The 55,287-nt window shown below is 50.9% G+C and overlaps 2 protein-coding genes and 1 pseudogene across 2 annotated transcripts; 1 reads left to right on the top strand and 2 right to left on the bottom strand.

Moving 5' to 3' along the window:
- Positions 1-990: 990 nt before the first annotated feature.
- PDIA4 (protein disulfide isomerase family A member 4) lies at positions 991-25,596 on the top strand. The gene is made up of 10 exons (XM_047849358.1): positions 991-1,343; positions 9,026-9,206; positions 11,205-11,410; positions 14,214-14,352; positions 16,806-17,011; positions 17,141-17,299; positions 19,315-19,466; positions 22,772-22,928; positions 23,395-23,628; positions 24,389-25,596. The coding sequence occupies exons 1-10, from the start codon at positions 1,256-1,258 to the stop codon at positions 24,802-24,804; spliced, it is 1,938 nt and encodes a 645-aa protein (XP_047705314.1). The 5' UTR covers positions 991-1,255; the 3' UTR covers positions 24,805-25,596.
- On the bottom strand, positions 4,321-5,249 carry LOC125160419 (60S ribosomal protein L17-like). Its single transcript, XM_047849359.1, has 2 exons — positions 5,043-5,249; positions 4,321-4,788 (listed from the first exon to the last, which is right to left on the bottom strand). Exons 1-2 carry the CDS (start codon positions 5,130-5,132, stop codon positions 4,321-4,323), a joined length of 558 nt encoding a protein of 185 aa, XP_047705315.1. The 5' UTR covers positions 5,133-5,249.
- On the bottom strand, positions 10,014-10,331 carry LOC125160420 (60S ribosomal protein L36a-like; annotated as a pseudogene).
- Positions 25,597-55,287: the final 29,691 nt, after the last annotated feature.

The following is a 55,287-nucleotide window of genomic DNA, read 5'->3' as shown; positions in this document are numbered from 1 at the left end:
GAACCATCAGATTGATAGGAATTCAATAAAAATTTTTAAATTAAAATTGTCTAAATGATAAAACCTGTAAGTAGCCAGCTTTCATTCTTCCTAACGTAATCTGTATACACAGAAAAATTCTCCTGGACTACAGTCCCCTCCCCTCCCCAATTTGTCTTCTTTAATTCTTTAGGCATACTAATCCTCACATGTGGAAGAAATCTCAAACCACAGGTCTGGCATACAAAAATTATTTTAACCTAATTTTCTTCTTTTCAGTTGTCAAGAGGGAAAACTTGGACCATATTTAGATATATGTAAGCCACTAGATTGCCTACCTGGTATTGCACCTTTGCTGAAAATCACAAGAGCAATAAACAACATGAGACAAAGTTTGGACAAGCAACTGATGGTCTGTTCGCAGATGAAACCGTGGAGAGCAGCTTCCAGAACTCTTAGGTCTGGATTACCTTTACTGCATATTCATCCCCGCTCCCCAGCTCAATATATGTTTTAACCCAGGGGGAAAAATGCAAACTTTTATTTGCTCATACACACACAAAAAAACTGAGAAGCCCACGAACAAAGGGCAGACTCAAGAGCCACTTTCCCTTCTTTTCCCATTAACAGAACTGGCTCAGTCCCCTCTGCCGCTTCGACCTCAACCCTCCTCTTATCGGGCTATTTTACGAACTGCCCTTCTCCCTGGAGCTCCTCTAAGGACACGTGTTCTTCCTGCCAAGCTCCGCTGAGGGACCCGGAGCCCCGCCCCGCCCCACATTCCCAGGTTCCACCCCGCCCAGCGCGCCGACGGCCAATCGCGCCCCAATGCGCAGCCCGGCCCCGCCCCCCTGGCCCCGGCCCGCCGCCTTTGTTCTCCCTCACTCCCTCTCTCAGCCTGTGCGCTCCCGGCAAACCGAGTGGCAGCCGCTGATTGGTGGCTGCAGCGCAGCCAATCAGAAGGGGGCACCTCACGTTAGGGCTCGGAGCTTTAAACGCGCGAGCCGCGGGGCGCGCGGAGGAGGACGGGGAGGAGGGCCGGCGAGGAGGGCGGCGCTGCGGTGCATCGACGCGCAGCGAGGCGCACGCGGCCCGTGCCTCCAGTCCGCTTGGGATTGGCCGGGCGGTGGGTTCCCCGCCCCCAGCCGAGCGCCGGCGAGGACTTCCTGGGGGGGTTTCTCGCTTTCCCTCCGGTTTCGCTCGCGAGGCGAGGGCCCGAGGTCCGGGAGTGCCCAGGGGCCGAAGGCGTGGGGAGGCCGCGCTGCGCACTGCCACGATGAGGCCCCGGAAAGCCTGCCTGCTGGTGCTGCTCCTGGCGCTGGCGCAGCTGCTGGCGGTGGCGAGCGCCGGGGGGCCGGACGAAGGTGAGCGGCCAGCGGTGGGCCGCGCCTGATGGGCCGCAGGGGCCCACGGGTGAGATCCGGGGTGGGTGCGACCCTGGACCGGTGGGTTCCGTGCGGAGCCCCTCCGCTACTGGCGGCAACTTGGTGGAGTTTGAGGGCAGTAGCGGTGGGCGGGATCGCTTAGGAGATCCCGGGAGAGGACAGCGGCGGAGGCCTCTTAGCAAGCCCCTGCCTACCAGGTTTGGGACGCGGAGAGGGTGTCAGGTGCCTTTTCTGCAACTGGCTCCTTCACCCAGATTCTAATCAGTTTTTACTCGTGTTCAGATTGACTGCTCGCTCTTGGCAAGGGTGCTGGTTAAAATTTCCAGGCGAGCACGCCCAGGGAGCGGGAAGGCAGAGGGGGCCACTGTTTGCAAAACAGGTCTTGGCGAAGGGGCGAGAGTGGGAGCTCTCCCGGGCAGCGGCGGGCCGCAGGCATCTTACTTTTTAAAAATGCGGTTTGTAGATTTGGGAAGAAATAGCACCTGGGTTTTGGTTTGAGGGAGAAAGGGACGGCTTGGTTTGCATTTGTTAGAAACCAGAGGTTCCATTTCCTCTGCGCCTGTTTATTCAACACCTACTATGTGCCAGTCACCGAGCAGGCTTCTGGGAGTATAGGATGAGCGTGGCCGTGGCCCATAGAGCTCCCGCTCTAGTACGAACATTAGACAGCTACTAGCCATCGTTGCCACATTTTTCTTTGAAACCAGCTCGCTGCAAACAAATGGTATGAGAAAACGTCCATAATTAGAAAGCAGTAGTAGTCAAGAAAAGAATACTGTTCCTAGAGAACAGGCATCCCATTCCTGGTCTTAACTTTCTTCCTCTCTGGCCTTTCTCCTGATGACCTTTTTTTTTTTTTTTTTTTTTTTTTTTCCCCTAGCCAGTTTGTTCCAGTATAAATAACCCCCCTTTTCTAATAGTAGTGCGTAGGGGGAAGTGTGTGAACTTTATACCCTTTCAAACAGATTGAGTAACTTCTGTGTGGGTCACTGATTCAAGCCTTCGGCAAAACAGAAAAGGAAGTAAAATTCGGCACTTGGTGGAAAAAGCACCTGCCGAAAGGAACCAGATAACGGTGTGTCTTGGGACCTTTATTCAAATCATCTGATGCTTATTTAAATTTTTTTTTTTAACGTTTTATTTATTTTTGAGACAGAGAGAGACAGAGCATGAACGGGGGAGGGGCAGAGAGAGAGGGAGACACAGAATCGGAAACAGGCTCCAGGCTCTGAGCCATCAGCCCAGAGCCCGACGCGGGGCTCGAACTCCCGGACCGCGAGATCGTGACCTGGCTGAAGTCGGACGCTTAACCGACTGCGCCACCCAGGCGCCCCTCTGATGCTTATTTAAATACAGAAACCCCAAAATATACCAAAGCAGATTGCAGGGGTGTGCCCTGGAATCTGCATTTTAAACTTCTTCATTGATTTCATATGCACATTAAACTTTGGGAGGCACCTCAAAGTTTGAGGACTAGTGAGGATGGAGAGTAGCTTTTGGAAGGCAGCTAAAAAGCAAAATAATTTTGTCTTGATTTTGATCCAGTGACTCTTTTGGGGGCAGTTCTCAAGAGGCCTGAGAGAGTGGCAGACTTGGGTGGACCCCAAGGGTTATTAGGACCAGCAAGTGTATCATTTGGGTGACAGGTCACTAATCCCATGAAGGCCCTGGGAAGCAGCTGCCCCTGGGGTAATCCCAGGAATCTCTGGAGTTGTCATGGTCATGGTGGGTCTTGCAGGGCATGTGCTTTTGAGGTGGGGGCGTGTTGGGGAGGGGCTTCTAGTCCCTACCTTGACCCTCTCCCATCCCTGAGGGAGGGGTTCCCTGCCCCTTCACTTTCATAGGTAACTTGTCCTGCAGATTTATTTTGGCACCACATTTCCCTCCACCCTAGATGTTCCCAGTCTTTAGGTTTTGATTTTGTTTTGCCTCTTAACATGTTAGATTCAGGCAGCACAGTGGTGTCTGGGATCCAGAAGACACTCCTCCCCCTCCCCCATCCTGAGAATATGGCTACCAAATAGAACTTAAGCTCCGGTGGTATAAGCCTTAGGTTGTGGGACTTTCTGTGTCTCAGATTAGAAATCAATGGTACTTTTCACATCTTTACATCCAGCTAAAAATAGTGAAGGAAAATACTTTGATGCAGGTGGTTGTCTTTTTCATCTGGGATTGGTTTAGATTTAAAAGTGAAGTGGAAATTCACTTGGGTGCCGTGCTAAAGAACTGCTCAGCCCCTCTCTCTTCATTCCTGAGAAGTAATTACCACCTGATTCCGCCTAAAACTTTCGGCATATTGCAAAGAAAATCTGCTGTGACAGTATACCAGAGCAGTTGAGTGGTCAGGATTCTCCATCCACTGAGTAGTTTTGTGATCCTTGGGCACGCGACTAACACTCTGTGTGCCTTCGTTTCTTTATTTGTAAAGTGCACGTAATGTTTCCCTCCAGGGGTGCGAGAATGTGTTTAAAAAGCTCAGCACAGTGCTTGGCACCTAATAAATATCACCTCTAATGATCTGTCTGATAACAAATTTCTTTTTTTCCTTGTTTAATGCAAACTTCATGGTTTTTACCTGATGGTGGTTTATCCACCTGTTCTAGGCACTTCTCTGGTGGGGATTGAAGAGTGAGCCGCTGAGGAGGTAGAATGAGGACATCTTGAAAGGAGTTGCCTGTGTCCAGGCTGGGCAAGGCTCCGGTGTTGTCATCAGATAAACCTTGGAGCGTGGGCAGGGATGGCAGAGGCCTGGCTGGAGGAGGGGCCCCCACTTCTGGAGTGGTCTTACCACGTAGGCTGAGCATTGTGGAGGTGGTGTGAGGGGCTTCATTGGCCTCATGCTAAAGAGAATGGCATCCATCCAGAAGATTCTGGAAGGCTTGGGATTTTTTTTTTTTTTTTTTTTTTTTTTTTTTTTTCTGATTTTACTTTGATTTGCCTGTGCTTTGTGCAGAATTTATTCCCGGGCCATAAGTTTTTGTTTCTTCTGGGATATCTTTTTCTTCTGTGCAACTTCCTCTCCTGGTGTAGGAGCAGTCTGCTCTTTTTCCGTGGGGCTCATCTCAATGTGGCAGGGAGAGCTCAGGTATGGGTCAGTCTGACCATGAGCCCTGGAAGTTCTTTGCCACATCTTGGGGGCTCTGTTCACCTGGATGTGCTCAATGACCAGAGAATCTACATCTAAACCCTTAAGTTCAGCGTTAGTCTCTGCCTTTTTAAGCATGTGCAGTAGAAATTCAACACTCTTCTTGGGCCACCGACCCTGTGTCCAGCCCCACTGTTTGGCCTGGGCACACCTACCAACCCCACCATTGCAGTATGGGAGTGGCACACATTGCTTCTGCAAAGTGACATGTTTCAGATGCTTGGTGGCCTTTCGGATATGCATGCCCTTGATGGCCTGGGCAGTTTCCCGTGTATTCTTTTTTTTTTTTTTTTTTTTTTTTTTAATTTTTTTTTTTCAACGTTTATTTATTTTTGGGACAGAGAGAGACAGAGCATGAACGGGGGAGGGGCAGAGAGAGAGGGAGACACAGAATCTGAAGCAGGCTCCAGGCTCGGAGCCATCAGCCCAGAGCCCGACGCGGGGCTCGAACTCACGGACCGTGAGATCGTGACCTGGCTGAAGTCGGACGCTTAACCGACTGCGCCACCCAGGCGCCCCTCCCGTGTATTCTTAAAGTGAACACGAAGATTTGAACCTCTTGATTTGCATGACTTTGTCGGGTTTTCCGGGTCAAGTGAGTAGTGAACCATTTCAAAGATCATCTGAGGCCACTTACACAAAGAGGTGGATGTATTTTCTATCCTAGAATGTCCCAGTCTTAAAAGTGAAGCCCAGTGAAAAAACGGCCTGCCCGTTAAAATATGGGATATTTTTGGGGCGCCTGGGTGGCTCAGTCAGTTAAGCATCCAACTTCAGCTCAGGTCCCGATCTCACGGTTCGTGGGTTTAAGCCCCATATAATGCTCTGTGCTGACAGCTCAGAGCCTGGAGCCTGCTTCGGATTTGGTGTCTCCCTCTCTCTCTACCCCTCCTGTCCTCATGCTCTGTGTGTGTGTATGTGTCTCCCTCTCTCTCTCTCTCAAATATAAATATTTAAAAAAATGTTTTTTTATTTTTTTTTTATTTTTTTTTAAAAAAAAAATTTTTTTTTTCAACGTTTATTTATTTTTGGGACAGAGAGAGACAGAGCATGAACAGGGGAGGGGCAGAGAGAGAGGGAGACACAGAATCGGAAACAGGCTCCAGGCTCTGAGCCATCAGCCCAGAGCCCGACGCGGGGCTCGAACTCACGGACCGCAAGATCGTGACCTGGCTGAAGTCGGACGCTTAACCGACTGCGCCACCCAGGCGCCCCGAAAAAATGTTTTTTTAAATGTGGGGTGTTTTCCTTGCAGGAGTGGGTGGGTTCCTAGTACGTAGGAATATAGAGCCATTGCCTGCTCATATTGTAGTGGGTCCAGTCCTGGGGTTATCTGCAAGCTGGGAAGGGATGGAAAGGTAGGGGCATGACTTAATGCATTTGAGAGTCTTTAATTACGTAGGGAATGCCCTGTCGTTTTGTTTGTTGTCATTTAAACCAAACAAAACTTTTTTTTTTCAAGTATCAAGAAACGAGTTCACTTTTTTTAATATATATATTTTTTAAGTTTATTTATTTTGAGAGAGAGCATGTGAGTGAGCATGAGCAGGGGAGGGGCAGAGAGAGAGAGAGAGAGAGAGAGAGAGAGAGAGAGAGAATCCCAAGCAGGCTACACACTGTCAGCCTGGATTCTGCAAGGATTCCAGTTCGGGGTTCGAACTCATGAACAGTGAGATCGTGACCTGAGCCGAAACCAAAAGTCAGATGCTTAATTGACTCAGCTAGCAGGCACCCTGAAATGAGTTCACTCTTAAGGAACTCTGTCCCGTGGTAGCTCAGGGACACCCACTTAATCAAGAGAGCCCTGGAACTCACTAGTTGTGCTCACAGACCCGATCAGGCTGAGCGTAGGTGAGAAGGTATCTTTGTTTTTTCTTTTTGTAAAATTCACCTTATCCCCATGCTCTGAGCGGATCGCCAAGTGCTTCCTCCTCCCTCGCTGTATTTCCTAGCTTAAAGCGCAGATTAAGTTTCCCGGTGCTTTCTTTCCAGCCGGCCTCCAGTCTTTTCCATTTGCTTGCAAGTTAATCTGATTCTCGAATGTGCAGGGCATTCAGGCAGTGAGCGTGGGTCTGCATGGCCCACAGGCCCTTCCTCACTGCCTTCAGCAGGCTGTCCGGCCCACTCGAGCCTCTGGAGGCAGGGCGTGGGGTGCCTTGTAGCCCTGACTTGGAGCAGAGAACCTGCAGAACATTCCCGTGTCAAGCCCTCAAGTGCGCAGCCGTTACACAGGTCATCGTGGGTAGGACTTTAAAGCGAAGGGTGGGCAGATTGACTTTCTGGAGAGCCAACGGAGCTGCTGTCCCACAGGCCATAACAGGAAAGCTCAGTACTGAGTTCTTGCCTTGCGGGCTTGGGGTGGGCGGTATTTCCAGAAGAACCTGGGGGAGCCTTCGCCAGCCGGTTTTAAACTCAGGTTCCCAAGAGCCTTAGGTTCTCAGATTGACAGAAGACCTGGGTGTATGGTGTTGCCTGCCAGTGACCAGGGGAGGGGATTCGGTTTAGGCCGCCAGCCTAAGAGGTGGAGACGGGGCTCGAGCCCGCTTTGTCTTCCCCCAGGTCCCGCCTTCCTCCACATCCAGGAAGCCTGGTGACAGTGCTGGGGGCCCGGGGCCTCTGCAGGCCCCTCCTCTGCAGCTCCTGCTGCGGAGGAGGGAGACCAGGGAAAGAGCACACGTCAGACGGCGATGGCCCTGGGGGCAGGGTTGGGGGGCACCAGTCCCAGGAAAGGAGAGTCTGCTCGGTTCGTACTTGTCAAATCGGTGGCTTTTCTTTTGGGATTTTAGAGGCCATTCTTCCTCCCCCCACAAAGGAGGAAATCTTACACCGTAAGCTGGAGAGAGACGTGGAAGCCAGGAAAAAGCAGCAGGATGCGTGAAGGGACGCGGTTGAGGATTGAGGGTTTTTTATAATTAGTTTGCCGATTGGTAGATTTTCACAGAAACGGGCAAAGCTGCCAGGCCACCCGGACCCATCCCCTGGCTCGTCCTGGCAGCCGCGGAGCCAGCCCTGGACTAGTCAGGGGCAGGGCTGAGCCGGGGCGAGTCCCGGAGGTTCCAGAATCCCGAGGCTGACTTCACCCTCAGCCCCAAACACAGAACCACCGGGGCTGCTCTGTCTCCCAGGGAGCCCCTCCGGAAGGAAGAACGGGCCCCTGGCCATGACCTGGCTCCGGGGTTGCTGCCATTCTGGTACTTGCTGCACCTCTGTCTGCCGATGACAGCAGCTGGGGATCCTGGTTAACAACAGCTCATGGTGCCCCGTACGTGTAGTTTGGTGGAAGATTCCTGTATCCCTGGGTAGTGAGCTAAACTCCCAGATTCTCGTGTTCTGGGAAGAGAGCTTTGCTTCCAGGCAAGGCATCCCATGAAGGTGTGGTTTGTTGTGTATTTTTGACGCGTGTTGACCCTGTAAATCTTCACAGTTCTTCATGGGAGAGCTCCCACCCTGGAGATCACTGGGGTTAGTTAGAGAACTGGAATTGGTCGGTAGTCCATCCTCCAGAGCGAAAAGCGTGGTGCTGTCTGGGGGGCCCGGCACCCGTTTGTTACGGGAGATTGAGTGAGGCCCTACTTGTGGGAAGCGTAGTCAGTGAGGAAGAAGATGTCGTTGAAAGTTGGCCTTGCCCTGGAGCACAAACATGGGGTAACCAGAGAATGAAGTGCCCTAAAAAGTAAAGCGTGGGATGTGGATAAAGGAGCTTTGCTACAGGGGCGAGGCCTGGAAAGCCCGCAGAGGGGTGGTGCTGAGGAGCGGATCAGATCCCAGTGCAGGGGGAGGCGCCGACGGTGAGGGTTCCCCCAGGCTGGGCAGGGGGCACGTGGAGCTGGGCTGCGGGGCTGCATCTGCACAGGCGGCTTGTCCTACCCTCAAGCCCCGCTGGGGTGTTGAGGCTTTCAATTCTACGTTTTTATTTATTTTTGGGACAGAGAGAGACAGAGCATGAACGGGGGAGGGGCAGAGAGAGAGGGAGACACAGAATCGGAAACAGGCTCCAGGCTCTGAGCCATCAGCCCAGAGCCCGACGCGGGGCTCGAACTCACGGAGCACGAGATCGTGACCTGGCTGAAGTCGGACGCCTAACCGACTGCGCCACCCAGGCGCCCCAAGGCTTTCAATTCTAGACCTGTGGTTTTCAAACCCTTTAACCGGGACCTCCCTTGAAGTGAAATCCTAAGTGGCTCCCCAGTGTACAGACTGGGAGCGGAATTCCGTGGAACGCGGTCCTTAGCAGTTCAGAATGTGAACGTGACCTCTGATAGCCACGGCCGGGGCGTGGGCACGTGTAACAAGCTGTGCCGCTGCGGAGACCCACGTTGGCGACAGACACGTCCCTTGTTACAGGTTCTACCCTGAATTTCTGGGGTGGGGGGGGCCTGATGTCACCACCCCGGCTCGTGGTGGTCCTCAGGGGCCACTCAGGACTCATGCCACACTTTGAGGGCTTGGGGTCCTAGGAAAGTTTTTAAGGAGGAGAGTCCCCAGGCTCCCAACATTGTGGGTATTTTCTGCTCAGATTCTTCTAATAAGGAAGATGCCATTGAGGATGAAGAGGAGGAGGAGGACGACGATGACGACGAGGAGGAAGATGACTTGGAAGTGAAGGAAGAAAATGGGGTCCTGATCCTGAACGACGCAAACTTTGATAACTTTGTGGCTGACAAAGACACGGTGCTGCTGGAGTTCTATGCTCCATGGTAAGGACCCTCATCCTCCTTGCTCCGCCAGCCTGGACGGGGGGTTCCTCTGGGCTGTCATGCTTGGTGCCTCACGGGCATCCAGACCCCGGCAGGGTGGGAGTGTCCGGGTGCAGGAACGCCAGGGACCCCGCGTCCAGGGAGCCGGCCCTCGTGGAACGCGGTCCTTAGCAGTTCAGAATGTGAACGTGACCTCTGATAGCCACGGCCGGGGCGTGGGCACGTTTAACAAGCTGTGCCCCCACGGAGACCCGCGTTGGCGACAGACACGTCCCTTGTTAGAGATTCTACCCTGACCTGTGTCAAGGCCACCCCACCTCCCTGCTCCCACCACGTGCTGCCCGAGTGCAAGCCTGGCCCACGGTGGTTTCCGGTGTGGAAGGGCGCACAGTCCCTGGGCCCCGCTCGTTCTGTCCTCCCTCCCCCCCAACCCCACACTGTGTGCAGTGTTACAGCTCTGTGTCCCTTCCTCCTCCCCTCTCCTGCTGGCCTCTGTTCCTTCTTGTCATCCTCTTTCCTCTGCCCTCCTTGGTTCGCTTTTGAGACAAGATAGTTAAGATATACTCATGTGGTTGGTCCCGCGTTTGATGTTCAAGTGAGAGGTGTTCCGTACAAGGTAACTAAGTAGTCCTTACAACAGGTTCGTGAGGTCATATTATTACTAACAGTAATAATAGATCACCACTTCTCACTTTTTGCTTGTGACTCCAAATAGCTTTTTAAGGAGTTAATTAATTGTTATTATTTTTTTGAAGTGAACGTAACCTCAGGATTTTGTTGTCTTCATAACGTAACAAAAGAAGAAGCTTAGAACTGGGTCACTTGGCCCTTTCTCTTATCTCCTCCCAGTTCAAAATGCTTGCGTCTCTTAATAGCTGGCATTCTCTTAGATCTGCAGTTGGGCTCAACACATTCAGGCCTCAGCACAATCCTCTTTGTAGTTTTAGCCTTTTTTCTGGAAAATCAGCTGTGTGTGCCCACTGTAGCCACTCTGCTTCCTGTCATAATGTCGCTTTCCCCGGGTGTAAGGAGAATCTTTGCCTTCTTGTACCGTGTCACTTTGTGGGGTTGGCGCTTGCCACACATCTTGCGGAAAGTCCGGCGGGTTTTAGGAACGTTCACCATGGCTCCAAGAATGCTAAGGGCACAGAAAGCTAATTTATTTTTTTAAAGGCCCTGTGTCCAACATGGGGCTTGAACTCCTAACCTCAAGATCAAGAGTCACACGCTCCACTGACTGAGCCAGCCAGGTGCCCTCCAGACAGCTTTCTATGTGGGTTATGGCAATCAGTATGTACCATATTGAACATTAAAACAGAAATTTCAATACTAATTCATCTTTAATGATAACCCTTACGTGTTAACATCACTATGCGGACGTTGTGATCTGTCATCTAGCCTCTGGAAAACTCCACCGTGTGCTCTGAGGGAATGCACGAAGACAACCAGAAGGGTCTTTGGTAAAGAGTTTTGTTTTTTTTTTTTTTTTAATGTTTTTATGTATTTTTGAGACAGAGAGAGACAGAGCATGAACAGGGGAGGGGCAGAGAGAGAGAGAGACACAGAATCCGAAGCAGGCTCCAGGCTCCGAGCTGTCAGCACAGAGCCTGATGCAGGGCTCGAACTCACGGACTGTGAGATCATGACCTGAGCTGAAGTCGGACGCTTAACCGACTGAGCCACCCAGGCACCCCTGGTAAAGAGTTTTTAACCTCATAGACCCCTCACAAGGGGTCCCTTGATGGACTTTGAGAAGCTTACAGGTGAAAGCACTGGGGTTTGGAGGTGTTGGGAGTGTGTGTCCAGCCCGGAGCGGGAACTCTGGCCTACGTCTGTCTGACTCCAGCCGCCGTGGCTTCCTCCTTGTGTTACCTTGTGTCTGTCTCTCTTGACTGCGATCATTCTGGTCCCGGTGCCCCGGCGTTTGTGTGCATTGCTGGGTATAAGTCTCCGTGGGTACAGCTAACCTGCTTCTCCTTCCCTAAATCTCTTTCTCAGGTGTGGACATTGCAAGCAGTTTGCTCCAGAATATGAAAAAATCGCCAATGCCTTGAAGGAGAACGACCCTCCCATTCCTGTGGCCAAGATTGACGCGACCTCGGAGTCGGCTCTGGCCAGCAGGTTTGGCGTGAGTGGCTACCCCACCATCAAGGTCCTTAAGAAGGGGCAAGCTGTGGACTACGAGGGCTCCCGGAGCCAGGAAGGTGAGTGGAGCCTGAGCTGCAGGGGGAGGTGAGGCCGGGACTGTCTTCCCACAGGAAAGCTGAGAGAGGGGGAGTTTGGGTAATAGAGAGGAAGACCAGTTGTGTGGGCTGGGAGTGGTCCCTGCTGGAATGTTCCAGGTAACTGAGATCAAAATAAACTTGTCCTAGGGTGGCAGGGGTCTCTTCCCGTTTCAGACCATGAAACTCCAGACCTGGAGGCCGTGTGTCACTTGCTGCCCGAGGCAAGGTTCTCGGCGGTGCTGTAGAGCTTCCGTCAGACTCAGCTGGTGGGCTCCCGCAGCCCGTGCTGAGCCCCATCCCCAGCCTTCCAGTTCACTGTGCTTCAGGTCAGGCACGATGATGTGCATTCCTTATAGGCTCCCCGGGCTTACTGAGGCTGTGGGTCCAGAACCCCATATTAGGAACTACAGGCACTGGGAGCCAGGTGGTTCTTCCAAAACCAAACCCGAGGGATCCCTGCCTGACTGACATTAGGCACAACTAAATTCTTTTTTTTTTTTTTTTTTTAATTTTTTTTTTTCAACGTTTATTTATTTTTGGGACAGAGAGAGACAGAGCATGAACGGGGGAGGGGCAGAGAGAGAGGGAGACACAGAATCGGAAACAGGCTCCAGGCTCCGAGCCAACAGCCCAGAGCCCGACGCGGGGCTCGAACTCCCGGACCGCGAGATCGTGACCTGGCTGAAGTCGGACGCTTAACCGACTGCGCCACCCAGGCGCCCCACTAAATTCTTTTTTTAACGAATGAACAAATCAAGTTGTGGTATCTTCACCGTATCTTTTTTTTTTTTTTTTTAATGGTTGTTTATTTCTGAGAGAGAGAGTAAGAGCGTGAGCAGGGGAGAGGGGCAGATAGAGGGGGAGACACAGAATCCAAAGCAGGCTCCAGGCTCCAGGCTCCAGGCTCGAAGCTATCAGCACAGAACCTGATGCAGGGCTCGAACTCATAAACTGCAAGATCATGACCTGAGCGGAAGCTGGAGAACTAACCAACTGAGCCACCCAGGTGCCCCTCTTCACCATATCTCTTAATCACTAGAAAAAAAAAAAATATGTTATGTTTTCCTTTCCTGGTGTGGTATGGCACTGACTAAGGTTTGGGTCTTACAGTCGTGTCATAGCACTGGTCCCGGACAAGTGTCTTCTCCTTGCCAGGCCTCAAGTTCCTCGTCCGAGGAATGGGAGGTCACTTGGGTCTGATCTGAATTCTCTTTGAGCTGGTGTGAGGGTCAGTCCTGTGATCCTCTAAGCACTGGAGCCCATCGTAGGTGCACGAAGAAGACCTCACATCCATCAGTACTTACTTTCACGTTGTATCTGTCTGAGAACTTACCAGAAATACGTTTGCGTGGTTCAGAATTCAAGGAGGTAGATCAGGGATAGTCTTTCCACCCTGAGCCTGGCTATCTGGCTCCCTTCCAGGAAGGTGGCTAGTGTAACACGTTTCTCCTGTGTCCTTCAGAGCTACTGTGTACCCGTAAGAACAAGTGTGTGTGTGTGTGTGTGTGTGTGTGTGTGTGTGTGTGTGTGTGTGTGATTTTCACACACCTGTCAGCATATCATGTGCACATTCATGTCTTATCTAACAAATAACATCTTATCCATGTCAGCACATAGAGGAACTTCATGGAAGGACAGGCTGAAAGCCGTGTACTTCTCGTTTAAAAGTAAACAGGCTTGGGGCGCCTGGGTGGCGCAGTCGGTTAAGCGTCTGACTCTTGGTTTCAGCTCAGGTCGTGATCTCCTGGTTCGTGAGTTCGAGCCCCGAGTTGGGCTCTGCTGACAGCGTGGGGCCTGCTTGGGATTTTCTCTCCCTCCCTCTGCTCTCCGCCCCACCCCATGCGCATGCCCACACGTTTACTCTCTCAAAATAGATAAAGTAAAAACTTAAACAGGCTTATATATGTGGACATCTGGTCCCAACATTTGACCCCTAGCGGTGTGGCCAGTTTGGAATCTTGAGAGCAGTGTGGCCTCCAAGTGCGTTTTAGTACATGGGCCTCCCCGACGATGGTGGCGCGGGGGTTCACGCTGTGGACATGCCGTGCGTCTGCTGCTGTGCTTACTTCCGTCTGAAGGCTCCTGCTTTGCAGGAGTGGCTCTCAGATCCGGCGCCTTGGTGAGTGCAGAGCAAAATAAAAAAAGAAGAATGTAAAGTGTGCCTGCACTGCTCCTAAGAGCCACTTGGAAGGTGCCTCGTGAGAGTCCGTTCTGTGTCCCACTCACGTCGCTGACTCCATCTCTGGGGAGCGGGGCCACGACCAGGCCTGTCTGTAACGCCTTCCAAGGTGACGCTGACGCGGCCCAGGCAGCAGGGGGAGGGGCTGCTCCTCCGCCTTTTCCTTGATTTTTGCGGACGTGTCAGGACGCATGCCGGATGTAACATGACGAAACGCGCGTGGCTTTGTACCTGAGAAGGGGACGCCCTCGAGGCTACTCCGAGGCACGTGTGGTCAGACATTGGGAGACCCCCTCTGTTGGCCTGCGGTGAGCACCACAGTGGGGCAAGAACAGGGTCTCACTCGCCAGCTGGCGTTGGGCTGTCGGAGAAGTCACCAGGGGATGGAAAAAGGGCAGGAGGGGGTTTGGTGGAAACCGTGGACCTTCGACCCTGAACTGTGGCCTCAAACTGCGGAGCGGCGCTGGCGAGAGCTGCCGGTGGATTTGGGGAAATCAGACGTTTCTCGTTCTCCTCGAGGCCCTGCCACTTGTCTGTCGGCGCCTCCCCGCCTGCCTCTGCGGTGAGGTCTGCCCGTGCTCAGTCTTGTGTGGTTTCTTTCAGAAATCGTGGCCAAGGTCAAAGAGATCTCCCAGCCCAACTGGACGCCCCCACCGGAAGTCACGCTTGTGCTGACCAAGGATAACTTCGATGAAGTGGTGAACGATGCAGACATCATTCTGGTGGAGTTCTATGCCCCCTGGTAAGATGCCGTCTGTCCCATGTTACTCGGGTACGATGAGCCCTGTCCCGCGTTCGGTTCCCCCATAGCCCCTGGGTAGAGGGCGTCAGAGACAGACGCCTGCGTGTGAAGCAGAACGGGGTCCTGCCACGGCCCTCCCCCTCCGCCCGGCCATGCGTGAAGGCTGAACTGACTGCTGAGTCCTCCAGAGAGCGGTGGTCTTCTCCCAGATGACAGGACGAGGTAGACACAGGCCTGTAGCACAGAGGAGAGTGGAGCCTGTGTGTGGGACCACGAGGCGGTCCACGTTTCCTCATGCGCCAGGCCTGCGCCTGCTGGGTCCATCTGTCATCACGCGCCTGCCCTGCCCAGCGATGTGCCGAGCGTGTGTCCCTGAGGAAACACGCACGAAGGTGTTGGGACGGCCGTGGCCCTGGGGGGCAGTGTGAGGGGACACGGCTGTAGCAGGTGTGGAAATGCTGTTCACGGAAGGTCCAGCTGTGATGAGGAGGACCGAGTGGAGCTGCCACCGCGGTGGGTGGGGTGGTGGCAGCTGGTGGCCTCGGGCCACCTCTTCCCGCCTTGCTGCCTCCTGAGGGGTTCGAACCATGGTTTTATCTGTCTTCGTCTCCACTCGTGGCTGTTTGTTCTGGAACAGATCTTCGAAGATGACCCTCAGCCTCGCTTCATGCTCCAGATGTGTCCCCTTCTCCAGTCGGAGCCTCAAGGGTCCTGCGGCCCTCCTGCCTTCTGCCTTCTCCACCCGCCCTGCCTCCTTTCCTCTCGTCCATCACAACCCTGGCCTCTCGATGCCACCGGGCCCCCTGCCCAACCCCCCGGCCTCAGGGCTTCAGCTTTTGTAGGAGAGAAACAGCAGAACCTGGCCGGGGGCACCTGAGGAGCTCTTGTCTGGGGGCTGTGGCCCTAGCACGTGGGTTGGGATCGAAGCCCGCTCCCTGTCAGAGAACTGGAATCCCCAGCTCTGCGGAGGAAGTGGGCCAGTCCCTTAGAGTTGAGGAGGGGTGTGGCCTGCATGACCCCAGCATACGCAGGTGACGTGGCCAGTTCTGGCCCCCAGATTGTAGGCGATGACAGAACTCAAGAGGAGAACAGAAAGGATCAGAATGTGGGGGCAGGGATCATTCAGGGGAGGGGACCCGGACATGGGAAAGAAGATGCCAGAAAGAAAGGCAGTCGGAGAGTGGCTGGTGGAGGTGCTGTATGTGGTTCTTGTGCTTCCTGAGGAGAGCACGGAGGTGTAGGCAGCCGGAGAAGACAGAGCAAAGCAAAGTGGACCGTCTTCAAGGGAGGTGTGAGCGTCGAGGCCAGGGGTCCAGGAGGATGGTCAGCCTTCGCAGTTCACCTTGGCACATTCATCATGGGGCAGCTAGCGGTTCTGATTCTGGAGCAGGCTTGCTTTGTCAGGGTGTGCGGTGTAGACCAGAGTCAGGAATGTGACCGTGGGGCAGACGACAGTGACCCCAGGCTCTGGATTCTGCAGCAGAAGTCACTGCGCTTGGTCTCACGGGGTGTGCACGTGCGGAGAGAAGACGGGGTGGTGGGAGGAGGAAGGAAGGCCTGGGACACGTGGAGAGCAGAGTGGCCGTGGCCCCTCTTGTGAGGTTTTCGGCACAAAGGGGACCCAGGAGGTGGTGCCGGTGCTGGAGGAGAGACGGCTGTGAGGTTACGTCTCACGACGGGTTACAGATCCTAAGTTCTAGCTGCCAGGGGCTGGGCTCAGCTGCCCGTTGACTTCACAGGCTCAGTAAATGCTCAGAGCAGGTTCACCTGGTTTCTGACCCCACGGAGAACAGTTCCCCTTGTAGCTGCAGACAGTTCACTTGCTGTAGGGTGCAGCCCCGAGGCGTCCCGGGGACCCTGACAAGGCAGTGCTTTGTTCAGCTCACTACGCGGAGCCCGTGACTTGCGAGGTCTTTGCCCCCGTGTGAGCCGTTGGTTCTTGGTACGGAGTCCTTAGGCCCACCCTCTGCTGCCCTGCTGGGCGGCGTCCGTGAGGGTTGGTTACTGTTCGTCCTTGTGCTTTTGTTATGTGGTTATTTCGGTCTGTCCTCCCCTCACCCACCTTTGACCAACTCACGTCCGCTTCCTACCTGTCTCTCTTGTCCCAGATCAACTGTCACCTCCTGTATGGAGCCATCCCTGACCTGTGTCCTTCCCTGTCCCGACTGCAATGAAGAAAAATCGTTGTTTTTCTTCGCCTTTCCCATGTCTTACCCGCCCCCCCCCCCACTCCCTCCTGTTTGTGTGTGTGTGTTGTGTGCACCCTGTGTGAGTGGCACCTGTGATGTCACACTGGCCTCCGGAGTGGCCTGGCTCCGCATCCTCCCCGAGGAGACGTTCAGAGGTTTGCAGGGTCTAACGGAGCTGCTCGAGGGCCAGGCCTCTGTGTCTCGCTCGGATGGGAGACTGTGTTCGTGCTGGAACAGGCTCCTGACAATGGTCGCTTCTTACAGGTGTGGACACTGCAAGAAACTGGCCCCCGAGTACGAGAAGGCGGCCAAGGAGCTGAGCCAGCGTTCCCCCCCGATCCCCCTGGCCAAGGTCGACGCCACTGCCGAAACAGACCTGGCCAAGAGGTTCGACGTCTCTAGCTATCCCACCCTGAAAATCTTCCGCAAGGGAAAACCCTTTGATTACAACGGCCCACGGGAAAAATACGGTAGGCTTGCTTCCTGGTGTTCCCTCAGCGGGGAGGGGGGCGTCCCGGGGACGTAGGGGGGCAGGGAGAGCGGTGGGTGGAGCGCCTCGGAGCCCCTCGCCCCTCCTCAGGCGTGTGCTCGGCTCCCAGGGATCGTGGACTACATGATCGAACAGTCGGGGCCGCCCTCCAAGGCGATCGTGGCTCTGAAGCAGGTGCAGGAGTTCCTGAAGGACGGGGACGATGTCATCATCATCGGGGTCTTTACAGCGGAGAGTGACCCAGCCTACCAGCAGTACCAGGAAGCCGGTAAGTAGTGGCACTCTGGGCTGGATGAAGCGAACGTGCCCAGGCCGTCTGAGGTGGTCGGGGAGTCTGCTGCTCTTGGGTGAAGCTCCTGGGGCATCACTTGAGGGGCTAGCTTGATGAAGGATTGCAATAGCATCTGTGGGAACAGACTTGCCTTTCTGGGGTTGGGGTTAGGGGTCAGTCCCTGTTGCCTTGAATACACACGGGTGATAGGATCGTATACTGAGTGTGCCGTTTCCCTGGGCTCTGAGGAGGAGCAGGGCCACGGTCACGTTCATCCACATTCATTGTCTCCCTGTCTTTCCAGGCACCCCTTCCCAGTCCCTCTGCAAGGGCAGGGTCTTGACCAGAAAGTGAGGGTTTCTGACTCCGGCCTGGGTTCGAATCCTGGCTCTGCCATTATTAGCATAAGGACCACAGGTGGCGACTTGGTGTTTTCTACATCAGAGGTTGTTACGTTAATTGAGCTGATGTGGACAAAGCACCTAGCAAACGTGCCTGGTAATGCTAAGGTCCAGCGTTAGCGTTGAGAGGTGAACAGCGAGCGGTCAGAGGTGGCGTTCTGTGGGGCACATCGCACTCGCCCCATCCTGAGACCCACTGTCAGGCTCCTGCCTGGTGGCAGGCGTACTTGCCCTCCTGGATGACTCTGGGTGAGGAGTGGAAGATGTTTTCTTTCAGCAGCCCTGAGGATGCCCTCCGGCCTTGTTGCGTCCTTTCTGATGCCCTAGTACCCCACTCACTCCAAACACGGCTTGGTTTTCTGCTTTAGAGTAGCGGCTGCAACTTTTCAATGCACCGGTTGCCACTTAGCGCTAATTTCTGTGCTGCACGAGAACGATCGTGTGTCCATCAAGTGCAGATGAACGTGGTAAAACCGACATTTCCGTGTCCAACGAGGGAGCCAAGGTGCTTCATCAGTCTTAACTGATGAAGTAACCGTGTCACCTGCTGGGAACTAGCCTGGAAGAAACACGCCGAGGGAAGCCCCAGCCTACCCAGGGGTTACAGGGTAGACTTCCGTGTTTCTGTCGAGTAGGGGCTGAGGCCCGGGGAGGCCTAAAGTCACATAATGAGCAGGTCTCAGAATTAGGATTTGAATCTAAGTCTGGCTGATTTTGAAAGCCGTCCCCCACCTCCCCCAGAACGTATGTTTCCTATAACCAGTCGCCCTCCAGGATGGGGGGACCCATTGGAGGTCTTACCCAGTGCTTGGACCACAGACTCCGCTCAGGATGGGTCTGGGTGCCTCAGGGAGGACAGCGTGGAGAAGTGACGTGCGTTCCCCCCCGGGGGATTCAGGGCACGGATGGAGAAACCGGCCTGCGGCCCAGATCCAGCCCCTGCCTGGTCTCCTTAGTCTTTCAGGGCCGCGGCCATGCTTTATTACATGCTGTCTAACTGCTCTCACACTGGAATGCAAAGTTGAGTGCTTAGGAGAGTATGGCCTACAGAGCCAAAGATCTTGTCTGGTCCTTTCCGGAAGGTTTGCCAACCCCCGTTCTGGAGTATTCTCAGGCTGGGGGGTTTCATCTTGAGAGTCTGACAAGATCTAAGTGAAAGTGTGTATAGCAAAAGGCCTGCAGCCTGCAAACGGGCCAGCCACCAGTCCGAGGGGGAGAGGCCAGCCCACTCGTAGGGGCTGCGTGTGAAAAGCCGCCATGTGGGTGTAACAGAGTGTGACGCCCCCCTGTTCACACGCACTGTCTGGGGGTTTAATGTGTTTCTCAGCATTGGAGACAGTAGCTCCTGACCAGTTAGCTCTGAGCTGTTCCATGAACGGTTATCTTTTTTTTTTTTTAAGCCAATTCTGATAAAGAGGCTCTAAGGCAATACACCTGTACCAAGTTTTAAAATCCAAACTTCAAGTGTTCATACTCTAGGTATCGTCCACACAGAATTCACAGTGGGAATCATGGTCTTCGCAGGGCAACAGCTTTAAGAGTCCTGCGTTAAGCCTAGATCTGTCAGGCAGTTTAATAAACTGTGTATTTACCATTCTGTTACTTCTTCAGCCAACAACCTAAGAGAAGATTACAAATTCCACCACACTTTCAGCACTGAAATAGCAAAGTTCTTGAAAGTCTCCTCTGGGAAGTTGGTTGTAATGCAGCCTGAGAAATTCCAGTCCAAATTTGAGCCCAGGAGCTACGTGATGGAGATCCAGGTGCGTGAGGGCTCAGCGGCCACTGCAGCCCCAGGCTGCCTTTTTTTTTTTTTTTAAATATTTATTTAAATTCCAGTTAGCCTACAACATAATATTAGTTTCAGGCGTGTGGAACTGTTCACTGTGTTGTACACCCAGGCTTCTGATCGGCCTCAGGCTGCTGGTTGAGCCAACGCTGGGGTTCTGAGCCTGGAGCCTTTCCAGGCCCCCGTTTCCCGACCCCCATGGTAAAGGTGCAGCTTCCTGGGAGGCTGAAGACGTGAGCGCAGGCAGCAGGGTGGTTGGTGGTTTATTGGGGGGCCTGGGGGCCTCACACCCCTGCCAGCATTGCTCCCTCTCTTCATGCTCCTGCAGCCCAGCGCCAGCTTCCCTGGGCGCCCGGCCACTGTGGGCCTGGCCTGCACATCCAGCGTTGCTCTGGGCCAGGACGTGCTCCTGTCTCTGACCTAGGCCCCCTTAGCCGAAGGGCAGGCGAGGCCCTGAGGGTACAGAGCGATGCAGGCCTTTCTCCACCGGATGGAGCCGTGGAGTGCGGCACATGGGGCTGGCCTTGCTTTTCTTTCCGCTGGCCTACCCAGCCCCCCTCTTCCGAAACTGTGTGACACACTCCCTTGAGAAGGGCGTGAGGGGTTCCTGGCCCGGGGTGAGCCTGGATCCAGCTCCGTGTCCGGAGTGCTTCACGGGTGCCCGGCGCTTCTGTGAGCGGATCTTCAGATTTGGAAGAACCGTCGATGCCAAGGGTCCCAGAGCTCTCCTTGGATAGACTGGGCTGCAGAGCAGTGAGCTATGGCCCAGACACCACCGGTTAGGGGCAGGCTGAGGGAAAGCTGCAAGTGCCCCCATTTCCCCGCCAGGGCTCTCCTGGGACCTGGAGGATGTGGCGGCCCAGGCAAGGTGAGCACCGTAGGGAGCAGCTTCGTACCTTCTGATCCATTTTTGTGAACAGGGAGCATGTGGGGCCTTGGAGAGGCCACCTTGAATCTTTCTGATTCCCTGGGTCGTGAACACCATGGCTCCTCCTTGGAGTCTCACTCGTGGCCACATCTGCTCATCTGCTCAGGCTCAGGGCCCCTCTCTTCCCCTGGACATACGGGGGCTGCTCCCTCTCCTGTCCCTTCCGCCTTCTTCTCAGGCGACCCCAGGAATCAGGCACCGTTCCAGGTGGTGTGCATGTTCCCAGGAAAAGGGTCTGCAGCTTTCCATAGACAGCTTGAAGGGGTCCTTAACCCCCAAAAGGTTAAGGGCCACTTGGTCTAGTTTGTTATACACATCGCTGCCTTTTACTCTTTACCTTAAATGGATCGGTGATGGGGCACTTAGGTGGCTCAGTCGGTTAAGTGTCCCGATTCTTGATTTCCGCTCAGGTCATGATCTCGCGGTTCGTGAGTTCAAGCCCCGCATCGGGCTCCGTGCTGACAGTGCGGAGCCTGCTTGGGATTCTCTCTCTCCTTCTCTTTTAGCTCCTCCCCTGCTTGCTTGCTCTCTGGCTCTCAAAACAAATGAATAAACTTTAAAACAAATAAATAGATTGGCATTGCTTATGTGCCACCTTTGTTGCCAGAATCATTTAAGACTGCTTTGTAAAAATTTACACAACAGTGAAACGCGATTTTGTAAAAGATGGATTTGGAAATCTGGGCAAAGGAAAGACCAAGGCAGGACAGGTACGGTGAAGCCAGGTGTAAAGTCAGCACAAGAAGCATTGCCAGAAGAAAGTAGCTGTTTGCCTGCAGGAAGTGAGGCCGGCTCTGCCCTTGAGTTCGGGCTCAGGCCTGTGGGTGGCACATGCCCAGCTGTAGAGCACGTGTGCCCTGGGGTCACTCTACTTTACTCTTGAGGTCACCTTCCAGGTGATGTTCAGTCCAGCGGCTGTCCTGACCTGCCATCCTCTTTGCGTGCTTTTCCAGCACTTTCCCCCTGCTCCCTCCCCTCCCCTGGGACTTGGTACCCTGCTGGGTTCCTGCTGTTTCCTCCCCTGGAGCCCCTTCCCCCTCCCACCTGGCAATTCCTGCCATCCTTTAGTGCTACACAGGGCCACCTCCCTGACTGTCCCATCCTGACAGGACTGGGGCCCAGAGCGAAGAGTGTGGTGTTCCCCAACCACTTCCACCTGTGTGACCTGGGTGAGCAACTCAGCCTGGCCGTGCCTCAGTTTCTTCCTCTGTAATGTGTTTGTGAGGCTGGTGTCTGGAGGTTCTGACTCAGAGACTGTCTTACCATGAGTCAGGGGGCCCTGCGCGTCCCTTGGGGCAGTCGCCTGTGTTCTGTGTCCCCAAGCCACTGCCGCTGTGCCCAGCTGGTCACAGGTGCTGCATAAATTGTCAGTCGGGTCCATCTCATCTGGAAAACACTTGGGAAGCCTCATGAACCAGCTTTAAGAGCCACTGTTGGTGAGCCTGTCCAAGGACAGGTGCCTGGTACCAGACAGCTGAGCCCCGCACGCCCCACCTCCTGGCCCTGTCTCAGGAGGGGTGGCCTCAGGTGCAGCAGCCTCCAGCCGCGCAGCTCTGTCTGGCTCCGCGTTTCCCTGAGAGCTTGGCCGGGCTCTGGTGTAACTGGTAGTCATGGGTGTTGTTTCTCAAGGTAGGATTCAAAGCCCAGCATAGCTGCTCAGCAGGTGTGTGCCCCTGGGCCTCCCTCCCTTCATCTCTGTAAAATGCCCCCGGTGGGGCTGTAGTGAAGGTCACATGAAGGGAAGATAGATCGTTCCACTCTGTTCAGCCGTGGGAACAGCCGTTGTCTGGAAGCCCGCCTTCCCGTAGCAGTTTCTTTTCCTTTCTTTAAAAAATTTTTTTAAGTAAGTTTTATTTGTTCATTTTGAGAGAGAGAGAGAGAGAGAGAGAGAGAGAAAGCATGAGTTGGGGAGGGGCAGAGAGAGAGGGAGAGAATTCTTAGCAGACTCGCGTGATCAGCATTGAGCCTGACTCAGGGATCAAACCCACGAACCCTGAGATCATGACCTGAGCCACAGTCAGATGCTTCACCGGCTGAGCCACCCAGGTGCCCCCTGCAGCTGTTTCTAATTGACACAGATGGCGAGCCCAGACCCAGAGGAAAGGTCACATGGTGTCTGCCGTAGCCTGAGAAGCTCACTTAGGGGTCAGTGGAGGAAAGGGGCCCTGAAAGACACCAGGGTCTTACTGGGTGTGCTCCCCCAGCAGCTCCCCTTCAGACGGCTCCTCTCCCATGCCCGTCCCTTCGGAGCTGTTATTCCTTGACAGTGGCAGCAGAAGGTGGGGTGAGATGAGCCCCGCCTCCGTGAAACTGCTCCTCACCTGCCCCCCCCCCTTTTTTTCTTTTTGCAGAGCACCACCGAGGGGTCAGCCATCAGGGACCACGTGTTGAAGCACACCTTGCCCCTGGTGGGCCATCGCAAGACCTCCAATGATGCCAAGCGGTACACGCGGCGCCCCCTGGTGGTCATCTACTACAGCGTGGACTTCAGCTTTGATTACAGAGCTGGTGAGACCCCAGGGCCTGTCCAGCGGAGGGGGGCTCTTGGTGGGGGCTCTTGGCTCTCGCACTTAGGAATCCTGCGCCTAAGACCTTGCGGGTTTGCAAGGGTGTATTTTGTATTTGTGGTTCCAAGGCAATTTTCGTTCTTTGCTACATAGAGCTGCCCTTCTTCCTTCCTTTTTTAGCACGAGGGGAGCTTAGTGTGGAGTCCAGAGATCTCTTAGAGATGGGGCGGCAGGGCTGGGACTAGACCAGCCCCTGATCCTCAGGCAGGCAGGGGTTGGTTTATGTCACTGGGCACAGGCCACTTGGGCTCATTGGGCTTTTGAGCAAGGTCCACCTGCTCACAGAGGGGGCTTTTCAGAAATGCTTATCTCTCCAAGTGAGGCTTGAGCCTGGTCAGAGAGTCTGAGCCACAGAATCTTAAACTTGATCTCTACGGCTCAGCTCACAGTGCTCCGTCCCATTTCAGCCACTCAGTTTTGGCGGAACAAGGTCCTGGAGGTGGCCAAGGACTTCCCCGAGTACACCTTCGCCGTGGCTGATGAGGATGACTTTGCCACGGAGGTGAAGGACCTGGGGCTCAGCGAGAGCGGCGAGGACGTCAACGCAGCCATCCTGGACGAGGGCGGGCGGAAGTTCGCCATGGAGCCCGACGAGTTTGACTCTGACACCCTCCGTGAGTTCGTCAGAGCTTTCAAAAAAGGTGAGCCTTGGCCTCGAGCTTCCCCTGGGGAAGCCTGGGGGCGGAAGGGGTGGTTACCTGGTGCTCCAACACTGCAAACCCTGACTCCCTTCTGGTGAGCCTGGCCCTGCGTGTGCTCTCCTGTACCTGGGGGGTGGGAGAACGGACACAGACAGGCCCCATGCTCGCTTGCTTTTCTTTTTTGTAACAAAAGGCTGGTATCTCGGAAATTTCGAGAAGCCCTATTTTAAAAATGTTTAATGTGTAAAGCAGGCTTTTGGACCTAGAAGTAAGTTTCGTACACGTGGAAAACTTGCTCTGAGGCATCAGGGTATCTCTGTTGATCTGGGTGAGCACCTCGGCCCAGTTTTCTGGCGTGGGGCGGAGTCCTCTGCGGACCTCGTTCCGCCCTCTGCCGACATTCCCTGTGCTGGTACCTGCAGGCCTTCCCCGCCCCGGCTGCCAGCTCTTCCCGGAGCCCCTTCGTACCAGGTGGCCCCCCTCCTGTGACCTCCTCGCCGGACGGGGCCCAGCGTCCCATCGGGCTTGGGGTGTGACCATCGACAGGCCCTCTGGCCCTTACAGGAACTGGGAGAGTAGAAGGGGTGAGGAGGCTAGAGAGCTAAGGGGCCCGCTAGTGGAGGCGGGCTCCACCTGGCCTGGCACATTGGATTCGCCCATCCCGCACTCGGGCTGGCCTCGCCACCTGGTCCTGTGAGGGCCGCCAGAGCCCAGGGCCTTTGCAGCACTCACGCGCTCCCCTGCTTGCTTTCCCGGGCAGGAAAACTAAAGCCGGTTGTCAAGTCCCAGCCGGTGCCCAAGAACAACAAGGGACCTGTCAAGGTCGTGGTGGGGAAGACGTTTGACTCCATCGTGATGGACCCCAAGAAGGACGTCCTCATCGAATTCTACGCGCCCTGGTGCGGGCACTGCAAGCAGCTGGAGCCCGAGTATACCGCCCTCGGCAAGAAGTACAAGGGCCACAAGAATCTGGTCATCGCCAAGATGGACGCCACCGCCAACGACATCCCCAACAACCGCTACAAAGTCGAGGGGTTCCCGACCATCTACTTTGCCCCCAGCGGGGACAAAAAGAACCCGATAAAGTTTGAGGATGGAAACCGAGATCTGGAACATCTGAGCAAGTTTGTAGAAGAACACGCCACAAAACTGAGCAGGACCAGGGAGGAGCTTTGAAGGCCTCGAGTGAGGTCTGTGGCGGGCGGGAGGGACCACACACTGTAGCCACCAGCGGCCGGTGGCCAGAGCCCCAGCGAGCCGTGCGGCTGGCGGGTTAGCGCAAGGGCAGTATCTCTTTTTGGTTTTTAATTTTTTTATACTCTGGTGTTTCACCTCATGCTCTGAATACTGAATAGATATGAATGACTCAGTAGATTAGCCCAGATTTTTACAGAGGATACGTCTATTTTTACCATTATTTGGGGTTTGATTTTTTTTTTTAACCTTCCATTTTCTTTAATATATTTCTTCAAAGCAGATAAGTTGAGTCTCTTCTGTGTGAATGTTTTTTTCTTTTAATTTAAAATGTAAGAAAACAGTTTGCCAAATCACAATTTTTTTTGTTTTGTTTTTTGGTTTTTTTGCTTTTTATTTTACCCTTGTCTGAGGAATTACTAGTTGAAGATCTGACGGTCCGTGTGCTTTCGTTTTCATTTCTTCCCGTTCGGCACCAAGAACCGTCACCAAGCCCCGTGCCGAGATGTCAGCCGCCCCCGTCTCTGCGGGACCGGGCGTCATCGTGCCTTCTGCTTTCACGCCCAGGACTGTGGGGCGAGGAGGTCTCCGGGTCCCCTAGACCCTGGGAGTCAGCTTCCAGGGCTCCGCCTCGGGGTCGGGGGGACGGAGCCCGCCTGCCCACCTGGTTAGGCCGGCCCCACCTCTCGGCGTCAGTACTGCCGGAGGAGAGGTGGCCTAGGGCACGGGTGATGGAAAAGATAGATGATGGAATAAAGCAATTACTGAAAATTACCCGTCACCGTGTCAGAGAATGTCCGCTCGTCCTGGAGCCTGGGTTGAGCTGAGGATGGGGAGGGCTGGCCGTCCTGCAGGTGCCTGTTGCCACAGACCCCCGGAGCATTCGGGGAGTGGGGTGTCCTGGCGGAGGTGGGAGGGGGCATCGGCGATCTAGCTCCTGGTTGTGTGGACGGCAGGGGTGGAGGCTGAGGAGACTGTGCCCAGCACTTCAGGGGCCCGGGAGGAGGGCGTGGTGCGGCCCTGACATGGGGGTCTGGGGGATTCTAGCGTGATGGGAGCCTCGTTCCAGCGGTTCCATTCGCCTCCACCTCCCCTCCCCTGACACTCCCCTGCTCCTGACGTGACTAACACAGAAGCGAGGAGGAGGACGGTTCTGGAGCCAGCAGCAGCTTTCAGCAGTGACGTGTGATTATGGCGGGAGCCGGCTGGGGGCCGGGAAGCAGGTCTTAGGTCTTGGGGCGGGGCCGCCTGGGCGGGCCTTTCCAGACGACCTCTTTCCAGCCAAGTGGCCCAGGCACGGGAGGGTGGTGCTGCTCTGGTAAGTTCTCCGAGTGGCCAGTTCAGTAGGTCTAGGCCCACCTGTGTGTCCTCTCCCACTGGGAGAAGGAGCGGGCCTCCCCTTGGGCTGGATGTCAGAAGATTCCGGAGCGGAGGTGGGTGTGGGGCTTGAAGAGGCAAACCCTCCGGCACCGCCGGGAGAACTGAGTGGTTCTTTTCCTGGGGCTTCGGTGTGGTCGGTACACACAAGGCCGTGTGTATTTGCTCATCACCCACGTGAAACAGGTCACCAGGATTTTGCCGCATCTTCATCTGTCCGTCCGCCTTCTTTTCTCTGTCGCCGCTGCGGACTTGAGGATGCTCTTCGCACCTCAGCACAGCCACCAAAGTGAATGATTTCATCCCGTACCCAGTGCACGGTCACGTGTGCCCGCGTGTCTCAAAAATGGCTCTTGACGTTTGGTCTGTTTGACTCCACACAGTGCCTGCTCTGGGCTTGTCTCTTGTGCCCGTCACCTGCTGGCTTTTCCCTGCAGCCTCCACTTGGCAGAAACAGTGACAAGGGATCAGTTGAATCTGTTGTTTGTGTCGCGTGTACAAGTTTGAGGAATGTTCGATGTTTGCGGTCTCGGCCTCTCCAGGAGGTACGTAGAAACCTGGAGGGAGCTGAATGTAGAAAACAGCACCAAATCCGGAAGGCTGAAGATTCGAGCCGTTGACCGTGTGCCTGCTAGGATCCGGGGTCCAGCATGTGCTGTTCCCAAAGCCTTAATCCAAGCTGACTGCTCCTTAGCCGTGTGACTGTGGGCAAGTTACCTAACTCCTTGGGTAACATGAAGCCCCAGCCTCTGCAGCGTGCCTGTAGGGACCCCGTGCAGGACGTGTGCTGGTTCAGCTCGTCCCTGGCAGGGGTTCGTCGCGGGTAGGTCCATCGCTGAGTCCCAGGCTTGGAGTTCTCGTTGACAAAGGCACACCCCTCTTGTCAGTGATTGTCTCTAACCCAGCGTGTGCCAACCGAACGATGGGATTCCCGGTACATAAAAGAGGAAGTTGGTGAACAGAACATCAGACACCAGAGCAAAGCTCTGCAGAGCTCTGAAATGCTAAATCTGAGGCCTTTCCCATCTATGTGGGAAGTGCTTGTCTTTTTGTCTCTCCAGCCCGTTGTGATGGGCCAGGAGGGGGCCCCTGACCGTGCGTTGTGCGGATAAGATAGACCACAAATGGAGGGTTTGGGTCTGTTTGTATGTATAAAATGCAGATTCTTTGTGGACCCCAGTGCTGGCCTACTGAATCAGATCCAGCAGGATTGGGGCCTAGTATCAGTTTTCAGAAGTTCCGAAATACAATCGCATTTCACCCCTGAAATGAAGACAGGACAGGTGTTATGACCTCCATCACATACTGAAGGAAGTGGAGGTCAGAGAGATTAAATAATTTGCCCAGGGGCGCTGGGGTGGCTCAAGTCAGTTAAACATCCAACTCTTGATTTCGGCTCAGGTCGTGATCTCCTGCTTCGTGGGATTGAGCCCAGAGTTGGGCCCGTGTCAGGCTCTATGCTGACAGCCCGGAGCCTGCTTCCAATTCTCTTGTCTCCCTCTCTCTGCCTCTCCCCCTGCTTGTGCGTGCGTGTATGCGTGCTCTATCTCAAAAATAAACACTTAAAAAAAACGTAATTTGCCCAAAGCCATAGGGTCAGTAAATTGGCCAGTTGGAACTAGAACTCAGAACTAGTTAAGGCCCCAGCATTTCCCCACATGTGTTGAAAGAACATTTCTAAAGAAGATTAATAAATGCTCCATGAAAGTTGAATTCTGTTAGGGGTGCCTGGGTGGCTCAGTTGGTTGAGCGTCCGACTTCAGCTCAGGTCATGATCTCGCGGTCCACGACTTCGAGCCCCGCGTTGGGCTCGGTGCCGACAGCTCTGAGTCCGGAACCTGCTTTGGATTCTGTGTCTCCCTCTCTGGCTGTCCCTCCCCCGCTCATGCTCTGTCTCTCAAAAATAAGTGTTAAAAAAAAAAAAATTAACAAAGTTGAATTCTGTTAGTAATTTGACAATATCAGAACTTACAAAAAAGTAAAAAGCTTAAATGGGGATCTTGTTGAAGAAGCTCACAGAGCCTGTAAGGCCTGAGCGTTCCAGGGACTCCGAGAGAAGAATGGGCTTCACCTGGCTTCTATAGCACAAACCACACAGGTCCCCCGAGCTGCGCGGTGACCCCCCCCTCCCTGTGCCAGTGTCCCCGGCCCTGAGGAAGCACCGATGTCTCTCCCTCCCTCCCCTCCTCCTGTGTCACCGTGGACGGGCCCTGGGGTGAAGGGTGTGGACCGGGACAAGCCCCTCCCCCGAGCCCATCACAGCACACACAACAGCTAGTTACATACAGGTGTTCTCACTCAGGTGTTCCCAAGACCTATCAGCCGAGGAGGCCAAGGGAGATTCACCTGAGAGGGCACATTACTGTAGTTCCTTGATTCCTAGGACCGTGAATCTCAGGTATTTATTATTGCTTTTCTAATGTTTATTTTTGAGAGAGTGAGAGAGAGACAGAACGTGAGCCGGGAGGAGGGGCAGAGAGAGAGGGAGACACAGAATCCGAAGCAGGCTCCAGGCTCCGAGCTGTCAGCACAGAGCCCGACGCGGGGCTCGAACTCACAAACCGTGAGATGGTGACATGAGCCAAAGTCAGACGCTCACCCAGGCGCCCCGAATCCCAGGTATTTAAAGTGCATCCTCAGGCACCTCGGAAAGGAAAGGTGGCTTTCCTTTAAAGCCATCCAGTTCCCACATGACGGGTGGCTCGCTGGGCCTAGCACGGGGCTTGGGAAAGCTAACGTGAGCTGGGGGGGGGGGGGGGGGGGGGGGGGTGGGCCCCCCCAGGGCCAAGCACACGAGCTGCGGAGGGGTGGGGGGTGCCCAGGGCCAAGCACACGGTAACGAACGCTGTTGGAATGAATTACTGGAGAACCAGATCCCTGGGTTGACCAGGCTCAAGGGCCGGGCAGGGCCCCACTGTCCCCTCCTCCCCCTTGGCTACCACGGCTCCCTGTGCACTTGGCCCAGCCCCAGAGTTCTCCAGTTCAGTGTGTTCCAACACACCTTAGATTATGGGGATCCTGTGGCAGAGAGGAGGACAAAGGACCACTTGTTAGTAAAAATGGAGACGGGGGCCTTTTCGAAAGTGATGGCTGTTGCCTGCAGAAGGAATCTTGTGGGAAGGGAACGCTCTGTATTCTTTCTGGCTTTTCTTCTGTGAGCTCAGCTCAGGTTGGATTAAAAACTGAAGCCTCAGTCACGAGTATGTAGGAATCCTGAATTCTCCCTCTCCCTGCCTGCTACGAGAGTATCCTACCTGGAAATCACAGGTAACACGTTGGCTGGAGACTTGAGGGACCTTCAAGGTCAGAGGTCGAAAACCAGTGTTCAAGGGGCTGGACAGGCAGGTTAACTGCACAAAGGGGCGGGTGGGCACTAGGGAGTGGTGGGGACCAGGGCACACTTGAGATTGTGTCCCACTTGGAGGGGGTACTCGTGGCCTGGGGGAATCCGGGCCTGCTGTGGCTGTTCAGGTGCTTTAAAAAGAAAAGCCAGGATTTTAACGTGAAATCGCCCAGTTTTAAAATGTTGGATCTAATTCACTGTCGTAACGGTACTATGTGGGCCAAAGAAAAGGCTCCCGAAAGCTGGATTCTGTTAGAAACCGCAGACCTCCTCACCAAAACCCCTCTTTGTTCTTCCTGACTTTTACAATCACAGAGGATGCACGGAGTGCAAAAAGGCTTAAGAATTGGTTTCCTTCGGAAAAGCTGGAGATTGCAGTCTGGTGCTGGAATTTGGGCTGGGTTTGGGTTGTTCCGCTGGATTGCTGGCTACATGGCACCGGGCGTGGCCTGTGCTTGAACCACACTGGAACACGGGACGGCCGCCCGGCCAGGCAGATGCGCCCCATTTCCAGGGTCACCTGGGTGCAGCGCGTGGTCATCCTCTTCCCGTTATTTCTCTGACCCCATGGGAGCACCCCCGACAGGGACACCTGCTAAGCCACGTTTCTTACCACTGCCCTTTGCTCACCCCAAAGCTAGTTTGGGCCTCAGAAGCAGCAGCAGTTTCCTGGGGGCTGAGCCAGCCGGGCTCCAAGCCCACCAGCATCTCCTGTTCCTGCCGAAGCCTTGATGCTTCTAACTCCCTCCTGTTTAGGAAACTGAGGCCTGGAGAAGAAATAGGCTTGCTCAAGTCACGGAGGTGGCCCAGGGCCCTTCCAAATACCCCAGACTACAAACTACGAAGCTACCGTCCGTATTTTCTGTTTCAACGTCCTGGGGTTCCAAGACTCTTCCCTCATTGCTGAATTGGCACGGAGTGCGGACTCTGTTGTCCCCTGTGCTGCCACCAGCCCAGGCTCCTGAGGCGATGACCTTGTGGCGGCCAGACGCCCAGCCTCTTCACACGGCCCTGCCCTTGTCACTCAGGTCACAGACTGAAGTGTCCCTTGGCCCTTTTTTCCCAGCTCCCCTCTTCTGGGTTTTAAACCAAAGGAGTGGAGAGGGAGCCATGTTGTTTTTAGAAGGGGTCTGTTTACAATACACAGTGGTCACCGAGGGGGGCGGAGGGAGGTGACCTGGCTCTTCAGAAGCGCCTAGAATTTTTTGTTTTAATGTGTATTTATTTTTGATGCGGGGCGGGGTAGAGAGAGAGGGAGATGGAATCCAAAGTAGCCTCCAGGCTCTCTGAGCTGTCAGCACAGGGCCCAGTGTGGGCCTTGAACTCATCAACTGTGAGATCATAACCGACTGAGCCACCAAGGCGCCCCTAGAAGCGCTTTGAGAAAATGTTCCCGAGGAAGGGCAACGTGGCACAGGCTGGGCTGGGCTGGGGTGAGGGCAGCGTCCCCTGAGCCTCTCCGGCGGGGAGGGAGGGATCCAGTCATGTAGACTGGCACCTGCCAGGGGGCCCTTCTCTCCAGCCCTTTGAGGCTCTGTTTCTAAGGAAGACGGATGTGGGGACCAAGAAGAGGGCCTCCTTATGGAAAGAAGGATGAAACCCGAGGAGAAAATTCTGGAGTGGGGGCCATAGGGAGGAGGCGGTCCATTGAAATTCCAGAGGAGTCAGGAGGGATTTTTTTTTTTTTAGGCTTTTAACTCCCCTGTGAGTTAGGAAATGGTGCCTCGGATGGAATGGGTGTATGGGGGCCTGGGGGACACCAGAAAGCCCCCCAGAGCTACTGAAGGTTCCTGTTCCCACGCCCACCAGTGTCCCTGCATTGGCAGGTGGCAGCACCTGCGTGGGACTGTGGGGAGAGGGGTGGAGGCAGGCCCTTTATCTTTGAAGGATTAAGAGGAAACCTGCTAAGCCATGGACACAGATTCTTGGGGAACAGGGGCCCCCAGGTTTGCGTCCATGACACCACGACTGCCGGGACATGGGGCTCCAGGACCTACTGTGAACTGCACCCTGGGAGCCTTGGTGGGGAGTGGCCAGTTGGGTCCATCCTCACTGCTGGGACCACTGCAGCCCATGCAGTGATGCGTTGAGAAAAAGCAAAGCCCAGCAGGAACCAGGGCCGTGGACCCAACATTTGTGTTCCCCTGACATCTGTACATTGAAGCCCTAGTCCCCAGTGGGATGGCATTTGGGCAGTTGGGACTCTGGGAGGCACGTAGGTTGAGATGAGGTCACGGGGGTGGGGGCCCCCATGATGGGATCGGTGTCCTCACAAGAAGAGGAAAAGACAGACTTCTGTCTCCCTCGTGTGGGGACCCAGGGGGAAGGTGGCCCGTTGACAAGCCAGGAAGAGAGTCCTCTCAGAGAACAGAACCCATGGGCACCTTGATCTTGGACTGCTGGCTTCCAGAACGGTGAGAAGTATGTGCCTTGTTGTCTAAGCCTCCCCCAGCCTGTGGTGCTTTGTTATAACCCCCAAGCCAGGGAAACAGCCAGTATCCCTGGTGTGACTATGCAGGGCCCTGTCCCAGGGGGCCACTCCACTGGGCCCGAAAGGGTCTGTCAACTGGGTGCCAAAGTCAGACGGACCCCCATGGGGCCAGGGAAGCCCCGCGGGGGGTGTCTCTTTATCTCATTTTGTTGTTGCTGTTGGCTTTATCTTCACGATTCCAAGGCAGGACGGGGCTTAAGAGGAGAGACGTTTGATTTCCAGCCAGCTCTCCCGGTGGATGCCGGTGGGTCGTAAGAAAAAGACTTCTGTCTACACCAGTTTCTCATAGAGTATTTTAACTGTCATTCCTTCCAGTTTTGTTGTTGTTCCCTCACTCCCTTGCAGTCCAGGGAAGTAACATAGGAGGAGGCCAAGGGCAGCTGGCCATCTAAAAAAGTAAGATAACATTGAGATGCATCTCTGTGTCACCCACACGGACCTGCCCCTACTGGCGGGGGCCCTCCCTGGTCCAGCCCACGGATGGGGCCTCCTGCAAAGGAAGGAGGGGCCTGCCCTGACTGCACAGTGTTTCTCACCCTGTGGGGCTGACCAGGCCACAAGGTGAAGGGTCAAGGGAGGACAGACCTGACAGATGGCCCCACAGTCCCCTCGGCCTTCTGCGGGGCTGTCTGGCCACAGGATGTGTGGCCCTCCAGGGGAGGGCTCTGGGCCAGCAGGCAGGGTGGGAAGCAGGCACATCTCCACACGCCTGCGACAGAGAAGCAGGGAGGTTGGTGGGTGCTGGGGACCAGGCTGGGCCTGGAATTGTATTACACTCACTGCTCCGGACCCAGCCTGCCACCACCCAGCTGGTTACTAATGGGGAACCCCCAGACTACTCCCAGCCTCATTTGTCTCAGCCATACGACTAGAAAAAACACCACCAATCCTATGCCTTCACGGATTGTCATGAGGACCAAATGTAATGGGTGTGATTAGCTGAAAATATTTTTAGAACTTGAGGTAGAACTCACAGGGCAAGCGTTCCTGGGTGGCTCGACCGGTGGAACGTCTGGCTCTTGGTTTCGGCTCAGGTCGTGATCTCATGGTGAGATCGAGCCCCGAGTCAGGCTCTGCGCTGTGAGCACAGAGCCTGCTCGGGGATTCTGTCTCTCTCCCTCTCTCTCTGCCCCTCCCCGTCTTGCTCACGCTCAAAACAACCAAACAACTGAGAACAAACTGAGGGTTGATGGGGGGTGGGAGGGAGGGGTGGGTGGGTGATGGGTATTGAGGAGGGCACCTTTTGGGATGAGCACTGGGTGTTGTATGGAAACCAATTTGACAATAAATTTCATATATTGAAAAAAAAAGAAAAAACAAAAAAAGACTTCAGGGGGTGGGGAGAGGGAAAATGGGTGATGGGCATTGAGGAGGGCACTTGTTGGGATGAGCACTGGGGGTTGCATGGAAGCCAACTGGACAATAAATTATATTAAAAAGAATTCGCAGAACATAAAATTCACCATCTTCATTGCACATATCAGTGGCATTTGGTCCAGTCCCAGCGCTGTGCAGCCCACCTCCATCTAGTTCTAATGGGTGTTAATCACCTGCAAAGGGAACCCGGTGCCCTTTAGGCAATCACCCCTACCAACCACCGGTCTGCCCTCTGTCTCTGTGGAGTCACTGATGCTGGACAGCTCCCAGCTGGAATCATCCACTAGGGTGACCTTGTGCGTGTGGCTCCTTCCACGTAGCAATGACGTGTTCAAGGTTCATCCATGTGGCTGCACGTAGCGGTATTTCATCCCTTCTCATGGCCGAATGATTTTCCATTGTAGGCACAGAGCACCTTTGGGTGACCCGTTCACGCTTTGCGGGACACTCCAGAGCATTTCCGGGTTTGGGCTACGGTGAGAAATGCTGCTGTGAACATGCGTGTGCATGGATTTGTTTGAGCGCCTGCTCGCAAGTCTTTGGGGTCCCTACCTAAGCGTGGAATTGCTGGGTGGTGTGGTAACTCACGTGGGGCTCCTTGAGCCGTTAAGTTGAAAGCATTTTTGTGAAGTCAGAGTGGGAGGAAGTGGAAATTACCATTACGTCAGTCACCTTCCCCTGAGGACACTCTGGTTTGCCCGCTGTCTTTTTAAAAACTGTCCCCTGGGCTCTGGGCGCCACCTGACCTGAGCGCATCTCAGAGGGACGACGACAGCCAACTTCTGTGTAACTAAGCTAGTATTTGTATTTTTACTCTGTGAGAGTCTCTTATGTGGCATCTGCTCAGATTAAAAAAAAAAAATTCTTAACTGAAAAGGGGAACTTCAGCTCTGTTGATTTGTATCAATTATATTGTTAGTTTGTATCTGTTAGTTTCTCGTTAGTCTGTGTCTGTTGAGCCAGGGAAAATGTTTCTGAACCTTGAGGGCTAACTTTAAAGAAAAAAAAAAAATTTTTTTAAAGTTTATTTATTTATTTTGAGAGGGGGTGAGCAGGGAGGTTGGTGGGTGTTGGGGACCAGGCTGGGCTTGAAATCGTATTACACTTACTGCTCTAGACCCAGCCTGCCACCCCTGGGGCAGCCAGTGGGGCAAGGGCAGAGAAAGAGGAGAGGGAGAATCCCGAGCAGGCTCTGCACTGTCAGCACAGAGTCCAGTGAGGGATGGGAACATGAACTGAGCTGAAGTCAAGAGCCGGGGCACTTAATAGACTGAGCCACCCAGGTGCCCCAAGAGCTAACTTCCTTATAGGGCTCTTTAATGAGCCAGGCTGAACAACTCTCTACATGGCCTCACATTTAGTACCCCCAACCTGCTACAAAATGGATACTCTGATTATGCCCACTTTAGGTGAGAAACTGAGGCTCAAGCTGGGGAAACAACTTGTCCAAAGACACACAGCTAGTGGATAGTGAAATCTAGGACCCAGGTGAGGCGAGTTGAGCCCAAGCTGTAAATCGCTAGTGCCTTCTGGATTCTCACAACATATCACCTATTGTGCCATCAATCTAGGGCCATCTTCAGCTCAGACCGGGTCTGGCCAACGAACACCACCATGGCACGTGACACCAGCGCCCCTCTCCCAGGATGGCATCAATCCCCCTCAGCAGCCTCTGATCCAGGTTGTGATCCAGCTGAATCACTTCCAGCCCACTGGACCCAACCCACACACAGGCAGAAGAAGGGATGTAATCAACCGAGGCAAACACCAGTGACACTGAAAAAACAGAAAGTAACTATTCTGTTTGGTGTTTGGTTTTTTCCCCTTGTTAATTTCAAGCTGGCTCCCGCTGTCATATCCACCTCCTTCATAATCCATACCAGAATGTTGCTAGAAAGCGACAGCAATTTAGAGAAGGTAATTTATGAAACTCTTACTCTCACTTTTCTCCTCTCCAAAACGGAGACATTTCCCTATGTCTAGTTTTCCGGGGTTGTTCATTTTCCTTAATCTCACGTATTCACTCAACAACACGTTTACTGAGCACCTGCTACCTGCCAGGCATTGTGCTTGGCACCAAAAGGAATCAGATAGCGACTCTCCTTTCGCATCAGCTTGGGGTACCCAGGGGCACGTTTTCTCTGGCCAAGGGGGGGAGGGGCAGCTTCCTGCCCACCCTGTTCCCCCCACCCCGCACCCCCTCCGGTCTGCTCTCTTGTAGTTGGGTCTGCCCTTCCTAGGGAGCAAAACGGAGCTGTGAGCTCTGGGGGCCTCTACGTCCTGTTCCAGAATATTCCCATCCTTGTTTCTCCAGGTTCATCCCTACTGTCCTCTCGCTGTTCTTTGCCCTGAGGGCGAACTCTGGGTCTTTCTGAGGTTTGCCTCTCTGCCACTTTTACCGAAATCTGTTCCGCTTGCTTCCCCTGGTCATCTTGGCTTCTGCCTTTTGAATTCTGAAGTCCTAAGCAGCATCCAAGGTTTGGGGGTGTTTCAGATGCCTCCTCCTCCCGTTCCTGTAGTGGTTTCTGTTTTCCATCAGTCGGGGTTTAAGGAGGAGGACGGCGATCTTGGGCAGACGGGGGAGGCATCTCTGCCCTTCCGAAGGGAGCAACTCTGCCAAGATGGAAGGGCGGCCTCTTCCAGGGTGCGGAGCTCTGCTGGGGTCACAGAGGCAGGAAAGCACAGGACTTCGTGTGCTCCGCCTCGGAGTCGCCTCCGGACCTCACAGGTCCCCCTGGTCACACGCGGTAAACAAAGGAGGTCAGCGCTGATTGGGCAGCTCGCCCAGACGCTGCGCCTGGATCCACTCCAGACAAACAGGACTTGAAAAGAGACGCCCTAGTGGCGAGATGCTAATTTCGCATTCTCTTTCCCAGGATGCTCAGCGGTGCTTCTGGTTCCGGTTGTTAAATACATTGGCGGTATCTCCCGGCAAATGGATGCACTGAGGAGTGCTTAGAGGATGCGTACAGTTGTGTCCTGCGAATATAGTTGTTTATAAACAGTAACTGAAGTATCGCCACAAGCTAAAAATGAGTACATACTTGGGCTTTAAATACTGGAAGCAGGTACCTCGCTTGTCGGCTGGTCCGAAGGTAGTGAGTTATCTCAATTGATTGTTCACAGTCAGTTACAGATCGAACTCCTTGTTCTACTCTTTCCCCCCTTCTCACTACTGCACTTGACTAGTCTTTTTTTTTTTTTAAAGGTGTCTTTGTTTCTACTTAAAAAATTTTCAAATCAACACTACCAAGTAGTCCTACCGTGTTTGTATCATTGAGATAAGAGCTGGGAATACAAAAAAAAAAAAACCAAACCAAACAAAACAAAACCAAAACAAAACAAAACAAAAAAAACAAAAGAAAAAACCAACCAAATAACAACAGCAACGCACGCGTTTTAAAATATAATCCATTACCTCAACCTTCAGGAGCTAATGATGAACTTAGGGAAGCCAACACGGACCACCTGCCTACCCCCCAAAATAAAATAGAGATGATAAATATAGTTTGTATGCTAAGAGATCAAGGAAAGGAAATGGGGGGTGGGGTGAATAAGGCTTTTATTTTTCCCACTTAAAAAAAAAAAAATGTTTATTTATTTAGAGGTGGGGGGAGAGGGTGGGAGAGAGAGAATCCCAAGCAGGCTCTGTGCTGTCAGTGCAGAGTGGAATATGGGGCTCGATCCCAGGAACCTTGAGATCATGACCGGAGCCAAAATCAAGAGTCTGAGGCTTGACCCGCTGAGCCACCCAGGCGACCCTCCCCCATCTTTTAATGGAATGGAGTTTTGTTTAATTTATATAATTTTTTTTTTAAGTTTAATTATTGATTTTGGAAGAGAGAGAACAGGGGAGGGGGAGAAAGAGACGGACGGAGGATCTGAAGTGGCCTCTGTGCTGAGAAGACTGATGTGGGGCTTGAACTCATGAACCATGACCTGAATCAAAGGCAGACACTTAACCAGCTGAGCCACCCAGGTGTCCCTTATTTATTTAATTTCTATATTCTTTATGTCATTTGCAAAAAAAAAAAAAAGAAAAACAAAAACAAAACCCCACAAAACCAACCCAAAGGAAACATCTTTGAAGATATGTAAGGATTATAAAATGCTTTGAATATCAATAGAATGTGAGACTAATATTTGATGATACAACACTTAATAGACAACATTGGAGAATTGGAGACATTTCAGAGTTGACAATCCTGCAAAGTTTTGAAGACAGAGATGTGAACGTTTTCAAGGAGAAAACATTTTGGAAGAAGGAAAACCAAGCCCAAGAGTCTGAAAACAGAAGAAGGTGGAGAAGGGCAGAATATACTGTGGGACATCCAGGTGGGGCCTCAGGGCCACTTTCTCATCGTGGTTCTGCCCCTGCGTTCTTGTGTGACCTTCAGAAAGCCATTCAGCTGCCCCCTCATCTGACAGTAGGAGTCATAACACTGGTCCGCCTTTCACCTTTACCGGATGGTAGTGTAATTCCTAACAGCAACAGAAACCAGGCATAGTACCGTGTGACGGCCACAAATGTGTATCCTATAAAGGAAACGATTTGGTTTGTCCTCATAGGTAGAGGCAATCCAAGGTATCTTGAGAGGACATTGGATTTCCCTAGCGCTTCTGTGAGTACGGTCTTGTGTAGTCTCAAGGTGACTCCACTGGGAGGTAAGGCCAGGTTAAGAGCAGCACCCTGGGCTTAGAGAGACCAAGGGCTCCCAGTGGGTGTTCTCAATCTAGATCCCACGCCCTTCCCTGTACACCTCATTGCTTCCTCGGTAATGGATATACACTTAGGAGAACCACCTTACTTACAGTGGATCGTTCAAGCCAATTGATGATGCTCTGATCATACACCAGCAATGAACACAGGACTGTCATATCTGAAGAATAATGATAACAAGTGGTAGTGCAAGAGAACAACAGTCTATTGGCCACAGCCAATGGTCTGTATTTGCTAAAGAAAACCCCTATGTTTGCATTGTATTTTATAAGGTGCAAAATATTTCGTATCGTTTATTTCGTATCGTTATTTCACAATATTCTTTACAACCCAGTTAGGTTAGTATGGCAGACGTTGCCATTTCACAAATGAAGCAACTGAGGTTCTGAGAGAACATGCGAGTAGCTCAAGGCCAACCACAGAGCTCACCACTTGCAGGGCCAGAATTACCTTTCTTTTCCAAGAAATCTCTCTGCTACCCCACAATGAGAAACTGACCAAGAAACAATGGCAACAACACCATGAAACCAATTGCTGTGGTGCCCCAATCAGTGGAAACATTGCATTAGAATACAAAGATAGGTAGGTGCCCCTGGGTAGCTCAGGGGCTCAGGGCATGATCTTGTGGTCCGTGGGTTCGAGCCCCGCGTCGGGCTCTGTGCTGACAGCTCAGAGCCTGGAGTGTGCTTCAGATTCTGTGTCTCCCTCTCTCTGCCCCTTCCCAGCTCATCCTCTCTCAAAGATGAATAAATGTTAAAAAAAAAAAAAAATTCAAAGATAGTTAGATAATAAAATGAGACCGAGTTCAGGGGATGTAAGTAATTGGTGGTGGAATAAGTGTGAACATGGAAACTAAGAAACTCGAGAACAGAGTCAATTTCTCTGACCCTAGGAAAATCTCGTTCCACAGGTTAGGGGACTGCACAATCCCATCAGTCTTTTTTTTTTTTTTTTTTTTTTTTTTTTTTTTGGTGTTTATTTATTTTTGAGACACAGAGAGAGTGTGAGCAGGGAAGGGGCAGAGAGAGAGGGAGACAGAGAATCCTCACTACCTTCGCAGAGTCCCATGCGGGGCTCAAACTCATGAACTGTAGGATCATGACGGTGACATCGTGAGCGCAATCCAAGAGTCAGAGTCTCAACTGACTGGGTCACCCAGGCACCCCCCCCCCCATCAGTCTTGATGATATATGTATCTCATTTCTAGAGGGTTCCTAACCAGATAATAATACCTGCAAAGCAATAATGAATGGCCAATGCAGCAATGGGGCCAGCCCAGAGTAATATAATAACCCTAGAAAGAAAAGAGTTTGGGGTTACTTCTTTCCTAAGACTCATGTGACTAAGATAGGGTTTCCAGATAAAATACAAGATACTTAGATAACAAATCATTTTTTAGTGTAAGTATATCCCAAATATTGCAAGGTATATCCGGCTATTATTGCATACACTGTAGTTTGAAGCCAAAATCATCTTGATTTGCAAAAACCTGGCATTTGAAGAGAAAGGGGATTTTTTTTTTCAATACCAAAACCTCTCTGTTTTACTAGAAAAGCAAAGCTTGGTGGACCCAAGGCTTAGAGCTAATACCGTGAACCACAGAGACTGAGGAATGCATAAGGGTGCATAAACAGTTTATCCAGGACTCAGCACAGAGTAAAGCCTCATTTCTGCCATGGCATAACAGCCTTCGGATTTCCTTTGTCTTCTTTCTCCGTGTTTTCTGTGAACACAGACAAACTCACGCACAGATATGTTCATTGTTTTGCTTTATAGACTGACATAGAAGCATTCTATGCACATTACTTTGCAACTTGCTTGTGTTCTTTCCAGGGCACGATGCTGCCCCTTGCTTTCCTGCCCTCTCTCCTGCACACCTGACACTGGGGATAAGGAGGTGCATGAGGCACGGTTTATTCCCCAGGTCACCTAAACCTTTGGTTCTCCCTGTTCTCAAGAAACAATCAGGAGACAAGAGGACCTTCCTTTTCAGCATGATCCAGGCAGACCGATAATCGCTCAATATGCTGCTGTCCAGTAGTCATCTCTGCTGGCAGGTCCTTGGCATGCACGATGCGTTTTCTGGTGTGTTTAATAAACCATCAAGCAGGACCTAGTACCCGGCTGGCCTATAGGGGAAAAAATTTTTATCTTTCCTTTTCTCCCCGCCACTGCAGCAAAAGGCTAGTCAAGTGAAGCAGTGGGAGTGGAGAAGGAACAAAGAAATCTGTAACTGGCTGTGATCAATTAATTGTAAACACCACTGCACTCGGACCAGCCAGGAGACGGTGTTGCACTGCCCCTTATATAAGTCTCCAGAGTTCCATCTTCTCTACAGTTATGGTGATTGTAGTAAGGTTTGCTTTTAAACGCATAACTATACACTTCGAATATAAACCATATATTTTAAAGACAAAAACATTAAGCAACTTTGTCATGGAAAAAGCCTTTCCCTTTTCAATGGAATTAAAGGAGTTCCAGGCAACGCTGCTCAGAGCATTGTGGGTGATGTGCATGCAAACGAGCGGCAGCCACATCCACCAGAATCCAAAAGGTGCGTCCTGGCGGTTCTGTTCAGTGCGCTGAAATCACCCGATTTTCTTTAAATCTGAATCTGTCTCATCAGGGCGCCTTCCTAGGCAGGACGCCTGTTGAGACAGCACCTGAGCGCGGGTCGCTTCCACCTTTGGGGATGGCCCCTGCCAGGACGGACACAGGTGCATGGATGCTCGGCGGCCGTGTGCCCCCAGCCAGGAGCCCAAACGCCGGGACCTGATCTCCACCATGGTCCTGGGGGCCTCGCCTGCTCTCTACCCGCCGGTCTCCGTGGCAGTGCTCTCGAGAGGTTTTGTTTCTAGGAGAACTGGGTGCTGTCAGCCCTCTGGGGGTCCCCTGTGGAAACAGAAGGGGACACCCAAGGAGGCTGAGACAACGTATCAGTAGAAGTCAGTTTTAGGAAGCTGCGATGCAGAAACGAGGCTCACGGTAACCGCAGGCCGAAGTCGGGGAGGGGGCACCTTCCCGGGTTTCCCTCAGGACCTGCCCCAGCGTCCTGCCCTGCCCCGCCCGGGCTGCGCGGTCCTGCCCAAGCGCGCGCGCCCCCCGTCCCGGGTCCTGCGGGGACGCAGCACCGTCCGCCCAACCCGGGCGCGCAGCCGGACACGGGCACCGCGCTGCTCGGCGGCAGTTTTCGTCCTCAGGTGGAGCCGCCGGGACCACTGCCTGACCCCGGAGGGGGCCATCTGGAACTTTCGTCTGTACCCCAGTTATTTTCAGTCATACTCCCCGCAATCATTAGGAGTAATCTCTGTTTCCTTCGTTCGTTTTAAAACAAGCCACCAACAATTTGAAAAGGAAGAAATTTACAGTTTAAAGATTTTCTTTACATTCAGTAAATTATTTCATGTATGAATTAAAATTTGCTCTTACTACCAAAAAAAAAAAAAAAAATCACATCTTGCAATTCCCTCTGAGCTTCCTTGTTGAAAACAGTGTTTTAAATTTTAAATTAAAAAAATTTTAATTTAAATTTAAAAACCAACTTAAATCTACTTATTTTAAAATTAAACTTTAAAATTCCTCTAAATTAATTTAATTTTAAATTAAACTTTAACAAATAAAAATCCCAAGTGATGATAGACAGTGATAGAAATCAAGTAACTCAAGTTCGGTTTCTTGTGCAAACAATCGTTGTCCTACAATTTTTTTGATGTTTTGTTGGTAATAGGGTTCATTTTTAGGGCATTTTAGGATTACAACAAAATCCAGTAGACTATACAGAGATTTCCCATGTACTCCCTGCCCCAACACACCCACTGCCTCCCACATTATCTATATTCTGAACCAGCCTGGTTGGTATGTTTGTTACAATGGACAAACTGATATATCCTGATCACCCAAAGTGCACAGTTTACAATAGGATTCACTCTTAGTGTTGTGCACTAAGTGTGCATGGGTATCTACCATCACAGTATCATACAGAGTAGGTTTACAAAAATCCTCTGTGCTCTGCCTTTTCATCCTTCTCTTGTCCCAACTCTTGGCAACCACTGATCCCTTTACTGTCTCCATAGTTTTGCCTTTTCCAGAATGTCATACCGTTGGAATCATATAATATGTAGCTTTTCAGATCAACTTTTTTCACTTTGTAATATGCCTTTAAGTTTTCTCCATGTCTTTTCATAGGCTTACCCATACTGTCCACTTCTTCTTGTATGAGTTTTAGCAGATGTATGCGGCTTTGAAGGAATTGGTCTGTTTCATCTAGGTTATCAAATTTGTGGGAATAGAGTTGTTCACAATATTTGCTTCTCATCCTTTGAATGTCTATAGGATCTGTAGTGATGTCCCTATTTTATTTCTGATATTAGTAACTTAGATATTCTTTTTTCTTAGCCTGGCTAAAGTTTAGTGATTTTAATGATCTTTTCAAAGAACCAGCTTTTGTTTTTGTTTTTGTTTTTTCTCTATTGATTTGAATGAAATTGTGTACAATTTCATTGATTTCTGCTTTAATTTTTATTATTTCTTTTCTTCTGCTGACTTTGGATTTAATTTGCTCTTTTTTTTTTTTAGTTTCTTTTTTTTTTTTAATTTTTTTTTTCAACGTTTATTTATTTTTGGGACAGAGAGAGACAGAGCATGAACGGGGGAGGGGCAGAGAGAGAGGGAGACACAGAATCGGAAACAGGCTCCAGGCTCTGAGCCATCAGCCCAGAGCCTGACGCGGGGCTCAAACTCACGGACCGACCGCGAGATCGTGACCTGGCTGAAGTCAGACGCTTAACCAACTGCGCCACCCAGGTGCCCCTTTTTTTAGTTTCTTAAGGTGGAAGCTTAGATAATTGATTTTATATCTTTCTTCTTTGCAATATACATTCATTCAATGCTATAACTATCTCTCTACTTTCACTGCATCTCACAAATTTTGACAAATTGTATTTTCATCCTCATTTAGTTCAAATATTTAAAAATTTTTCTTGAGCTTTCTTCTTTGACTCATGGGTTACTTATAAGTGTGCTAATTACTAAGCATTTTAGGATTTCCCAGCTATCTTTCTGTTTCTGGTTTGTAGTTTAATTCTATTGTGGTCTGGAGCAAACAGTTTATGATTTCTAGTCTTTTAAATTTGTTAGGGTGTATTTTATGACCCAGAATGTGGTCTATCTTGGGGAATGTCGCATGTGAGCTTGAGAAGAATGTGAATCCTGCTGTTGAATGAAGTGGTTCATAGATGTGAGCTAGTGATTTACCTTAAATAATGTGGGGAACCAGAGGAACTCCTTCCTCAAACAAATGCTTGAGGTCTGAGTCCACGTGTGTTGGTTGCCTCTATGCCTGAGACGTCTCCAAATTAACTCCCATGTAGAACATAGTGTGGTTTTTTGTTTTTGTTTTGTTTTTAGAGATTGACAGGGCACAGGTGAGCGAGTGGCAGAGAGAGAAAGAGAAGTGGGGCTCACCCAAAGCAGGGCTTGTGTTTGTGTTTTTACTTGAAGCAGGGGTCCTGCTCACCCAAAGAGGGCTCAAGCTCACCCAAAGTGGGGTTCGAACTTACAAACTGTGAGATCATGACCTGAGCCGAAGTCAGATGCTTAACCGAATGAGTCACCCAGGCGCCCTGGAATATGATGTGTATTAAGGAAACATTTAAAAATGTTCTCATTCGAGGGGTGCCTGGGTGGCTCAATCAACTAAGCTTCTGATTTCAGCTGAGGTCATGATCTCCCAGTTTGTGAGTTCAAGCCCTGCGTGGGGCTCTGTACTGACAGCTCAGAGTCTGGAGCCTGCTTCAAATTCTGCCTCCCCGTCTCTCTCTGCCCCTCCCCTGCTTGTGCTCAGTCTCTCTCTTTCTCTCAAAAATAAATAAAAACATTTAAACATGTGCTAATTCCAATCTTATAGATACTAAATTCAAAAGTAACTGCAACAATGTTTTAGAACTTGGATGAGCGATAGATTTGGGGCAAGGAGCACTTTGTCTCTGGCATTGTATAAAATTACCAGCACGTGGTGATAATAAAAAGCAGGCCGGGGGCACCTCGGTGACTCAGTCGGTTAAGCATCCAACTCTTGATTTCCACCCAGGTCAGGATCTCGGGCTGCATGGAAGGGAGCCCCACATCTGGCTCTGTGCTGACAGTTGTGAGCCTGCTTGGGATTCTCTCTCTCCCTCTTTCTCTGTCTCTCCCCACCCCTCTCTAAATAAATAAATAAATAAATAAATGAAAGCAGGCCACCTTCTAGTTTCTCGGTCCCCTTGGACAGTGTCTGGCTGGCCATGCCTGTCTGCACTGTGCCCCCCACCCCGGCACATCCCCCTCCCGGTGCATGCTCTCCTTAGATCCTCAGACCCAAGGACAAGCTGCTGCTTCTGTTGTTTTTCAGTCTGGGCATTGGGTCTAAAGGATTCTGTTCACAGCCTCCCGGGACCTGACAGGCTGACTCCCGTCTGTAGGTGGCTGCTCATGGGACACTTTATCTTGTTCCCTTTCTGCTGTCAGGCCCCAGCCTTTCCCTAAAAGCCACAAAGCTCTTCACATCTCTACCTCTTCCCAGGCTGCTGCTCCCCTGACTTTCCTCCAAATCTCCCAGAGAGACGCCCATCCTCGTTCCTCACGTTGGGGGACTTATATCCCTCCTCTGGGCTGGCTGCACGGAGTTGGCTCCTGAATCGGCCAGAGTTTACGTGTGTGGGGGGTGGGGGAGAAGGTTGGGCGTTTCTTTCCACATTCATCCTCAATAACCTGTGTTTTATGTGCCCTCCTCACCCTTTCCAGGAGTGAAGGTGGATTTGCCATAAGCAAGGCTAGCGATGTAAGTGGTAAAAGGTGAATTTTAATCAATGTCATGTATATGCCAATAATAACACCAGCAAAAACATAAAAGCATTCCATGTGGGAGCACCTGGGTGGTTGGGTCCATGGGATGTTGGACTCCTGATTTCAGCTCAGGTCATGTTCTCGGAGTTCTTGGGACTGAACCCCAACTTGGCCTCTGTGCCGATGGCACGGAGCCTGCTTGGGGTTCTCTCTCAGCCTTGCTCTCTGCCCCTCCCCCACTTGCACTCTCTCTCTCTCTCTCTCAAAATAAATAAATAAATTAAGAAATTAATTTTAAAAATCTTTCCATGTAATGTATAAACCATGTATAAATGTCAAAATATTGGGGCACCTGGGTGGCACAGTCGGTTAAACGTCTGACTTCGGCTCAGGTCATGATCTCACAGTCTGTGAGTTCGAGCCTTGCATCGGGCTCTGTGCTGACATCTCGGACAGAGCCTGGAGCCTGCTTCGGATTCTGTGTCCCCCTCTCTCCATGCCCCTCCCCAACTCACGCTCTGTCTCTCTCTCTCTAAAATAAATCAACATTGGGGCGCCTGGATGGCGCAGTCGGTTAAGCGTCCGACTTCAGCCAGGTCACGATCTTGCGGTCCGTGAGTTCGAGCCCCGCGTCAGGCTCTGGGCTGATGGCTCGGAGCCTGGAGCCTGTTTCAGATTCTGTGTCTCCCTCTCTCTCTGCCCCTCCCCCGTTCATGCTCTGTCTCTCTCTGTCCCAAAAAAAAAAAAAAAAAAAAAAAAAAAAAAAATTAAAAAAAATAAATAAAATAAAATAAATCAACATTAAAAAAATGTCAAAATAGTAAAGACAAACTAATAGAAATACCAATTTGAAATCACTATAAAAGCTGAAAATCACCAGGATACAATAATTTGCTACACAGGAGTCTTATATACAGGCCCTACTTTTGTAAGAAAAAAATGGCAGTTTTTACGCTTACTTGCATTACGTTTGAGCACTGAGTTTTTGTACTGATGAAATCCCTCAACAACAAATAAACAATGTTTATAATATAGAATAGTAAACCAGTACGAAGTAATTTCTAATTTCTGCCTAGATGATATTTGACTTTGGATAATGGAGGTAAATATATACATGTTATCACGCAATGGAAGCACTTGTAGGTATTATTTGGGAATTCAGCAATACAGGTCTGACACGGGAAAGAAAGAGCTGAAGAGAAGAACCACAATGCAAAGTGTCAAATCAGGCACGTACTAGCTAGGGCCAAGAGAGGATTTGTTTAATTTGAGAGCAATCGCCAATCAGGGCAGAAAAAGAGCTCCTTTTTTGGAAGCGTAGACTACTTCAGGGAGACATGAACAAGATTTTTCTCTTGTCAAGCTTTTTCCTGTGGAATTCCAAGTGGAATGATCACTATCAATCCTGTTAAAACAAGACTTCTTCCATCTTTTAGTAAATGTGATACAATAATTTTGTTAAAAAAACCCACTTTAATATTATTGCTGCAACATTGTAAAAAAAATATATATATATAACCCATCATTGGAGTCAATGCAATTATAATAAAAATTTTAATATTTTGGGGTGCCTGGGTGGCTCGGTCGGTTAAGCATCTGACACTTGATTTTGACTTGGGTCATGATCTCAGAGCCCTGCATCGGGCTCTGTGCTGAGCACTGAGCCTGCTTGAGATTCTCTCTTTCTCTGTCTCCCTCTCTCTCTCTGCCCCTCTTCCCTGATCACTCTCTCTCTTAAAAAAAATTAATATACTGCAAAACAGTGAAGATATATGCAGTGGGAGTGCTTTCCATGTATATGTGGTACCCTTGCTCAGGGTACACCCTGAACAACTGTACATGGAGCCCAGGCCTTGGAGCATTGGTAATCTTTCAGGCTCCTTCCTTGTAGGTACGCACACACATTCCAACAGGGCCTGCCCCTCTAGTGAGATGAGGGAAATGTGCATAAATAACTAATCTGTGTCTGGAGACCAGGGCTAAGCCGACACTTCCTGGTACTGACATTGGTATTCTAATGTGGGATATTTTATTTTCCTTAGAGAACAGGTAACCTTCTCATTGGATGTTGAAATGGATATATTGCTTCAAAGGAGTGTTTTAACTTTTCTCTGATAGGCACAGGTGTTTTACAACTCACACTGTTACAACTCCAAGCCAAGCCTATGGTAGGAATAGTGTGGCTTGCAAGGAATAGTCTACTCCACCCAGGTCCCTTGTCTTTCTTTCTTTCTTTCTTTCTTTCTTTCTTTCTTGTTTATTTATTTTTGAGACAGAGAGAGACAGAGCATGAGTGGGGGCAGGGCAGAGAGAGAGGGAGACACAGAATCTGAAATAGGCTCCAGGCTCCGAGCTGTCAGCACAGAGCCCGATGCGGGGCTCGAACCCACGGACCACGAGATCATGACCTGGGCCGAAGTCGGACGCTCAACCGACTGAGCCACCCAGGCGCCCCTGTCCCTTGTCTTTCTAATTGCTGCTGGTCCCATGGGCCCAGCAATTGTAACCTGTTGCACGAATGGATCATTGTCTTTCGGGGCAGTTCCCACAGGCACGCGCAACCTCACCATTTGCTCCCCACCTTCACCTTCTTTTCTATTGCAGGAAAATATACGCGACATAACATTCACCATTTAACCATCTTTGTGCAGCTCAGTAGCATTAAATACGTGCACAGTGTTGTGTGACCATCACCACCATTTATCTCCAGAACTCTTTTCATCCGGTAAACCTGGAACTCTGTATCCGTTGAACAACTCCCCACTTACCCGCCCCTAGCAACTCTCTCCTCTCTGTCTCTGTGAATCTATTTGTAAGGATCTCACGTAAATGGAATCCTTCGCTCTCTGTCCTTTTTGGGTCCGGCTTAACCTAACATCCTCCAGGTCCATCCATGTTCTTGCATGGGTCAGAATTTCCCTTCTCTTCCTAACATTTATTTTTCTTTAAGTTTATGTATTTACTTTGAGAGAGAGAGAGAGAGCGCGCGCGTGCACGCAGGGGAGGGGCAGAGAGAGAGGGAGAGAGAGAATCCCAAGCAGGCTCTGCACTGTCAGCACGGGGCTCGAACTCACGAACCTCGAGATCATGACCTGAGCTGAAACCGAGAGTCAGTCGCTCAACCAGTCGACTGAGCCACCCAGGCGCCTCTTCTTTTTGAGGCTGAATACTACCCTGTTGTTCCCATAGACCACATTTTGTTTATCCATTCATCGGTTGATGGCGCTCGGGGATTTCCACTTTTGGCTGTTGTGAATAACGCTGCTCTGAACATAGATATTAGTCCCAGCAGCCAGGGTGGAAATGCCCATGTGTCCATCAGCAGATGCACGGGTCAACAAAATGGGGCACATCTATATACAATGGACTCTTCTTCAGCCTTAAAAAGGAAGGGCGTTCTGACGCCTGTTACAACGTGGTTGAACTCCGAGGACATTATGCTGAGTGAAATGAGCCAGTCACAAAAGGACAAATACTGTATGATCCCACTGATGTGAGGCACCCAGACCGGTCAGACAGAAAGACAGACAGTAGAATGTTGACTGCAAAGGGCTGGGGGAGGGAATCGGGAAGGCGCTTTATAATGGGAGCAGAGCTGCAGCTTCGCCAGATGAAGAGTTCCAAAGGTGGCTAGCACGACAGGATGAGAATACTTGAGGCGACCCAGCTGTACGCTTAAAAATGGTTAAGATGGTCAATTTTAAGTAATACATATTATACACGATTTCAGAAAATACAACAAGGGGCGCCTGGGTGGCTCAGTCCGTCAAGCGTCTGACTTCAGCTCAGGTCACGATCTCGAGGTCCGTGAGTTCGAGCCCTGCGTCGGGCTCTGGGCTGATGGCTCAGAGCCTGGAGCCTGCTTCCCATTCCGTGTCTCCCTCTCTTTCTGCCCCTCCCCCATTCACGCTCTGTCTCTGTCTCAAAAATAAACAAACTTTAAAAAAAATTAAAAAATAATAAAAAAAAAAAATCCACTCCCTCGAAAGGCCCCACAATGGTTGCCTAATAACTTTGTCATAGTAAATTGCAATCCCTTTTAATAATTTTTAAAGTTTATTTACTTTTTGGAGAGAGAGAGTAAGCGGGGAGGGACAGAGAGAGAGAGAGAGGGTGGAGGAGAGAATCCCAAGTAGGCCCCATGCTGCCAGCGCAAAGCCCCACAGGGGGCTCGAACTCCCAAACCATGAGATCAGGGCCGGAGCTGAGACCGAGAGTCAGCAGCTTAAGCAACTGAGCTGTCCGGTTGCCCATAAGTTGCAATTCTGAGGAGACAGTGGTTTGCATTCCTGAGCGGGACCAACAGAGGCGCATGCACGAGGCTGTTCTGTCTTCCCGTGTGGCTCCAGCAGCCCTGAGGGAGCCTCCAAGTTTTATCTGACCCACAGCAAGTGCTCTGCCCTGAGGTGTTGATCTACTCCTTCTTTCTAGTCTTAAGATCCTGGATGAAAGGACTTTTAGAGCTGGGGAGGCCTTGGGGAATGTCTCCTCCAAGGTTAACAGAGTCAGTGCCATTTTGTCTGGAAGAGAATCCCCTCAATAAATCTCACTTTCCAGCGTTAATGGCCCAGTGACTTCCCTGGTGTTCCAGCTGAGCAGTGTCTGTTCCCAGCAGCAGGAGAGAAATCACCAAAGGTATAGGTCCTGGCGCTGGGGCCTGGGAGTGGCGTTTGGTCAAGGTGGTCTTGGGCCAGGCCTCCCGGGGTGGTGGGGAGACTGGAGGGTCTGCGTAGGGGATTCTGAGCTATTGTTCCTTCAGCGCCAGCAGAAGGGGAAGGTGGCGTAGAGAGGAGGAGACCCGGGTCTCGGCCCCTGTCTCTGGGGTTCTTTCTTGTGTCCTCATTTCTCTTCTTCAGTCTCCCCTTTTTCTGTAATTTTGTCCTTTCTGGCCTAGGAATGGGCTAAAAGTATTCTTCATTAAAAAAAATTTTTTTTTTAATGTTTATTTATTTTGAGAGAAAGAGAGAGAGTGAGCAGGGGAGAGGCAGAGGGAGGGAGAGAAAGAGTCCCAAGAAGGCTCTGAGCCGTGGGGCTTGAACTCATGAACCATGAGATCGTGACCTGAGATGAAGTTGGACGTTGAGATCCATGAACCATGAGATCGTGACCTGAGATGAAGTTGGACATTGAGATCCATGAACCATGAGATCGTGACCTGAGATGAAGTTGGACGTTGAGATCCATGAACCATGAGATCGTGACCTGAGATGAAGTTGGACGTTGAGATCCATGAACCATGAGATCGTGACCTGAGATGAAGTTGGACGCTTAACTGACTGAGCCAGTCACTCAGGTGCCCCTGAAAGTATCCTTACAATGTTCATTGTATTGATTAATTCAATGCAGTTTTGTGCTTCTGATTGTTTATAATTTTTTTTAACGTTTATTTATTATTGAAAGACAGAGAGAGTCAGAGCGTGAGCAGGGGAGGGGCAGCGGGAGAGGCAGACAACAGAATCCGAAGCAGGTTCCAGGCTCGGAGCTGTCAGCACAGAGCCCGACGCGGGGCTCGAACTCACGAACCGCTTGATCATGACCTGAGCCGAAGTCGGAGGCTGAACCGCCTGAGCCACCCAGGCGCCCCATTGTTTATTCTTTATAAAATGCGTGAGCTGCAGGCATTACATTCATCCCTAACCAGGGAGATGGGCTCCTCACTGGAGAGAAGATCAGAAAGGAGCCAGGTATAAGAACCATCCCCCGGGTACATCAACGACTCCATACATGGGATGTGTACCCCCCCCCCAAAAACACCATCCCCCTCACAATGGAATCATAGTGGTGCCATTAACAGACTATTGTGACTGCGGACAAGCAAGCAACTGCTTTGAGCCTTCTTTTCCTCCTATGTAAAAGGAGGAATGTGTCTGAAGACCGCTAAAATGCATCTCTGTGATTCTGATACGATTTAAAAAAACTTTGTATAGCTTTGTTGACATACACACCGTAAAACCCATCCTTTTAAAGTGTATACTTCGGTGGTTTTTAGTATACTCACAAGCATCACTCCTATCCAATTTTAGAACTTTTTCTTTACCCCGAAAAGAAACCCCATATCTACTGACAGTCACTCCCAACCTTGGCAACCACTGACCTCCCGTCCCTATAGACGTGCCTGTTCTGAACATTTGTACGCATGGAATCATACATGCGTCTGCCTTCTTACACTTAGCATGATGTGTTCAAGGTTCTGCCATGGTGTAGCAGTAATCCATTCTTTTTTTTTTTTTAATTTTTTTTTCAACGTTTATTTATTTTGGGGACAGAGAGAGACAGAGCATGAACGGGGGAGGGGCAGAGAGAGAGGGAGACACAGAATCGGAAACAGGCTCCAGGCTCCGAGCCATCAGCCCAGAGCCTGACACGGGGCTCGAACTCCCGGACCACGAGATCGTGACCTGGCTGAAGTCGGAGGCTTAACCGACTGTGCCACCCAGGCGCCCCCCCCCCATTCTTTTTATGGCAGGATAAGGTGTTGCTGTATGGATATACCCCATTTTGTTTGTGGACTCAGCAGCTGATGGACATGTGAGTTGGAATATTACGACTAAGTCTGCCATGAACATCTACATACACGTTTCCAGTACGAGTTTAAGCGGTTCTCTATTTCAGCCGGTTTTGATACGCTTTTTACCACGGTGGGGCGTGGGATTGCAAGAAATAAAAGATTCTCCATGCCTGCTCTTCAAAATAAGAGAAGGAAAGCCCGCCGGGAGGCACAGGCTGAAATACTGATACCTATCTGTCGAGCGACTGAAAACAGACATGGCGCGAAAGAATCAAAACGTGAAAAAGGGTCAGACTGCCCTTCCCAGGTGTTGATGGTGGATCCAAATGGATTGGATACAAGATGAGTGAATCATTAAAGACTAGCATCCGAGGAGCACTATGGATTTTAAAAAAAGAAAGAGAAAAGTGGGGCAAGCGTTCAGGAAACCTCTCTGCCACATACATAATTTGTGGGAGACCCAGAGTCACGAGGTAGAACTCCAGGAGCCTCTCAGGATGGCTGTGCTACAGACCCTGAATGAATGGTGCTCTCTGGAGTTGTGCAGTGTGCAGCCTGGGGAAACACAGTGGCAGTGGGCAAGGTGCCTTGGGGTAGGGGCTGAAAGTTCACATTGTCACTTGGCCGTCCCTGTTTGCCAGGGCTAACGCGTCCTGTGGCTGTCCGGCAGGAGCCTGAAAAATCATAGGGTCAATACCGGGGAGGATATTTTCTTTCTTTTTCTTTTTAATGTTTGTTTATTTATTTTTGAGAGAGAGGAAGAGAGAGGGGGAGGGAGACAGAGAATCCCAAGCAGGCTCCATGCTGTCAGCGTGAAGCCGGATGTGGGGCTCGACCTTACAAGCTGTGAGATCATGCTCCGAGCCAAAGTCAAGGGTCGGTCGCTTAACTGACTGAACCACCCAGGCGCCCCTATCTTCTATTTAGTTAAAACACAACGTCCCTGTATCCCAACTGCTTTCGTCCTCCATGTGCCTTTGTTACTTTGCATGGTGTAATTAACCTCGCTCTGAAATGGCATCTTGCCATCTCCCACTTTCACCACATTCCCCATTTTCCACCACAATATTTTATAAACATGCATATATATTCTCATAAGAATATAGAGCGTGCCTGGCTGGCTCAGTCAGTAGAGCATGTGACTCTTGATCATGGGGTCACGAGTTTGAGCCCCACGTTGGGCGAAGAGCTCACTAAAAACAGCAACAATAACAACAGAATATAGAATATAGAATATAGAATATAACAATAGATTGTATATAATATAACATACAATAGAATGTAGAATATATATGATGTGACACAGACTATTACATTCCATATTCTCTATAGTATATCTGTCTATACATATATAAACATTCAAACATACTTCTACATATATAAACATAATATTTACATATGAGGTATATGTTACATATATAAATTATATACATAATGTATTTTAATAAGAAGTGAAATGTAATTACTTGAACGAATCAGACACATAAGCCCACCTTAGTGTTACAAGGATGAAATCAACATTTACTTCAAAAAATACATTGTAGGGGCGCCTGGGTGGCTCAGTCGGTTAACCATCCGACTTCAGCTCAGGTCATGATCTCACAGTTCTTTTTTTTTTTTTTTAATTTTTTTTTTCAACGTTTATTTATTTTTGGGACAGAGAGACAGAGCATGAACGGGGGAGGGGCAGAGAGAGAGGGAGACACAGAATCGGAAACAGGCTCCAGGCTCTGAGCCATCAGCCCAGAGCCTGACGCAGGGCTCGAACTCCCGGATCGCGAGATATCATCTCACAGTTCTTGAGTTCAAGCCCCACATCCGGTTCTGTGCTGACCCCTCAGAGCCTGGAGCCTGCTTCCGATTCTGTGTCTTCCTCTCTCTCTGCCCCTCCCGTACTTGCACTCTGTCTGTCTGTCTGTCTCTCAAAAATAAATAAACATTAAAACATTTTTTAAAAATCCACTGTAAAAAAATGCACGGTGCATATTTCTGTCCAATTGGAGAAAATCACTAATTACAGTAGGAAATTAATCTTGCTATGAGTTCATTCTAAAAATCCCAATATTGTAATTAGAACATTGCCCAGGGATCCAATTTAAACTTAATGATACTTGCTAGCGGGCGCTGATGTTTTAACGGAGATGCTAATTACATGGCAGATGAGTGATGTGGTGATTAGCTGTCACACGTGTCACAGCTGACAGCATTAAACAAACAAACAAGGCTTCTCCACAACCAACAGCCTCATCACTGCAGGTCACAGAAACTGTCTCCTTGCTCTAACGACACCCGCTTGCCAAGCTCTTGCTTCGTGAGAATATTCAAAGTACAGTTCAGCCCAAAACCAGCAGAAGAAGGGAAGTAATAAAGATCAGAGCCGAAGTCAATGATATTGAAATAAAAAAGAGAAACCCAGTAGGATAGATCAATGAAACCAGGAGCTGGTTCTTTGAAAGAATGAACAAAATTGATAACCCCCTAGCTAGATTGATCAGAAGGAAGAAGGAAAAGACCCAAATAAATCAAATCAAGAGTGAAAGAGGAGAGATCACAACCAACACTGCAGAAATGTGAACAATAATAAGAGAATATTAGGAACAATTCTATGCCAACAAATGAGGCCATCTGGAATAAAGGGGCAAATTCCTAGAAACATATAAACTACCAAGACTGAAACAGGAAGAAATAGAAAATTTGAACAGAGCCATACCCAGTAAAGAAATTGAACCAGTAATCAAAAATCTCCCAACAAACAAGAGTCCTGGGCCAGATGGCTTTCCAGAGGAATTCTACCAAACATTTAAGGAAGAGTTAACACCTGTTCTCTTGAAGCTGTTCCAAAAAACAGAAATGGAAGGAAAATTTTCAAACTCATTCTATGAGCCTAGCATTACCTTGATTCCAAAACCAGACAAAGATCCCACTAAAAAGGAGAACTACAGACCAAGTTCCCTGATGAACATGGATGCAAAAATTCTCAATAAGATACTAGCCAACCGGATCCAACAATACACTGAAAGAATTATTCACCATGTTCGAGTGGGATTTATACCTGGGATGCAGGGTTGGTTCAATATCTGCAAATCAATCAACATGATATATCACATTAATAGTAGAAAGGATAAGACCCATATGATCCTCTCACCAGATGCAGAAAAAACACTTAACAAAATACAGCATCCTTTCTTGATGAAAACCCTCAACAAAGTAAGGATAGAAGGATCATACCTCAAGATCATAAAGGCCACATAAGAAAGACCCACTACTAATATCATCCTCAATGGGGAAAAACTGAGAGCTTTCCCCCTAAAGTCAGGAACACGACAGGGATGTCCACTCTCGCCACTGTTATTCAACATAGTGTTGGAAGTCCTAGCCTCAGCAATCAGACAACACAAAGAAACAAAAGGCATCCAAATTGGCAAGGAGGAACTCAAACTTCTGCTCTTTGCAGATGACACGATACTATGTGGAAAACCCAAAAGACTCTACCAAAAAACTGCTGGAACTGATACACGAATTCAGCAAAGTCACAGGATATAAACTCAATGTACAGAAATCGGTTGCATTTCTATACAGCAATAATGAAGCAGCAGAAAGAGAAATCAAGGAATTGATCGTTATAACTGCACCAAAAGCCATTAAATACCTAGGAATAAACCCAACCAAAGAGGTGAAAAATCTATACACTGAAAACTATAGAAAGCTTGTGAAAGAAATTGGACAAGGACCAGAAAATGGAAAAACATTCCATGCTCATGGATAGGAAGAACAAATATTGTTAAAATGCCAATACTACCCAAAACAATCTACGTAATCAATGCAAT

This window comes from Prionailurus viverrinus, chromosome A2 (assembly GCF_022837055.1).
Source record: "Prionailurus viverrinus isolate Anna chromosome A2, UM_Priviv_1.0, whole genome shotgun sequence".
In the NCBI taxonomy this organism is placed as follows: domain Eukaryota; kingdom Metazoa; phylum Chordata; class Mammalia; order Carnivora; family Felidae; genus Prionailurus; species Prionailurus viverrinus.
This window is presented reverse-complemented; position numbering and strand designations above follow the sequence as displayed.

Coding starts and splice junctions, on each gene's coding strand:
- PDIA4 (XM_047849358.1), top strand. CDS start 1,256: ATGAGGCCCCGGAAAGCCTGCCTGCTGGTGCTGCTCCTGGCGCTGGCG. Junction 17,012..17,140: donor CGGCCCACGGGAAAAATACG/GTAGGCTTGCTT, acceptor CTCGGCTCCCAG/GGATCGTGGACTACATGATC. Junction 19,467..22,771: donor GCTACGTGATGGAGATCCAG/GTGCGTGAGGGC, acceptor TTCTTTTTGCAG/AGCACCACCGAGGGGTCAGC.
- LOC125160419 (XM_047849359.1), bottom strand. CDS start 5,132: ATGATCTTTGAAATGGTTCACTACTCACTTGACCCGGAAAACCCGACA. Junction 4,789..5,042: donor CAAATCTTCGTGTTCACTTT/AAGAATACACGG, acceptor AAAAAAAAAAAA/AAGAATACACGGGAAACTGC.